Source organism: Dendrobates tinctorius, unplaced genomic scaffold, assembly GCF_039654945.1.
Source record: "Dendrobates tinctorius isolate UK_male_01 unplaced genomic scaffold, ASM3965494v1 ptg000246l, whole genome shotgun sequence".
Lineage (NCBI taxonomy): Eukaryota > Metazoa > Chordata > Amphibia > Anura > Dendrobatidae > Dendrobates > Dendrobates tinctorius.
In genome coordinates this window covers 9930142-10002230 of record NW_027361913.1, presented here as the reverse complement: position 1 = coordinate 10002230, position 72089 = coordinate 9930142, and the positions used below count along the sequence as shown (strand labels likewise).

Below are 72089 nucleotides of genomic sequence, written 5' to 3'. Positions count from 1 at the left end.
AAAGTGCTCCTCCACCCAGCACTCGCAGTGCATCATTGACACCGGGAACATTGGCCCACATGTCAGATTATGCCTTGCGGATCCTAAAAAGGGACCCCCGCATTGCCAAAATGATGAACGATGACGACTACTGGTTGGCCAGCATCCTGGATCCATGCTATAAAGGCAAATTACAAAACATCATGCCACAGGAGAACCTTGACCTAATATTGGCTAATAAACAAGCAACTCTGGTAAATCGGTTGCTTGAGGCATTCCCAGCACACAGCAGCGGTGATGGTTCTCACACGAGCCGTACGGGCCGGGGGCAGCTTGGCAGAGGTGTTCGTGGTGCACACAGCAGAAGTGGCGTTGGAGACAGGGGTTTCATGACAATGTTGTGGACTGATTTTTCAAATACCGCTCACACAACTGGTAATACTGCATCGATGGAAAGTGACAGGAGACAGCAGTTGTCAACTATGGTTACAAACTACTTTTCCTCCCATATCGATGTTCTCCCACACAGGTCATTCCCCTTTGACTATTGGGCCGCTAAACTGGACACCTGGCCTGAATTGGCCCAATATGCCTTACAGGAGCTCGCTTGCCCAGCTGCAAGTGTGCTATCGGAAAGAGTCTTCAGTGCAGCTGGATCAATCCTGACAGAAAAAAGGACCCGTCTGTCAACCCAAAATGTGGATGATCTAACCTTCATTAAAATGAACCACGCATGGGTTTCCAAGGATTTTGTCCCACCTTCCCCTGATGACACATAGGGTGACAGAAAAATGGCTTGCTTTGGTCCACCTCTTCCTGGTACTTCACCTATTTCGCCTTTTGCATCAGTTGAATGTCCAACATCAACATATGCCACTTTCTAAAACTCCCTAACTGTGCTGCCTCCCCCCCATGGCCGGGGTCACCACCTAGCGCATGACACCATGCGAGTGCCGTTGCCCTGGACAGGTGGGTAGGCTGACTCTTGGGCGCGGGCTCTGGCACAGGGTCCCTCATAGTGCAATCAAGTGTCTCTGACGGTGGTGGTGCACACCCGCCGTCAGACACACCGCTGTACTATGAGGGGCCCAGTGCCAGTACCGACGCCCACGAGTGGGCCCCCCTTGCTTGGCCAGGGCCCCAGCATTTGCAATCTTTACCTCTCCCTGCTCCTCCGCTGTGTAATCTGGGCCGTCAAATCCATACTGTGCCTGACACCGTCTGAGCCTGCCTCCTGAGACATATATTTTGAATGTGTACGCTATCCATACATGTTATCCGGGGATACGGTACCCTTTCTAACCTTTGTGCAATGACGTGCAATCCATACTGGGCCTAACACCGTCTGAGCCTGCCTCATGCTGTATAGACATATATTTTGAATGTGTACGCTATCCATACATGTTATCCGGGGATACGGTACCCCTTCTAACCTTTGTGCAATGACATGCAATCCATACTGGGCCTAACACCGTCTGAGCCTGCCTCATGCTGTATAGACATATATTTTGAATGTGTACGCTATCCATACATGTTATCCGGGGATACGGTACCCCTTCTAACCTTTGTGCAATGACGTGCAATCCATACTGGGCCTAACACCGTCTGAGCCTGCCTCATGCTGTATAGACATATATTTTGAATGTGTACGCTATCCATACATGTTATCCAGGGATACGGTACCCTTTCTAACCTTTGTGCAATGACGTGCAATCCATACTGGGCCTAACACCGTCTGAGCCTGCCTCATGCTGTATAGACATATATTTTGAATGTGTACGCTATCCATACATGTTATCCGGGGATACGGTACCCCTTCTAACCTTTGTGCAATGACGTGCAATCCATACTGGGCCTAACACCGTCTGAGCCTGCCTCATGCTGTATAGACATATATTTTGAATGTGTACGCTATCCATGCATGTTATCCGGGGATACGGTACCCCTTCTAACCTTTGTGCAATGACGTGCAATCCATACTGGGCCTAACACCGTCTGAGCCTGCCTCATGCTGTATAGACATATATTTTGAATGTGTACGCTATCCATACATGTTATCCGGGGATACGGTACCCCTTCTAACCTTTGTGCAATGACGTGCAATCCATACTGGGCCTAACACCGTCTGAGCCTGCCTCATGCTGTATAGACATATATTTTGAATGTGTACGCTATCCATACATGTTATCCGGGGATACGGTACCCCTTCTAACCTTTGTGCAATGACGTGCAATCCATACTGGGCCTAACACCGTCTGAGCCTGCCTCATGCTGTATAGACATATATTTTGAATGTGTACGCTATCCATACATGTTATCCGGGGATACGGTACCCCTTCTAACCTTTGTGCAATGACGTGCAATCCATACTGGGCCTAACACCGTCTGAGCCTGCCTCATGCTGTATAGACATATATTTTGAATGTGTACGCTATCCATACATGTTATCCGGGGATACGGTACCCCTTCTAACCTTTGTGCAATGACGTGCAATCCATACTGGGCCTAACACCGTCTGAGCCTGCCTCATGCTGTATAGACATATATTTTGAATGTGTACGCTATCCATACATGTTATCCAGGGATACGGTACCCTTTCTAACCTTTGTGCAATCACGTGCAATCCATACTGGGCGTGAGAACGGCTGGCGAGCTGTTAAGCAAGCTACAACACCTGTCCAGACAAGTACAGGGATTCCCTAGCGAGGAGACTTATTTGATTGTTTTCTATGTTGGGACAGCAATTTTTGGGGAGCACTATACTCTGGAGAATGATAGATGGGGCCCACCATACACTGGAACTTTCCAAAGGTGGACATCAGACACTGGAGCAGCATTTACAGGGCCCATTATACACTAGAGCAGTAGAAATGTGGCCCATTATGTTTGGAGCATTATTTGGGCCCATAAGACAGTGGAGCTTCATCCATGGGGACCAACATATACTGTAGCATTATGTGGAGCTCATCATATACTGTTTCAAACATTATATGGGACCAATGATTTTGTATGGGGAAATAGATGGGCCTCGTCATGAGATGTAAAAAGTGAGGTATTTTTCATTGTACTATACCTCTATTTCTCTGCCGTATCGGAGCATGATGAGTTGTGGTATGTGTTAAAGGGGCGCTCTTTCGCCCAGGGCACATGAAAACCTGCAGCCAGCCCTCCCCCCCCACAAATTTAGCCAAATAACCCCCATTTTTCAGTGCGTAACTTGTATTATGAAGTTAATTAAGGTTGACAAGCTTAAGTAAGAAGAATTGATGCTTTTGGCATTCAAATGGGCACTGTAGGTGTGTTTCCTGTCCTCCTCTCACTGCCGACTTTTATTCCCTATTGACTTACATTGGGTTTCGTGTTTCGGGACGACCCCGACTTTTCCCTATAATCGGACGATCTTGCTCGACCCGACTTTTGGAAAAGTCGGGTTTCACGAAACGAAACGCGACCCTAAAAAAGCAAAAGTCGCTCAACTCTAATATATAGTATATCATACCATCTATATAGCCAAATAAATGATTGTGGTAACGTGAATATAGTAAGTATATGTGACAAAATATATACAGTAATTACACAATAATAAGCGCACCTATATATAGCATAATAATAACAATTCCATAAATGCATAATTTATGCAAATTACATTCATGGAAGCAACAGTGCACAAAATAAAAAGTGAAAATAGTGTGAATATGGAAAATATAAAAATGTATAAATATATATATATATAAAATTTAATATATAAGTGCACAATAAAAAAGCACCCAAATATATGACATAGTAATAATAGATAGTACTGCAATATTACAATAATTATGGATACAGCCGTGCACAAAATAAAAAAATAAAAAGTGAAAAATGCCACAAAAAATACAAAAGTTATATAAGTAAGCCGAAGATATGAACATATAGAAAATCTTCATTGCTTCCTCTTTCCAAAAATAGGATAAATGTAATGGTCCTCATGAAATCACATCAATCACAACTCTGAAAAAATAAATAAAATTATTTAGATTAAAATGCACAAAATTTTTTTTTATAAAAATGGAATAAACAAAAGACTCTCGTTGAGGCCCAGTGGAGACACAGTGCCTAGTGTCCATTTCCACTGGGTCTCTAGCTGAGCAAGCAATTTGCTAACTTTTCCTCCTCTATCACCCGTACACACCATATCAATACCAGATACCTTCAATAATGAAGAATCACAACCATGGTGTGTTTTAAAATGCCTAGGCAGGGTTTTGAGTGAGGAAATGTCTTCAACATCAACAGCTGCCCTTATACCTAACACATGCTCCCGCACCCTCACCTTAAGCTGGCGGGTGGTGAGGCCAACATAGATGAGGGGGCAGGGGCATGTGGCATAATAAATGACAGCCGTGGATGAGCAGGTTATAGATTTCTTAATGTCAAAAACACGAACATTATCAGAGCTATTAAATGTGCGTGCCCTGACAATGTTGGGGCAAGCTATACACTGTCCACATGGCTTACAACCCGTGGTTTGTGTAAACTGTGTGATAAAGTTATTAACTGGTTTCTGAACATAGTGACTTTTCACTAAGCAGTCACCTAAATTACGTGATCTCCGAAATGTAATATTTGGATAATCACCAATGTAATTCGAAATAATGGGATCTGCCTTCAAAATTGGCCAAAATTTGTTCAGACAGAATTTAAGTTGTTCATTTTGGCCATTGAAACTGGTAATGAATCTAACTACTTCCTTAGAATTTGATTTGATATCATTATTATCATAAAGCACACTATGTCGAGATTGATGTCTTGCTCTATTAAATGCCTTTTTATGGCGCGTCGACACACAGTTTAAACAAACCACGGGTTGTAAGCCATGTGGACAGTGTATAGCTTGCCCCAACATTGTCAGGGCACGCACATTTAATAGCTCTGACAATGTTCGTGTTTTTGACATTAAGAAATCCATAACCTGCTCATTCACGGCTGTCATTTATTATGCCACATGCCCCTGCCCCCTCATCTATGTTGGCTTCACCACCTGCCAGCTTAAGGTGAGGGTGCGGGAGCATGTTTTAGGTATAAGGGCAGCTGTTGATGTTGAAGACATTTCCTCACTCAAAACCCTGCCTAGGCATTTTAAAACACACCATGGTTGTGATTCTTCATTATTGAAGGTATATGGCATTGATATGGTGTGTACGGGTGATAGAGGAGGAAATGTTAGCAAATTGCTTGCTCAGCTAGAGACCCAGTGGATATGGACACTAGGCACTGTGTCTCCACTGGGCCTCAACGAGAGTCTTTCGTTTATTCCATTTTTATAAAAAAAATTTTTGTGCATTTTAATCTAAATAATTTTATTTATTTTTTCAGAGTTGTGATTGATGTGATTTCATGAGGACCATTACATTTATCCTATTTTTGGAAAGAGGAAGCAATGAAGATTTTCTATATGTTCATATCTTCGGCTTACTTATATAACTCCTGTGTTTTTTGTGGCACTTTTCACTTTTTATTTTTTTATTTTGTGCACGGCTGTATCCATAATTATTGTAATATTGCAGTACTATCTATTATTACTATGTCATATATTTGGGTGCTTTTTTATTATGCACTTATATATTAAATTTTATATATATATTTATACATTTTTTATATTTTCCATATTCACACTATTTTCACTTTTTATTTTGTGCACTGTTGCTTCCATGAATTTAATTTGCATAAATTATGCATTTATGGAATTGTTATTATTATGCTATATATAGGTGCGCTTATTATTGTGTAATTATATATTTTGTCACATATACTTACTATATTCACATTACCACAATCATTTATTTGGCTATATATATGGTATGATATACTATATATATATATATATATATATATATTTTATATATTTTTTATATTCACTTATTATTATTATCTTTTCCCTTTCCTATTGGTTTGAGGCTGTCATCGGCATTGAACTGTGCGCGTGCGCTGTCTGAACATCGGTGATTTGTATGGCAGCGGCGTTTTTCACGCCTGCTGCCATGTAGGTTCCGTGTTGTTTCGTCTGCGCATGCGCCGCCATGTTCTCTGCCCGTGTTCCTCCTTATTTATAATTAAATGAGCATTGTGCCATCAGCGCATATTATTGAATATGCCGTCGATTGGTTACATGTGCGCCGTTATATATATATATTTTTTGCCCATGATTAATTTCATTTCAATTAACGAGCATTGTGCTATAAGCATCTGTCATTGAAAATGCCATTGGTTTGCATGGAAACGGCGTCTCATACCAATATACCCGGAAGTATTTAATCACATGACTTGGAGTAGCTTTTGACTTCCGGGTCTTAGTGACGGCGTATTCGCTGTTGTAGTATTTTGTATGTAATTGATTCCTCTATAAATAAACCGTCTATCCACACTAAATAGTATCTATCCCCCTGACGAAGGAGATTTATTTCCGAAACGCACGTCGGGGCGCGTTCTAATACAACCCACACAGCGTCAATTGGCTTACAGGTATTTTACACTTTGTATCTTTGTTGCACATGTCTCAGGGCAATTTTAAATTTTGCACAGTTGCACTTTTGCACTTTGAGCACATATATTATATATATATTTTCCTTTTATGTAACAATCTTTGTGTCACCATATATATATTTTTACCTGGTTTATTAATTAAGCCTTTTGTTATGGATTGGTTTTTCCATTATCCATAAACATATTGCTAATGTGGTTGTATATTTTATTACATATACATATATATTTTTTATGCACTTAATTGTTGTGCCAATATTTTAATAAAGGCATTTTTATATTCAAATATTGTGTTACTTATTATTTTACTGTTATTATCATTATTTTATTTGTTTTTTACATGTTATTTTTACATCTTTTCACCCTGTGGGATTTCTCATTCCCATCCATCTTTGAGTTATTTTTCTTCTACTTATACCGGATGGTCTGCCATCCTCTGTTAGGGGGATTGGTTCAACCACATTTTTGAGATTAATTTATACCATCATATATGTTCACAGATTATTATATATAAATATATTGTGAGTTTGAATCCTTTTCCTCTGTTTATCACTACAGACTGTGAATAAAGCTTTGGAACTGCATGCCCTGGTGTCCTCCATTCCTTCCTGCGTCCATCCGACTGGCACTGCTACATCCCCTGTGCCGGACACTACACCATCTAAGTGTCTCCACATCTACACTGCCCTGGGACATCAGCCCTGTCTGTGGAGGGCTATACCATCCTTGCTGCACCACACCATCTGTCCCAGAGGATCTGTCTGCAGCGTCGGCTTAACACTTCCCTTGCCGAACACCACAGGTGGCGTCACGAACTATTCATCTAACTACATTCTACCATTCATCTTCCTATTACTTGGGCGCCCAGGGCCATGGTCCAGGTCACCGCTGCTGTGACACATCCCATTGATACCGGTCTGGTACCGAGTACCCCACAGCCCTGGGAGGGCGACCCAACTTGGCTTCACGAACAGGATGACGAGACCCGATGTCATCAGGTTCTGTGCGCCTAAGATTTGTTGGACTTAAACTTTTGAGAATGTGCAGAAGACCCAATTTAATAGACTGTGAATTGAACATTAAAAATGGCCGTTGGCGTGGAGAAGAAGGGCGTGATGAGATGGGAGGTCCTAGGAAAAGTCAGCGAACAGTCTTGGGCCTCCCCTGCCTGAATTACTATGTGACAGCAACATGGCCCACCCCCAGAGGGGTTCGTATACTGGCTTGGTATGAAGGCGCTGGAAGAAGATGCCGCCCCAAGAAGGAGGGGCAGAAGCCAGTGGCGGGAAAGGGGCCAAGAGAGGAGGGAGAAGAATGCCAGAATGCCATCTTGGAGAGAGAGGGAAGGAGGCCTGCAAAGCGCGGGGAAGTGGATCTCCCCGGCGCCATGGCTGAAGGCTCCAACCCCGTAACAGAGATGAACCGTCAGCAGCTGGAGGACAAAATCACCCAGCTGACCCATTGTTTGCGGCTGAGGCAGGAGGCCTTGTGGAGGCTGAACTGGCACCGTGCCCAGGAGGGGCCTACGCCAGCGGTACCCGCAAGACCAGTACCCGCCGCTGCTGCATCGACCTCTTCCAGGCAGACCCTATGAAGCCTGAAACTGCTGCCATGCCATCGGCAGCGTACCTTGTTCCCTCCCTGCCGCTACTACCGAAGGAGATGTACACGGCTCAGGGAGCTGAAGCGGAGGAGAAGGAGCTCCCGCCTGGACCTGACGCGGCCGCGCAGGTCCCACTGGAGACCCCCGTGGACCTGGAGCCGTCGTTAGCTCCACTGCCGTCCCCAGTATCCCACCGGGCAGCACCCACTGCCACTATGCCTGCACCGGAGCAGAGACCGCACCGCCGGGAGGCACCAGGTACAGTGGGGAAAAAAAGTATTTAGTCAGTCAGCAATAGTGCAAGTTCCACCACTTAAAAAGATGAGAGGCGTCTGTAATTTACATCATAGGTAGACCTCAACTATGGGAGACAAACTGAGAAAAAAAAATCCAGAAAATCACATTGTCTGTTTTTTTTTTCATTTTATTTGCATATTATGGTGGAAAATAAGTATTTGGTCAGAAACAAGCAATCAAGATTTCTGGCTCTCACAGACCTGTAACTTCTTCTTTAAGAGTCTCCTCTTTCCTTCACTCATTACCTGTAGTAATGGCACCTGTTTAAACTTGTTATCAGTATAAAAAGACACCTGTGCACACCCTCAAACAGTCTGACTCCAAACTCCACTTTGGTGAAGACCAAAGAGCTGTCAAAGGACACCAGAAACAAAATTGTAGCCCTGCACCAGGCTGGGAAGACTGAATCTGCAATAGCCAACCAGCTTGGAGTGAAGAAATCAACTGTGGGAGCAATAATTAGAAAATGGAAGACATACAAGACCACTGATAATCTCCTTCGATCTGGTGCTCCACGCAAAATCCCACCCTGTGGGGTCAGAATGATCACAAGAACGGTGAGCAAAAATCCCAGAACCACGCGGGGGGACCTAGTGAATGAACTGCAGAGAGCTGGGACCAATGTAACAAGGCCTACCATAAGTAACACACTACGCCACCATGGACTCAGATCCTGCAGTGCCAGACGTGTCCCACTGCTTAAGCCTGTACATGTCCGGGCCCGTCTGAAGTTTGCTAGAGAGCATTTGGATGATCCAGAGGAGTTTTGGGAGAATGTCCTATGGTCTGATGAAGCCAAACTGGAACTGTTTGGTAGAAACACAACTTGTCATGTTTGGAGGAAAAAGAATACTGAGTTGCATCCATCAAACACCATACCTACTGTAAAGCATGGTGGTGGAAACATCATGCTTTGGGGCTGTTTCTCTGCAATGGGGCCAGGACGACTGATCCGGGTACATGAAAGAATGAATGGGGCCATGTATCGTGAGATTTTGAGTGCAAACCTCCTTCCATCAGCAAGGGCATTGAAGATGAAACGTGGCTGGGTCTTTCAACATGACAATGATCCAAAGCACACCGCCAGGGCAACGAAGGAGTGGCTTCGTAAGAAGCATTTCAAGGTCCTGGAGTGGCCTAGCCAGTCTCCAGATCTCAACCCTATAGAAAACCTTTGGAGGGAGTTGAAAGTCCGTGTTGCCAAGCGAAAAGCCAAAAACATCACTGCTCTAGAGGAGATCTGCATGGAGGAATGGGCCAACATACCAACAACAGTGTGTGGCAACCTTGTGAAGACTTACAGAAAACGTTTGACCTCTGTCATTGCCAACAAAGGATATATCACAAAGTATTGAGATGAAATTTTGTTTCTGACCAAATACTTATTTTCCACCATAATATGCAAATAAAATGAAAAAAAAACAGACAATGTGATTTTCTGGATTTTTTTTTCTCAGTTTGTCTCCCATAGTTGAGGTCTACCTATGATGTAAATTACAGACGCCTCTCATCTTTTTAAGTGGTGGAACTTGCACTATTGCTGACTGACTAAATACTTTTTTTCCCCACTGTATATACCCTGGCCCTCCTAATGGGTTGCCCTCCAACTTCACATTGTCAGAGGCAGGCTTGCGGGAACTCGAAATGGGGCAGTTGGAAGAGTGAGCTGGGGGCACTGGACTGTCGGAAATGGGGAGGTGGAGGAGGTCCCTACTGAGAAGGGTACGACTGGAACAGGCACGCACGATTCAGCATCTTCGGGGATTGGATGAGTCTAGGTCGCTTTGGGATAGTGACCTCGGGATCAACAAGCTGCGGCATCCCTCGGTGCTAGGCCACTCACCAGAGCACTGGAATCAGCAAGCAACCAGCAACAGGATGAAGACACCCAAAGTATTTAATCTGGTAGCAGTTCACAATCAGTAGCTTCCAAAACCCCAGGAGGGGACAACAACCACTAACTCTCGTTACCCAGGTTTATTTGCACCGTTGTGCTTTTGTTCTATTTTTTGACCATCATGGTTCAGTTTTGTTTTTCCAGAATTGCCCTGTTTATTGGCAGCCTTTACATTTGAACTGAGCGATCATGAACTTGGAGTGATCCAAAAACTGTGTTTGTAAATAGTTGCACCTCTTTAGGTGCCCTCTCTTGGTTTTACATATAGTCACTTTGCGAAGATTACGTCTACCTCATTTGGAGCATGACTCCAATCAAAGGACACTGCAAGATATCCGGCTGGGAGCGGTGTCCAGCACTTACAAGAATTTTTGAAAAGTTTATTGTGAAGTATTTAATGATGTGTCTTACAAGAGTATTGGTAACAAGGAAATGGCTTTTATATAGAACTAGCTGAAGAACCCGGCACTGCCCGGGCATAGTAACTAACTGTGGTTAGTTATAGCAAATTATAATTATCCTCCATCCCATAGTCCCGTGCCCATATACCTATCATACTTATCCACCATCCAATAGGCCCGTGCCCATATACCCATCATACATATCCTCCATCCCATAGTCGAGTGCCCATATACCCATCACACATCCTCCATCCCATAGTCCCATGCCCATATACCCATCATACATATTTGCCATCCCATAGTCAAGTGCCCATATACCCATCATACATATCCTCCATCCCATAGTCCCATGCCCATATACCCATCACACATCCTTCATCCCATAGGCCCATGCCCATATACCCATCATACATATCCTCCATTCCATAGTCCCGTGCCCATATACCCATCATACATATCCGCCATCCGATAGTCCCATGCCCATATACCCATCATACATATCCACCATCCCATAGTCCCGTGCCCATATACCCATCATACATCCTCCATCCTATAGTCCCGTGCCCATATACCCATCATACATATCCGCCATCCGATAGTCCCATGCCCGTATATCCATCATACATATCTGCCATCCCATAGTCCCGTGCCCATATACCCGTCATACATATCCTCCATCCCATAGTCCAGTGCCCATATACCCATCACACATCCTCCATTCTATAGTCAACCATTATGACATCATAATGAGCGGCGGGGCTTGCAACCTATGATGACATCAGCGTCACCATGGCAACCATTATGACATCATAATGAGGGGCGGGGCTTGACGCGCACACACTATTTCCCCAGTATGTAGATAGGGGCATAATGACATCGTAATGAGGGGCGGGGCTTGACACGCACACACTTTTTCCCCAGTATGTAGACAGGAGCAAAATTGTTTGGTGAATTGGAACACGCGGGGTTAAAATTTCACCTCACAACATAGCCTAGGACGCTCTCGGGGTCCAGAAGTGTGACTGTGCCAAATTTTGTGGCTGTAGCTGCGACGGTGCGGCTGCCTATCCCGGACATACACACATACAGTGGGGAAAAAAAGTATTTAGTCAGTCAGCAATAGTGCAAGTTCCACCACTTAAAAAGATGAGAGGCGTCTGTAATTTACATCATAGGTAGACCTCAACTATGGGAGACAAACTGAGAAAAAAAAATCCAGAAAATCACATTGTCTGTTTTTTTTTTCATTTTATTTGCATATTATGGTGGAAAATAAGTATTTGGTCAGAAACAAGCAATCAAGATTTCTGGCTCTCACAGACCTGTAACTTCTTCTTTAAGAGTCTCCTCTTTCCTTCACTCATTACCTGTAGTAATGGCACCTGTTTAAACTTGTTATCAGTATAAAAAGACACCTGTGCACACCCTCAAACAGTCTGACTCCAAACTCCACTTTGGTGAAGACCAAAGAGCTGTCAAAGGACACCAGAAACAAAATTGTAGCCCTGCACCAGGCTGGGAAGACTGAATCTGCAATAGCCAACCAGCTTGGAGTGAAGAAATCAACTGTGGGAGCAATAATTAGAAAATGGAAGACATACAAGACCACTGATAATCTCCTTCGATCTGGTGCTCCACGCAAAATCCCACCCTGTGGGGTCAGAATGATCACAAGAACGGTGAGCAAAAATCCCAGAACCACGCGGGGGGACCTAGTGAATGAACTGCAGAGAGCTGGGACCAATGTAACAAGGCCTACCATAAGTAACACACTACGCCACCATGGACTCAGATCCTGCAGTGCCAGACGTGTCCCACTGCTTAAGCCTGTACATGTCCGGGCCCGTCTGAAGTTTGCTAGAGAGCATTTGGATGATCCAGAGGAGTTTTGGGAGAATGTCCTATGGTCTGATGAAGCCAAACTGGAACTGTTTGGTAGAAACACAACTTGTCATGTTTGGAGGAAAAAGAATACTGAGTTGCATCCATCAAACACCATACCTACTGTAAAGCATGGTGGTGGAAACATCATGCTTTGGGGCTGTTTCTCTGCAATGGGGCCAGGACGACTGATCCGGGTACATGAAAGAATGAATGGGGCCATGTATCGTGAGATTTTGAGTGCAAACCTCCTTCCATCAGCAAGGGCATTGAAGATGAAACGTGGCTGGGTCTTTCAACATGACAATGATCCAAAGCACACCGCCAGGGCAACGAAGGAGTGGCTTCGTAAGAAGCATTTCAAGGTCCTGGAGTGGCCTAGCCAGTCTCCAGATCTCAACCCTATAGAAAACCTTTGGAGGGAGTTGAAAGTCCGTGTTGCCAAGCGAAAAGCCAAAAACATCACTGCTCTAGAGGAGATCTGCATGGAGGAATGGGCCAACATACCAACAACAGTGTGTGGCAACCTTGTGAAGACTTACAGAAAACGTTTGACCTCTGTCATTGCCAACAAAGGATATATCACAAAGTATTGAGATGAAATTTTGTTTCTGACCAAATACTTATTTTCCACCATAATATGCAAATAAAATGAAAAAAAAACAGACAATGTGATTTTCTGGATTTTTTTTTCTCAGTTTGTCTCCCATAGTTGAGGTCTACCTATGATGTAAATTACAGACGCCTCTCATCTTTTTAAGTGGTGGAACTTGCACTATTGCTGACTGACTAAATACTTTTTTTCCCCACTGTACATACATACACACACTTGAGCTTTATATATTAGATTAGAAATGTTTCGATAGAGAGATGAGAGATTTAAATAAAGAATTGAAAATGTATATGGTGAACCAGGCATCACGGTTATCACTCAGAGTTGAAAGAATACTGAAGTGAAAGAGAGTAACAGATAAAAGCACTTTGAATTAAGTATTATATGGAAAAATTGCACTTTTGACTTAGAATTTTAGATAGTTAATTCAGAATTGTTTGTAACGTTCAAGAATGAGTGCCTCTCACATTGGGAAGTTTCAGACACGTGCAAGCTGATTGAATACTTAATGACACAGGAATGGGTATAGCCTCCTCAACTCACACCTATATTTCTTTAACAATTTTATTTTGTCCATTTGTACATATTATTTCACTTTCTCTTTCCCCCTCCTCCCTTATACAATTTTTTTTCCCTTATTTTTTTATTTATTTTTTTAATTATTTTATATAATTTTTTATTATTTTTTTATCTTTATTTTTTGGTTTAGTTTTAATTTTTAACAAATCTGTAAAAACTCACGCTAAAGTAAGTACCTAGACAATAACAATTAATAACATATAGCAGGAATGATAAGTGTGTGTCTCTATGCAGAACTGAGCCGAGGGTGAGTTACCTTTCTGTGGTGAATAGTGACATATGAGCGCTGGAATCGCAGGGATATTGCTTTGCAGACAGGTAACTTTAAGGTCCTTCGCATGAATAGTCCATATAGAGCGGTACCTGATATCGTGAATCAAAATGACCAGGATTCTAATGGAAGACGTAGTCCCGGCCGGTGACTAATGCCTGTCTGTGCCTGTTTGTGTAATTTATTTTTATTTTTTTTATGTTTTCAGTTTTACTACTACATTTTTTCTGGTTGCCATTCTTTATGGTCTTTACTAGCGCTGTATCTGTTTGCAGAGCCTGCACTCCTTGCGCTGTTAACCCATTCCTGTAGCTCTGCTTTATCCAGGTATATAGTGAAAATGCTGTTATGCTTCTTTGACTGCTGATCAGATGTTCTATGTAATACCCAGCCCCATGGAACACTCTTTTGAATTTTCTCTCATTGTTTTCTCATTTAGTCACATTTATCTAATTCCAACCAGATAGACTCGTGTTCCAGCCTCTATATAATACCAGGTATCCATCTCAATAATTCACTACTCCACACACTTATGCCAATGATTCAACCTCTGGTTTTCGGTGTACCATTCATCTGCATAATTTTCTCTTATTTTCAGCAGCATAGCCTTTGCTACCACCTAAGGATATCTATTACCCTATCGGTATCTTTTGCAGGTATATCTCTTTCAGATAAACATTTATGTCACTGTAGGCATCTTTCTCGTACTGATGAACACTCCGGGAGCACATAGATATCCTTTTATATGTACTGTATAATTTGATTAATTTCAACTTTCACTGTAGTCTTGGGCTTTGATCCAAGTTTTTTTCCCGGTATTGAGACCTGCTTTCCTTAATAATGTTTTCACCTTCAAATATGACACAGATGAACTCTGAGAGCTTCTTCTACACTGCTGGAATGAATTTCTGTGGTCACCATCCTTCACTATAGATTATTCTTCTGACGTTTGACCCTTTTTAAATGCAATTGTAATAGAAACATATGTCCGTTGCAGTTTCTGACAAAAATTTTTTGTTTTGTTCTCTTGTTTACTCTGTTTGTAAATTATAGTTTTCTACCAAAAGAAACTAAAAAACCTTTCTGATGAAGGTCCGTTGTTGGACCGAAAACGTTCATACTATATGAGTCTATTTTTGTCTGGATGCTAAATAAAGAATACACTGCTTCTTCATTTTTGAGTGCCAAGTATTTTTGTACATATTTACTGGTTGGAAACCTTACTTGAGCACTGAACAACCTTCCTTTTTTTTCTCTAGAGTGCCGTGTTTTTTTGCCTACTGGGGCAAAAAAAAGTCGGAGTTTCGTCCGAAATCCGACCCCAATGCAAGTCAATGGGGAATAAAAGTCGGTATTGAGTGGATGAATGTCATCCGCTCAATGCCGACTTTTATTTCCCATTGACTTGCATTGGGATCAGGTTTTGGAAGAAACTCTGACTTTTTGCCCTAGTCGGACCAGTTTCATCCGAATCAAATTTTGTTTCATTTTTGTTTCATTTGGGTTTCACGAAACCTCATCCGACCAAAGTCGCTCAACTCTAGTCTTTACCAAAATATGTTTTTTCCTTTTATATATTCATTGTACATATTCATTTATCATAGAATAATATTCTATGATCATTTAATTTAATTTTCATTTAATTTTCATTTTTGCATTTTTTAATTATTTTTTTTTTTGTATTTATTTCTGTTTTTATTTTTTTCTATTTTTACTTTGATTTTTCCTATTGTCAGCATTCTTGTTTTATTCCAAGTGATTATACTAATTTGTATTCTCCTTCCCTTTATAAGTAAGACTGGAGGGTCATTATAAACCCTTCTAACAAAATATACTTTTACAGATATCCTTTTTATTCTTATATGTTTCAGCTGACTGCCTACAACTTAGACAACTTCCATTCATACAGAGTCCATGCGATTTATGTTCTATCACTTCTTCTAGTTTGCATTATTACTTCTTGGGCCTATTAGGTTTCACTATTCAAACAGGCGACAACCCTACCCTACACTATTCTTGCATCTCCCACCAAGTTTCTACAACTAGGTGACATTTCCTCCTTGCTGTGTCACTTCTGGTCAACCACAGCCGGGGAACACATTAGAAATGCACCATATAGCAATTCAGCCCACTATGGGGAAGGATTTACTTCCTCAGTCCCGCAACGTCACTTCCGGTGACACAATCACATGACAACTTCAGGAATCGCGGCAGAATAGCACGAAACCAGACACCAGTGGCATTATTTAAGATGATCTTCACATAGCCTGAGTAGCGCGTCATCCCCTGCATGGTTGTGCACTAACCCTGGTGCTGTCATATCCTTCATATGAATATCTCACTGGTGAGTGCTACTTCATGCAGTGTCGGACTGGGATGCCAAGAGCCCACCGGTAACATTGACTTTAAGGGGGGCCCACTTTTCACCTGCATACAAATTTGACACCATCCTCTTTCACAAATTTACCTATAGTTCTATATTAATGAATGAGATTCTGTTTTATTTCTGTACAGAGTGAATAATGCCAAATACTGCCCTTACAGTGTGGTTGGGGACCTAGATCTGCACATGGGCCCTCCGGGTAATTCCCCTGTTCCCCCATGGGCCAGTCCGAGCCTGACCTCATGTATAACTTATGCTCAGTGTATCATATTACTACTCATATCACTACTCATATTACTACTTATAATGCCCTACTAGCATTCACATATTATCTTTATACTGCAAGGTTTGAATATATGTCTGCATTTTTTCCCAGCTCAATGATACCAGATATGCTATTGTCGCCTAATGAAACTGAAGACGATGTATGTGTTTGTACGCTTACCAATTTGATTTCCCTCTTTCTCTCCTGTATCTCAGCCTCTGTAGTCTGTATTAGATTCTACTAATTGATCACACTATAGCTCTAAATAGAACACTAGCTGATTGAACTGCTCTCTTTGACATATATAAGCAATATGCAGCCTTACGTCCAATCTTTTTATTTTTTTATATTTTATTTTTTTCTACAATCTCTATCCATGTATTGAACTTATATCATATTTGTTAGGTGTCAGTTTTCTGAGTCTGCTCTGCAGGAATCCAGAGCCTCACATTCTGCGGTCCCCTGCTGTCTTTCTACTGCAGAGGAGATTACTTTGCAGCAGACCGCTCCAGTCCCTCTGTGCTTCTACTGGGCATGCTCACGAGACGATCTCCCATTGGAGATCGGAAGTCATGTGTCCAGGTCCTGTTCCAGATCTCATTGATCCTTCTCGGAGATCTGGAAGGTCCCGCATGGCTATAAAAAGTGCGCATGGCCGTTCCGCCATGCGCTAGTATAGACTATACTTGCTATGTGTAAAACCCCTTCTCTCTGATATTATGCATGTGGATAGGGAATTAGTTTAGCAGTCAGCACCAGTCAGTGGCAAGCCTTAAGTCACTGTGCACACCGCACCGCTACGCTAGCGTCCGACATTGCGCTTGCTTTCTGGCTTTGTCGTCGAGCGGCAGTGTCCTACGCCGCGCTGCAGTTGCAGCCCTTCTTGGTCGTTTGCAGAAGCGACACCGCACACACGGTAGGTCTAGAGGGATGCAGCTCCTCTGTCTTGGGTCCTGCTCCTGTGACCAGATACCGTGTGTGCATTTACCTGAGGCCTGTGTCTCTAACAGGTTCAGTATTTTGTATGTTTTTGTTGCGGCACCTCTGTGTATGAACAGAGCCCGCTCTGCGCACTCCGGGTGAAGTTTGAACCCGTGCGCATCATACCGCTATATTACTCCTCTGTCATTACCTAGCAGCAGTGTAACACCTACTGCACGGTGGACCCCGAGCGGCGAACTCACTTTATTATTTATTTTTATTTAGTGCGTTCCGCCGTTCCTAACAATATTGGAGCGAAGCGCTGTGCGCTTGAGCTATATTCGCGTTGATAGCGATTTGTTGCCATGGGCACGGGCGAGTCACATGAGCGTGATGTGTTTACAACACATCGCCGCTTAAACCGGATGTGACGTCGCCGACTCTAGGACGAACCCAGGAAGTGGGGCATGGGATTCGGCTATGACGCAAGCACCGGATGTGACATTTCTGACTCTAAGACATGCCCAGGAAGTGGGGCAGGAGGGGCAGCTGAGAGCCTGAACGGTGTAAAAACTGGAAGTGCCATCCCCGGCATCTGGAAACAGGGATAGACCGCGGGTGTTCTGAACATATAAAAGGTAATCAGAATGTGATATGGCGCGCTATGCCACCTGACTAAATACCACTACTCCCCTGATGAATCTGAGGTAGATGAAACGCGTTGGGAGATATTCAGAGGGAATCGAGCTACCCAGCGATTGATGATATGCTGAAGTGGGGAGCCCCCTGGTAGTGAGCAGAATTTGGGTATCGCTATGTAGAACCACGATATCTGAGATAAGTACAAAGTCATTTTTTTTTGCACCAGAAAAGAGTCACGTAGTCAGTGATTTAAAGGGAATTCCTATACACTGTGCTCTGTGGGTGTTTGATATTTGTACACTGGCACACTCTCTGACGTATTTAATGTTCTATATGGATTCAATTAGAGCATAGTGAACCGTCTTACCCAATAAGGACAGTTTTGTGTGGAGATATAGGCTGTCTCTGTGGAATTTATGTTCAGGGACGTAAGCCTACTACGCATGTTATATGAAAATCTGAGGTGTGGGTGCTGAAATTAAGGCACAATATAATATAATAACTGCTGTATTGTCCTTGTATGGGTTATTATCAGGCGGCATTGAACAGTTTGTCATTTTATATGCACCTATGCACGAGCACTTTGTTTGGCACATTTTTTTGACATTATATGTTTTTTAAAGGATGATTAAAAGTTAAGTTTTAACAAACCAGTCCGTACCAATTTGCTACAAAGAACCTAACAATATTGACAAGTTTTTTTTGTTGTTGGCTATATTTTAGTACTGATGAAGGCCTATTGTGGGCCGAAACATCAAATATTATACAGTGGATATACCAATATCAATAAAATACTTTTTTGATTTTCCTGCATCAATCTTGGAGTGCCGAATTTATTTTTAGATATCATGTATGGTCCGGCCTTTTCACCAATTCACCTCATCTGTGGTTTTTCTTCATTTTTAACACATATATCTTATATCATGTCAATTTTTTTATGGTTTGTTTAATAAATTGTGATTTTACATCTCAATTTGGTCTGCATTTAAAGTAATTATCTTTTGGTGTTTTTATTGCTTATACTTTAAGACCTTAGTTCATGGGATTTTCATTATAGGTGTGTCCACTAACTGTAAATACACATACTCTGGCTACTATAACAAGATTCACTATGTCACACGATGGTAAATGACCTTTGTACTATTTTTTACTCTGAAATTCTATGGTATTTTAAAGAAAAACAGAGTTGAAACCACAGCGAAGGTAAAGGTGACTAGTCCAAAAGGCAGAATTCCTGCTGGATTCTCACTATTTATTGGTATAGTGGAAGATCTATAAGGCTAGCACTTCTCTGCCTACTAGAAGAAGGACCTAGCAGTATGATGTCCTTATATTGGGCAGCATCATCAGAAGACACTTTTACTTTAATAAACTTGGCACTTTATAATATTGAAGGGTTTAATGGCTGGTAGTCTAGCTTAAGGGTCAGGTTTAGGTCCGTATCCTTGGTGGTCTACAATGGAATAGTGTAGGGTAGGGTTGTCGCCTATTTGAATAGTGAAACCTAATAGGCCCAAGAAGTAATAATACAAACTAGATCAGTGTCACATCTCTGGACTTAGTACTGTGTTGTTTGCCAATCTGATTAGTTGCAGTGGTCACATAATATCTCCTGTCAGATATTGATGCAAAGAGTACAGGGGAGTGCATGAGTGCACAGCACCAAAGAGGAGGAGTGGTGCTTGTTGAGGAGGTGAGTATAACATATTATAATATTTTTTATTTCTTTTAGCATTCAGATTTCATTATGTTTAATTTTTAAAGGAACAACCTGTCTAATACTAGGCTCATTGTTGGTCCGCGGCAATGAAGGTGCTATTGTCTCGTCAGGGTCTGCATGTTCTTTCTGATGGTTAGATGCAATCTAATGAATGAGGTAAGTTTTCTTTTCCTATCACACATTAATTAATGCAGGACAGGGACTAGAAAAATCTTAATAGGAAGATTTTTTTCTGTGACCTGGAAGAATCTTTTGTGTGTTCTCTCCTCTCCATGAAGGGGTGGTTCAAATTTAAAACTGATTTCATCCTAAATGTTGATCTATTTAGGGTAATAATCAAATCACTTTTTTAATATACTTTAATTAAAAAGTCCCTATGGCTCCCTCTCTACTCTCTCTGACTGTTTTTTTTTTACCTACTTCTAGTTTGAAGACATTTTGTTTGAGAATCCACAATTCATGCTGGGATACTCAAACGAGATGTCGCCAGGGGTCAGAGGCTGCAATCACTGCCACAACCTTTGTCCCCACCCTCACACAAAGCGTCACCAGTGACATCCATTTCAAGAACTTAGCTAGTTCCTATTCTACTGAACATGCATCAGTTGTCAATTAAAATATATGCTCAGTATGCTCCCTCCCTCCCTCGCTGGCTCTGATGAAAAGTGATGAGCCAGCAAGAGAGTCCACTGTCAGTGCACATCACAAGGAGAAAACCCTGCTCACCATCTTCGCTCCTTAGGCCGGTTTCACATTTGCACTTTTGAGCGCAGCGACGGCCTGCGCACGGCCGCTGCTAAGCCCTGCCCCCTGCCGCACCTCCATTAGTAGCTCCGCCTACCGGCGCATGACGCTGCATGCGTCCTGCGTCCCCTATCTTTATCACTGGGGGTGCAGGCCATGCACAGTATGCGTTTGGCGGCGCATGCGTCCTTTTGACGGTGCGCCGACCAGCGCCAAATGCAACCTGCTGCAGTTTGGTTGCACTCGGCGCACCGTCAAAAGGACGCATGCGCCGCCAAACGCATACTGCGCACGGCCTGCGCCCCCAGTGATAAAGATAGGGGACGCAGGGCGCATTCAGCATCATGCGCCGGTAGGCGGAGCTACCGGCGGAGGCGCGGCAGGGGGTGGGGCTTAGCGGCGGCCGTGCACAGGCCGTTGCTGCACTCAAAAGCACAAATGTGAAACCGGCCTTAGAATGCCTGACAGTGCTCTCTTTTGCCAACTTGTTACTTTTCATTTGAGCTGGCAAGAGCGTGCACTGTCACTGGGCATTGGAAAGGATATTGTACAGTGACAAACGAGTACTGAGTATATGTCGCAATTGACAACCGAAACTCAGTAGAAACTAGCCCAGCACCTGAAATGAAAGTCACTGATGACATTTTATTACAATGTGGGGTCAGAGGCTGCAGCAGTGATTGCAGCCTCTGCTTACTGGTGAGGTCCGGTTTGAGTATCCCACCGTGTATTACAGGAAAGATGTATATCTTAAAAGGTATCAACCACTGAAGACTCTCAATTCTGAATATTTTTCCACCGTGTATTAGGGATTCTCAAATGAAATGTCAACAAAAAGGAAGTAGGTAATAAAAAGTAAAACAGTTGGAGAAGGTACATAGACAATGATATGGACTTTTTAAAGTATATTATGGTAGAAAAGAGATTTGATTATTACAATGAATAGATAGACTTTTAGGATTAAATCGATCTTAGTTTTGGACCTCTCCATTAAGAATGATCTTCGTCAGTGGTCTACATTTTGTAGCCTCTTGGCTGCAATGAATGCTTTGTGTTGCAGTTTTGTAACCACAGTAATACACAAGACAGAGATCATCAGTCTAAGGTGTCTGGTGTCAATTCAAGGGCATTATACGTTTCCTTTTTATGTTTTCATGAGCATATTATTGTAACATGTTCAGTATATTTTGGTTACAGTTATTTAGCACTGCTAATGCTAATATGAAATACTAGCTTAGCCTGTGCAAAATTTTCGCACATTGGTCGTGTTAGGGGCTGGCGGAACGCACCAAATAATAAAGAAGGTATTAGGTGCATTCGCACTGTGCAGAGATGGTAACTGCTGCTTGGTAATGGCGGACGTTATATGGTGGTACAATAGAGGAACACACAGGGTTAACTCTACCTAGTGTGTACAGAGGTGGACTCTGTTACCTCACAGAGCCCTCCGACCACCAAACACAAATGCCACAACTGTTTTTGCTCACAGAGCTCGGCAATGTGAGCACTGGTGTATAGACACAGAACTCTACCCCTGAGACACTGGGTTAGAGTCCCTCTAGTCACACTAGTGCTCAGCACCGCAACCGCGATGCCTGAACAGACACCTATAGGATGCTGTGCCCTGTTAGAAGTCACAGGGTGCAGCTGAACGTTGCTTACTGCACAGCGCAGCTCTTGCCGATGCCACTAACCATCCTAAACTCAGGCCTGGAAAGAACATAGGATGCGCACGGCGCCGCACTAATGTATGCTGCAGTACCTGCAGTAGCATGGTGCTTTAGGTAGATTGGCGCACACAGGCGCTAGCATGTGTGAGGAGCTGGGAGCACTGCGGCGCTAGGCAGTGCCACACAACTCTCTGACTCTGAACTCTAACCCTTATAACATGCGTATCAAAGGGAAGGGGTTTCATAATGAGTCATTCAGCGGTTCACAAGCATCCATCATCGCACACATCTCTACCAAATACAGTGTAAACTAGCGCATGGCCGAGCGGCCATGCAAACCTTTTATAGCAGCGTCTTTCCGGGACCTTCCAGATGGTCCAATCCGAGCTGGAGAAGGACCTGAGCATGTGACCTCCGATCTCCAATGAGAGATCGTCCCACGGGCAAGCTCAGTAGACCGAAAGGAGGACTTAGTCCCTGGAGAGGTTCGCTGCAGACCAGCATGCATTGTTATAGCTGGACCTGGGGTGGCTGCAGCAACCAAACCCACAGTGCTAGACTGAGCAAGATGCCGGGAATAACGTCTTTGCTGAGCAGGCTCCTCTGTGGCTGGAGAGGAATGGGAGACTGCAGAAGGCAAGAGTCGGGATTCCTCCTGTGCAGAGGCAGGAACCCGACGCCTAACAGGTTGTCAGGGGTGCAGGACATTTCATAAAAAGCAAGCTGGTCAAATGTAAATGTACTTCATGAGATGATGAACACAGACATCTATATGTAGATTGGTAATACAATAAATTGGTTTGATAAGTAGAGGCCAAAAACTGTCTTCTGGTTGAGGTGCCACCTGCAGGTCATTGTGTCTTTCTGCAGGTTTGTGAAAATGGATGTTTAAACTGTATTTAGTGATAAAATTGTGAATATGTGGTTTGTTTGGCTCTTTTCTTGCTGAAGGGAGCAAGTTTACCTTTCAAATGGTGTATCATTTGTGTGGTGGGGCGAAGTAATCAGCGAAAAAGTAGTGCATGTTTGCATATGTGACTCACCATTTGTGTGTGTGGGGCGAAGTAATCACCAAATAAGCAGTGCATGTATACAAATGTGTTTGCATATGTGACTCACCTGCAGTGAAGTGTGCAATCCTCCAATGTGCCTGAAATAGGCTGGGCAAGCACTTGAGCAAGTTGGAAAGACCCCAAGGCAAATGTTTGGATTTGTTTGTGATGTCTGTAAGCAGCTTTGCGGTAGTGTGCTTAGGGGTACTGTGGTGCCACCTGCAGGCCATTTTTCCTTACTGCAGGTTTATGAAAATTAATGTTTAAACTGCATTTTGTGATCAAATCGTGGATGTGTGTTTTTTTGGGCTATTTTCTTGCTGAAAGGGGCAAGTTGACCTTTCAAATGGTGTATCATTTGTGTGTGTGGGTGCAGTATGAACGAAGTTACAAAGTAATCACCGAAAAACAATGTTTAGAAATAATTGAATAGATTTATCTCTACTAAACCCTCTCCTTTTCATCTAACATATTCCTTTTTAGATTCACATTTAGATTCCTACAGATGTTTTATTATGATTGATAGAGTCATTGAAATGACAGAAATAGCAAAAAATATTCACTCTGGGTGATTTCAAAGAGATATTCAAGGACCAATTACAAAATTGCCTTTCAGCCACGTTCATGAGTGATTTCTGTGTAAAGTGTTCAACACTGGCAGAAAAAATGCTTGAAAAGGGAAGTTCAAAGAAGGAACAAAGGACATATAAATATACAGAATGAATGTCTGCTCTAGAGTACACGCCGCAGGTCTGGTACAATTGTACACAGGGCTAAAATGCTCTTTTAAGTGGTAACCTGTTTACCAGTAATAGGAAATTGCTTGCCCTCTCTGAACAGTGAAATATATCAGGTGTTACACAAAGGTCTAACAAAATGTGACCATTGGCAATAAATTCATAGTGACAGAATATGCTCTGCAGAAATGGAAACTGACCCATGCTTTATTTTATAAAGCAAATATAAAAAGAAAAACTACTTGTAGGAAATAAACATGCATGTACCAGTGCTTAGCGGGTAAGGTGAGGTTAATTCAATGCTTACTGATATATTCACACAATTTAAAGGTAATTTCTCACCAGGTTTTTGCTATCCCATCTGAGATAGTGATGTATCACTTCCTGGGCTGCTTGCTATAATTTTGATTAAATCACTGCTTTTTTTCTGTTGCAGAGCTACCAGTTCTCCAAATTCTGAGCTTTGGATAACCCCGCTCATACCACAGATTGGCAACTTTCTGCCACGCTGTTCATAGGCAGAACACTGCCATTCAATGGTGGGGATGAGGTTGTACAGAGCTTATAAATATGGAGGGCTACATGGCATTATGTTTACTAGTCTTCTTGTGACAATAACCTGCTGATAAAATAATTATTTTCTCAAATCTGTAGCAAGCAGCCCAATAAGTGACATCACTGGAATCAGGGTCTCTGTCTCTGCCTTGCACTGCTCTCAGATTAGGTAAGAGATTATCTTTAAGGGCTTGCTAACACGAGCGTATAAATACGGAAAGTGCTATTCAATGCTTTTTCCTCTCCTTTAGTCCATTCCATTGAGTGTCCTGTCAAGTTGACTCAACAGGGGAATGTGAGTTTGCGATGCCTGACAGAATGCTGCTCTGACCTGACGCATGTCTCCAGCAGATGTTCTTTATGTAGACTGTCCTTTTGAGTGTCCTCTGAAATCTAGAACAGGAGCGTGCTGATTTATGGCAGTTGGCATTTTTACAATCCCGAGAGAATGTAGTAGATAAAGCATACCTTCTTTCTAAATAAAGGTATTTAGAAAAAATGTTGATGTTTAACTGTGCATTATTTATTTTATTTACTAACAACTCTTGGAGAATCCCTTTAAGGCCAGAGTCACACCAAACGTATAAAAAATAGGTCCGAGTCTCCCTGCCGAGAGTCGCACAAGTGTAATGCAAGTGTTATGCGAGTGTCATGTGAGTACAATCCGAATTCATCTCCTGAGATCTTGGTGCCTAGATCTCCATTTGTGCATGCGCCACCCCCCGGCAGCCATTTTCCTGGAGTCTACCGCAAAGGAAACCATGGAACTGCCAGGGGCAGAGCCCTACTCAGTGGCAGAGTACTGGACACAGGGCAGCGGCAGCACACCGGACACAGGGCAGCAGCAGCGCTGGACACCCGCAGTGGCGTGCCACACATCGGTACACCCCCTCATCCCAGCCTGCAGCAATGGTCCACTCTTGCCTCCTCCAGCAGCAACCATGGGACCCCGCTTCACCGTGGCCACCACCCCCGGTAAGCAATAAGATGCATGGATTATAAGAAGCATCACTGTTTTATTAAAAAAGTTTTTTTTCCTACTTTTCTCCTCAAAATTTGGAGTGCGTCTTATAATCCGGAGTGTCTTATAATCCGAAAAATATGGTATATATGTATATGTATAACATACATAGAAGAAAAGCCGATAATTCATCTGCCATGTACTATAAAATCACTGCAGGAGCAGACAGGATAGAACAGATGGATTACATAAAGTAAATACATAAAGAATAGGCAGATATATAGATGTCAGTGACAAATACAATTAGTGCAGTGAGTGTGCAAATTACTGTACATGTATTTAATTAATAGAAGATTATTTTTTGGAAAAAAATGGCGTGGAGTGGGCTCCTGTGTAATTTTCATAATCAGCAGAGGGAAAGCTGATGGCTGGGGGCATATGTTTATAGCCTGGTGAAGGGGTAATACCCATTTAGCTTCCCAGGCTAATAACATCAGCTCACAACTGTACACTTAGCCTTTACTGGCTATTAAAATGGGGGACCCTAAAAAAATGACGTAGGGTCTCCATATATTTAATAACCAGCAAAGGCTATGCAGACAGCTGTGGGCTGATATTAATAGCTTAGGAAGGGTCCATGGATACTGGCCCCCCAGGCTAAAAACATCAGCTCTCAGTAACCCCAGAAAAGGTCCATCTCTAAGTTGCACCAATTCTGGCACTTAGCCTCTCTTTTCCCACTTGTCTTGTAGCGGTGGCAAGTGGGGTGATAGTTGGGGGGGTTGATGTCACCTTTGTATTGTCAGGTGATATCAATCCTTGGGGTTAGTAATGAAGAGGCATCAATAAGATGCCCCCATTACAAATCCCATAGTCACATTGTAAGAAAACACAGACACCTACAAAAAGTCCTTTAATCGAAAGAATGACACAGATTCCTATAATAATCTTAATTAAACCATACTTATGACCTCACCCATTCCCCAGATGCCCTCATCTTCTGCAAAGGAGTTAAAAAAAAATAACAATATTCCTTACCTTTCCGCAGAGATGCTGCTAGTCCCACAATGGGTCCAGTTCTGCTACATCTAGATGGCAGGCTGCATTGTTGCATTATGCATCCATACAGCCTGTGATCCAGCAAACACTGAGCAGCATCTTCTCAGTGTCTGCCTGTGAACTGCTATTCCCTGTCTGAGGGCACCATAAGCGTGAGAAAGTTCTCCTGCTCACGCTGCCGTCAGTTTCTAACCGTTTGTGTAGACACATGCATATTTGTGGCCTGCTGGAGGTCAATTTGCAGGGCTCTGGCAGTGCTCCTCCTGTTCCTCCTTGAACAAACACGTGGATTTCGTCCGTGCTGCCCAAATGATGAAATTCCAGAACGTTATTAAAGTTTGACAGTGGTTTATTCTAAGCGTTTCAAGGTTTTTTGCAACCTCTTCTTCAGGAAATACCACCTTGGTATTGCGCCTCTGGACACTATCCTGACAGACACAGCAAATCTTCTTTCCACAGCTCGCATTGATTTGCCATCTTGGATGAGCTGCACTACTTGAGCCACTTGTGTGGGTTGTAGAGTGTCTCATGCTACCACGAGTGTGAAAGCACAACCAACATTCAAAAGTGACCAAAACATCAGCCAGAAAGCATTGGTACTGAGATGTGATCTGTGGTCCCCACCTCCAGAACCACTCCTTTATTGAGGGTGTCTTGATAATTGCCAATAATTTCCATCTGTTGTCTATTCCATTTGCACCACAGCACAACAGTGAAATTGATTGTCAAACAGTGTTGCTTCCTCAGTGGACACTTTGATTTCACAAAAGTTTGATTTACTTGGAGTTATATTCTGTTGTTTAAGTGTTCCCTTTATTTTTTGAGCAGTGTACATACATACAGTATATATATATATATGTATATGTGTGTGTGTCACTGACATCTGTATATCTGTGTCGCCCTCCCTGCGCTGTGGGGTACTTGGTACCGGGCCGGTATCAGCGGGATGTGTCAATGCAGCAGTGACCCGGTCTGTGGCCCTGGGCGCCCAATTAATAGGGGAGTTGAATGGTGGAAATACAATAGATTAGATGAATAGTTCATGACGCCACCTGTGGTGTTCAGCAATTGAGATGTTAAGCCGACGCTGCATGCAGATCCTCTGGGACTGGTAGTGTGGTGCAGCAAAGATGTTAACCCCTTAACGACCGCCGATACGCCTTTTAACGGCGGTAATTAAGGGTACTAAAACCACAGCGCCGTTAATTCACGGCGCTGTGATTTAAGTGAATAGCGCCCCGCCAGTGTAGGATTTTCTCCGGGGTCTCGGCTGCCAGGGGTAGCCGAGACCCCAGAGAACATGAATCGGTCGGTTTTTACCGACCCCCGCTTTTGCGATCGCCGTTATTAACCCTATAACGGCGACCGCAAAAAAAAAAGCCGCGATTTTACATTTAATTTCTCTCTCCTCTGATGTGATCGCACATCAGAGGAGAGAGAAATAGGGTCCTCGATCCCCCCCCGGTACCTCTCCGTGGCCCTCCGTCCCCTCCCGGTGGTCCCACGTCCCGCCGGCATCCTCCGATGGGCGCCGCCATCTTGAAAATGGCGGGCGCATGCGCAGTGCGCCCGCCGGGAATCTGCCGGCTCCGGCTGGCAGATTCCATTCATTATTTTGATCACTATGATAAACGATCATAGTGATCAAAATAAAAAAAATAGTACATAACCCCCCCGTTTATCACTCCCTTATATAGGCCAATATAATGAAATAAAGAAAATATTTTTTTTTTCAGTTTTCCATTAGGGTTAGGGTAGGGCGAGGGTGAGGGTGAGGGTGAGGGTTAGGGTTAGGGTTAGGGTTAGGGTTAGGGTTAGGGTTAGGGTTAGGGTTAGGGTTGTGCTAGGGCTAGGGTTAGGGCTCGGGTCACGACTAGGGTTAGAATTAGGGTTAGGGCGAACTAGAATTAGGGTTAGAATTAGGATTAGGGATTAGGGTTGGGATTAGGGTTAGGGTTGGGATTAGGGTTAGGGGTGTGTTGGGGTTAGGGTTGGAGCAAGAATTGAGGGGTTTCCACTATTTGCCAACTTTGGGGGTCTAAAAATTGGGGTCTAAAAAATCACTTTTGTGGAAATAAAAAAAGACTTTTTATTTTCACGGCTCTGCGTTTATAAACTTTTGTGAAGCGCTTGGGGGTTCAAAGTGCTCACCACACATCTAGATAAGTTCATTAGGGGGTCTAATTTCCAAAATGGGTTCACTTGTGGGGGGTTTCCACTGTTTAGGCCCATCAGGGGCTCTGCAAGTGCAACATGATCCCTGCAGACCATTCCATCAAAGTCTGCATTCCAAAATGGCACTCCTTCCCTTCCGAGCTCTCCCATGCGCCCAAACAGTGATTCCCCCCACATATGGGGTATCGGCGTACTCAGGACAAATCGCATAACAACTGTGCGGGTATGATTTCTCCTGTTACCCTTGTAAAAAATAAAAATTTGGGGGCGAAAAGATCATCTTTGTGGAAAAAAATAAATTTCTTATTTTCACGGCTCTACGTTATAAACTTCTGTGAAGCCCTTGGGGGTTCAAAGTGCTCACCACACATCTAGATAAGTTCCTTAATGGGTCTAGTTTCCAAAATGGGGTCACTTGTTGGAGGTTTCCACTGTTTAGGCACATTAAGGGCTCTCCGAACGCAACATGGCATCCAATCTCAATTCCAGCCAATTCTGCGTTGAAAAAGTCAAACGGCGCTCCATCCCTTGCGAGCTCTGCCGTGTGCTGAAATATTGGTTTACCCCCACATATAGGGTATCGGCGTATTCAGGAGAAATTGTACAACAAATTTTGTGGTTGATTTTCTCTTTTAACACTTGTGAAAATAAAAAAATTGGTTCTGAAGTAAATTTTTTGCAAAAAAAGTTAAATATTAATTTTTTCCTTCCACATTGCTTTAGTTCCTGTGAAGCACTTAAAGGGTTAATAAACTTCTTGAATGTGGTTTTGAGCACCTTGAGGGGTCTAGTGTTTAGAATGGTGCCACTTTTGGGTATTTTCTGTCATGTACACCCCTCAAAATGACTTTAAATATGATGTGGTCCCTAAAAAAAATGGTTTTGTAAATTTTGTTGTAAAAATGAGAAATCGCTGGTCAACTTTTAACCCTTATAACTTCCTAACAAAAAAAAAAATTTTGCTTCCAAAATTGTGCTGATGTAAAGTAAACATGTGGGAAATGTTATTTATTAAGAAATTTGTGTGACACATCTCTCTGATTTGAGGGCATAAAAATTTAAAGTTTTAAAGTTGCAAAATTTTCAAAATTTTCGCCATATTTCCATTTTTTTCATAAATAAACACAAGACTTATCGAAGAAATTTTACCACTAATATGAAGTACAATATGTCACGAAAAAACAGTCTTAGAATCAGCGGGATCCATTAAAGCGTTCCAGAGTTATAACCTCATAAAGGGACAGTGGTCAGAATTGTAAAAATTGGCCTGGTCATTAAGCTTCAAACTGGCTCTGTCGCTAAGGGGTTAAGCTCCCCACAGATGGAGCTGTAGTCCCAGAGCAGTGTAAAGGGGATGACAGTGGGGAGACGTGGATGGTGCAGACATGTAGCAGTGTTGAGAATGTTGGCGCCGGAATGAATGGAGGACACAAGGGCTTGTAGTTCCAAAGCTTTACTCACAGTCTGTTGTGCAAACAGGTGCCTGCCTCCGTGCTGTGTCCTCTGGGGCAGGGGCTCAGTCAACCTCCAAGCAAGATGGAATGCTCCCTTCCAACACTCCGCCAACATGTGCCTTTCTGAACGTCTCCTCTATAGCGCCTTTGAGTGAAGTCCTCCCAGTACTGAGTTACACTGGAGTTCCTCCTGTCAGATGTTCCCAAGAACTATACTTGTACGGCAGACAGCTGTAGCCTGCTTCGGGGACTCCTTACTCCTAAGTCCCAGCTCACTATCAAAGTTGCTGTTGTGCCCTCAAGTCTTAGATGGGAGTAGTGCATTTACAGCCCACTACTCCACCGGTGTCTGCTGTAGGACCCTTAGTATCCATACAACCTCGGGGACTGGACCCCAGTCTTGCGCTTAGAACTTCTAGGCAGGGTTCTCTTCTTACCCACATCCTCTGTTCCCTTTTTCTCCTACGTTCCGTACTAGTCTTTTCCTTCTTATGGAAGATCAGGTTTCTCTTCAATGTCTGTCTCTTTCTTTCCTTTCCCGTGCCAGTAGACCCAGGTCACTGTGGTCTGCTGCAGCACTTCCTTCCTCCATCCCTCTCTCAGGGATCACCTCTCTCAACTCCATTCAACTCTCAACCGAACTGAACTGAACTCCTAAACCTTCCCACTCTTTTATGTATTCTAACTCCACCCGCCTCCCAGCACGCTTCGTGTTCCAAGCAGGGAGCCACCAAAGGTGCTCTGCTATACTCCAAGCAGGGAGCCGCAATGTGGCTTTGCTACACTACTTTGTGATGATGGGTGCAGGTGTTGGAGTGTGGTCAGGAGCCTCCAACTTACCTGGATGATGGGGCACCACACCTCAGGAGGAGGTGCAGTACCTCTGTGGCAACTGAACCCTCATGGGCGCCAGATATCTACCTATCCTATGTGTATATACCTATTCTATATATTCTATTCTAACCTGTCAGCGTGATTTTACTGCATGCGGCACACCGGTGTGTAAAAATCAGACAGCACTCGAATGGTCCGAGTGCTGTGCGATTCTTTTCTCCCACCCATAGGCTTGCATTGGCGTGTCTCGGCTGAGTCTCGGTGACAATCGCAGCATGCTGCGATTTTACTTGCATGCCGAATATGCCTTAGAGAAAAATGCTGATGTGAGCTGACCCATAGATTAACACTGGTCCGAGTGCTATGCGATGTTTTCTCACATAGCACTTGCCGTATTCTACGGTAGTGTGACGCCGGCCTAAGAGGTAAAGTGGTGCAGTTAAAAGTATAGTCACCTCCAATGTAAAACAAACAAACAAATCCACGTAAAACAGCATACAATTTACATTCAGTGCATATCGTTGTCTGTAGCAAAACCTGATACATATACAGATGTAGTATAAATCTAGAAGAAGGCATTCTAAGAATAACAATCTCAGCATCAGCCATACAAACATATCTGAAGAACCCCAAAACGTATTCAAATTTAAAGTTCTGCAGAGACATAGATTTTATCAATCTCATCTATTACAGATATGCTGACGTTCAGCCATCTTTACACCAGTTATATACTGTATTTTATAGAAGTGTGGTATTTACTGTACCTTACTAAATGTCTGACCAAAAAGGATATGACTGTGGGCAGTGTATTTGATGCTTATTTGTGGATTTTCAAATGTACATGCATAGCCAATCCGAGATCATAATGGGGGTACCAAGGCGAGATTACACTGTAAGACATGCAGCTTTCAACAACCTCTGATCAGCTGCATGCAAACCAATCGACATTCATTTTTTAGCATGTTTAGACAGGCCGACTGTTCTTCAAGGAGAGAAAGCGCCTCCTGAGCGCGAAACGTACGTCGGAGGTTTCTTCCACGGCTGGGGGTAACTGTGCACCACCTGGTAAGCTTTTTCCATTTGACTGTCGCTGATATATGATGTAACTTATGATGAATGTTATGGATTCTGCTTGCCGTCAATAGCCCTATTGCCTGATTACACATCTGCTGGTTGCCCTGAGGATATTTTGTCCAGCCTATATGGAGATTATTTGGCATTTGTAACAGCCCTTGTGCCGGCATATTTTACAAACTATCCTGGCTAATGTTGTATACAGGTGCAGTCATTTATTTTTTTTTCACCCCCACCTGCCTTCTTAATATTGGTGTCTAGTTGTCATCTGCAACTTTGCTGGTTATTTATGTATATTGTCTGTGCCCGCATTTAATAAAAGATTTTGATATTTTTATACTACTTGGATTCGTTTGCTCCCTTTTATCTCCTAAATTTGTTTATACAGGATGCTGCGCTACTGAGATTGAGAACTTTTAAGCAAAATATTTCAACTTGAAGAAGGAGCGTTTTGCTAGTTCATCAGATGATTGGCAGCCTGCTTACACTGCAATTTTATAGGGAAAAGACCATTCTTCGGATAACTAGGCAGTGTAGTAATAATAATAACAATCTTTATTTATATAGCAGCAGCATATTTTGCAGCGCTTTACAATTCAGAGGTTCATATATAAGTCATAAGTAACATAGTTAAAGATAATATAATAATTAAAGTGAAAATAATGATGACCCTGCTCGTAAGAGCTTGCAATCTACAATGAAGTGGGGGGGATACAAAGTACAGGTGCTTATTTACAATGGTGGTCCAACCATCTTGAGGGAACAGGGATAGATAAAGGCCGCATGAGCCAGTCACCAGCGAATATTTGTAGTGGTTTTAGATGCAGTGGAGTTTGATGGAGAATTATGATCAGAGAAATAGTGAATGGGCTATGTGTAAAAGGCCGCTCTAAACAGATGTGTTTTAAGGGAGCACCTAAAACTGTGTAAATTGTGGTTAATCCTAATTTATTGGAGTAGAACATTCCAAAGAATTGGTGCAACTCGGGAGAAATCTTGGACCCAGAAGTGGGAGGTACGGATTAGTGCGGATGTTAGTTGAAAGTTGCATGCGGAGAATACAGAACGGGTAGGCTGCTAAACAAAAATATGGGAAGAGATATAGAGGGGTGCCACACTGTGGAGAGCTTTGGGGGTGAGAACAAGCAATTTGGCTGCTGCGCAAAGGATGAACTGGAGAGGGGCAAGTCGAGTGAGGGGAAGGCCAATTAATAGAAAATTACAGTAGTCAAGGTGGGAGTGGATCAGGGCAACAGTGAGGGTTTTTGTTGCTTCCATGGTGAGAAAATCACTTTCAGGCTTTCAAATTTGCCTTAGGGAATTACTTTTGTCTTTATTTATTCTAAAAACCTCTTACTAGCCTTCTCCATGCTTTTTTCTACCCCTTCATTCCGCTGCAGATTGGTCTTAGTTTCATTTTGTCCAAAGAATGCTTTTCCAGAACTGATCTTGCTTCTTTAGATGTTTTTTGGCAAGGTCTAATCTGGCTGTCATGCTTCTGGATTCGATCCCTTTAGCTTGCGTTCTGTGGTCGGCATCTATTTCTGCCAAGCCACTGAATACACACCTTTTGTGTTTGGTGTTTAGGTTCGGCTATGGTGGCTGCAGTCTGTCTACCTTAACACAGGTGTTTACATTTGTCTACAGATTACCTCTTGGGTGCAGCTTTATATTCTGTCCCCCAGCAGGAGTTTCCTGCTGGTAATGGTTTTATTTAGATGCTCTGACATTCTATTGAAGTTCAGTTCCAGTCTGTGAGTTTCCAGCAAAGGGTTTCTGTTTTGCTGTTTCTTTACTTCACTTTGCACCTATCTTCTGTTTGTCTATAGGAAGTAAGCAGAGTATTTATCAGAATTTGCTTTATTTTTTATTTGGTATTTCATCATTTACTTTATTCACACTGTGAACTGTCCTTTGTTCAGCACACTTCTCCTTTTGTAGGTAATTCACACTCTGCTCTCCTCCCCCTGGTTCTTTCGGAGGAATGTGAAGCAATTTGACTGACTTTTACATAGCTGGGTCCAAGTTGCCATCTCCAAGTTTGTCGTTAGGACTTTCTCTGTACTCGCAGGCACCACTAGGGACTGCAGTGTGAAAATATCTAGTCTGTACAAAAACTGGCATGGTCAGTTGTGGTTTTAATTCAGGCTACATGTTAAAGATCTGTAATTCCTAGACTCTTCCTCTTCCTCTATTTAAGATGTAAATATTCTCAAATTAAAAAAGAGAGTCTGCACTTCAAACCGATATTGTATATATAACTGTATCTTATATGTTTTGGTGAACACTTAAAATTCCAAAACATGTGTAGCTGACCAATATAGCTGTATATACTGACATCCACATACGCTTCCATATACATTTACACAGACATATAAATATACACATACGCACATATTTATACAGGGTGGGTCATTTATATGGATACACCTAAATAAAATGGGAATGATTGGTGATATCAATTTCCTGTTTGTGGCACATTAGTATATGGGAGGGGGAAACTTTTCAAGATGGGTGGTGACCATAGTGTCCATTTTGAAGTTGGCCATTTTGGATCCAGCTTTATTTTTTCAATGGGAAGAGGGTCATGTAACACATCAAACTTATTGAGAATTTCACAACTAATACAATGGTGTGCTTGGTTTTAATGTAACTTTATTCTTTCATGAGTTATTTTCAAGTTTATGACCACTTATAAAATGTGTTCAAAGTACTGCCCATTGTGTTGGATTGTCAATGCTACCCTCTTCTCCCACTCTTGACACACAGATAGCAACACCGCAGAAGAAATGCTATCACAGGCTTCCAGTATCCGTTGTTTCAGATGCTGCACATCTCGTATCTTCACAACCTAGACAATTGTCTTCAGATGACCCCAAAGATAAAAGTCTAAGGGGGTCAGATCGGGAGACCTTGGTGGCCATTTAACTGACCCACAATGACCAATCCACTTTCCAGGAAACTGATCATGTAGGTTTGCTCTGACCTGACACCCATAATTGATGGTATGGTGTGGAATATGGGGTGAAAAGATAGTGGGGCCATTCTTCATCAATGGAAACCTCAATGCCACTGGATATCTGAAATTGCTACATGATAATGTGTTGCCCTCTTTATGCACTGAAGATGGCATGTTCCCTGAGTTTTTCCAGCAAGATGGTGCACCACCACATTATGGGTGTCAGATCCAAGCATTCCTACAAGGAATCTGACCCCCTTAGACTAGCATTTCTTCTGCGGTGTTGCTATCAGTGTGTCAAGAGTGGGAGAAGAGCGTTGCACTGACAATCCAACACAATGGGCAGCATTTTGAACACATTTTATAAGTGGTCATAAACTTGTAAATAACTCCTAAAAGAGTAAATTTATGTTAAAGCCAAGCACACCATTGTTTTTCTTGTGAAATTCTCAAAAAGATTTATGTGCCACATGACCCTCTTCCCTTTGGAAAAAATAAAGTTGGATCCAAAATGGCCGACTTCAAAATGGCCGCATTGGTTAACACCCATTTTGAAAAGTTTCCCCCTCCCATATACTAATGTGCCACAAACAGGAAGTTGATATCACCAACCATTCCCATTTTATTTAGGTGTATACATATAAATGGCCCACCCTGCACATGGAGACAAATACACAGACAAATACATATGTATGTCCAGGAGCGGACATACCGCTGGTTCAATAAGTGCGGTTGCACCAGGGCCTGGAGTTGGAGGGGGCCCCTGAAGTACAGCTAATAATGAGGGCAATTTGGCCTGTTTATCCAGCCCAAGGCTACCGGGGGGCACCTGGCCAGTTTTTCCTCATGTGCGGTGGGCAGGGAGCGATCCCTGCAACTCTATTGCCCTCCACTGCCTGCAAGAGAAAATGGCAGAGGAGCGGAGCTGCAGGGATACGTCCTGCTTTCTGCCTGCGCTTCCTGTCTCATAGCAGCGGCTGAATGGCATCATCACTCAGTGCCGCGGCTGTGTGAGACAGGAAGCTGCCGGCGATGCTTTGGCTGCAGGATACCACGCGCAGAGGTGAGGTGTGTGTGTGTGTGTATGCAGAGAGGTGAATGGTGCTGTGTGTGTCTGTGAGTGTAGGTAGAGGAGAAATGTAAGAACAAAACCGTTGGCACAACCCTGAGAATTGTAGGTGGTGCCCAAGTAGGATCCCAATCCGTGAACTAAATATATATAAACTTGGCACACACCAAAGGTTTCTGATGCGGAAAGGTGATTTTTAATTATACAACAGTACATACATACACAGACGTTTCGGTCTAGGACCTTCATCAATGTACTGTGAAATATAAATAAAGATGAAAATAATACAATTAAAAAAGAAAGTATATACAACAATATATGGGTTTTCTAGGTAAATACTTTTGAAAAAATGCTGAGACATCGGTCACATTATCGAACATAATATATATTGGCAGAGAGTAATAAATAATCATGAAGAACAAGATCAACGTAGAAAAGAACACACATACCGATATATTGTACTGTGAGATTCTTAGTGACTGGGCTTTGTGAGATAGACCTGGGAGAGGATAAAGGTGCTATAATAGCCAATATAACTTAGTAAGTGATGAGATGGTTTGTGTTACCTAAGTTACATACCAATCCTGTGAGGAGGCACATGAAGCCGTCCCACTGCTGAAGGTAAAGAATAGCACTATAGTAATACTGCAGTGACGTGACATGAAGTCACAAAATCTGTCTATAAGAGGCATAGAACTCTTACCGTGGTGATTTGTGGAGTGTGGACGCAGTATCCACCGCGAATCCCAAGTGCTGCAAAGTGTGAGAGTGGCAGGGTTATATAACCCTGTGAATTATGAGCCCTGGTTGGGGGCGCGCCACCGGAAGTCAGTGGGCGTGTATTACACACGTCACCATAAGCTCCGGACACCGAGAGAGACATAGAGGGGGCGTGTCAGCAGGGAGCACTGGGAGTGTACTACTGCCTGTCAGGCTGGCTTGCAGGGCAGAGCGGTGGACATTAGTGAACTATCCTGAGTTAACTACTGCAGCGCCGACATCATAGGTGCCAGTGGTGAAGATAGTGGCTATTCAGTGCTTTGAGGGTGACGATTCAAACAATCACAGTTGTTGGTTCTGTAAATGAGACACAATTAGATTAGTATCCATGACATTCAATGTACAGTGGCATTCAAGAGTACATTATTTATAGCATTAACCCAGTAGTGACATTGTAGAGGAAAAAAAGGGGGGAGGGGGTAAACGTATCAGATGGTGTCAGACATTATACTTGTAAGAAGGCCTGTGAATCATAGTCTTTATTTAACCCCTTGGGCGTCAGGGTATTGAGTTCGTGAATCCAAAAAGCCTCTCTCCTTTTTAATATGTTAATGCGGTTGCCTCCTCTGCGTGAGGTGTGAACCTGCTCAATGACTTGAAATTTTAATTGAGCAATGGTGTGGCCCGCAGTGATGAAATGATATGGGATGGGGAGAAGCATATTCTTGCACCTAATCGTAGACTTATGCTTGGATATGCGGTCTCTGATGTGTTGTGTGGTTTCCCCTACATAGAGTAAACCACACGGACATTTGATAATGTATACTACAAACGAGCTGTCGCAGGTGTAATATTCACGAATATTAAATTTTTTACCGGTATGGGGATGGTAGAAAAAATTACCTTTCTGTACGTTATTACATTGTGTGCATTGCAGGCAGGGGAAAGTGCCGAATTTAGGATTTGATAGAAAACGTTGTTGCTTTTTTAGAGGGCCAGGGGAGCCAATATCTGCTTTAATCAGAGTGTCACGGACATTCCGTGGTCTCATAAAACACGGTAAAAAGGGTACTCTAAATGCCTCTACGTTCGGGTGAGCCGTAGATAGGAGATGCCAATGACGTCTAATGCTGGAATGAATACGATAAGCAAAGGGATGGTAGTCATGAACGAAAGAAATGCGATTGGCGGTCTTAGATTCCCTTGGGGGGGAAAAGTCCACATCATTTAACACACTCGTTGGATATCCCCTCTCAAGGAATTTTGTGTGCATTTCATCCATGCGTATTTTTTGAACCCCTGTGTTAGACACAATCCTCTGAACCCTTTTGAATTGTGACTTGGGGATCGCGTTTTTCATTTTAGTGGGATGGAAGCTTTCGTAATGAAGCAAACTATTGCGATCAGTGGGTTTCCTATAGAGGTCAGTGGATAGGTGTCCCGAATCATCCTTCATGACTACCGTATCAAGGAAATTGATTTGTTCAAGGTGATAGGTCATGGTGAAGCTCAGTCCAGGCCAGGCTGTTTGTAACATGGAGAAGAAGGATTGTAGTGTATCTAGTGATCCCCCCCAGATACAGAAGATATCGTCGATATATCTCTTCCACACTAACGCATGAGTGCGGAAGAGACAGTCACGATATATGATGTGATCCTCCAAATGGGCCACATAGCAATTTGCATACGGAGGTGCGGTGTTCGAGCCCATCGCAGTCCCCCTCGTCTGCAAATAATATTTGTCTTCAAAAAGAAAAAAATTCCTGGTTAAAATGATGGACAATAATTCACAGCATAGATTGGTTTGTTCAGGATGGAATTTGGATAGTTCCAGAAGTCTCCGCACTGACTGAATACCCTGTATGTGGGGAATGGATGTATATAGATCTTTTACATCAAAAGTGACAAGAATGGCATCTTTAGGGACATGGTCCAGAGTACGGATAACATCCAAAAAGGCCCCTGTATCAAGTAGAAAGGAGGGTGTCTGTTTGATGAGAGGTGTAAGAATTTTCTCTAGATATTTGGAGATGGGAGAGAAAATTGACTCCGTAGAGGCCACGATAGGTCTTCCTGGTGGGTTATCTAAGTTTTTATGTACTTTAGGCAGTATATAAAAAACCGGTGTAATGGGGAATTTTTTGGTTAGAAAATCACAAGTTTTGTTATCTAGGACTCCGCTCAAATTATATTTAGATAAGGTAGTTTGAATAATGTGTTTTATTTCGTTGGTGGGATCCCTCTCAAGTGGTAGATAAACCGAGGTGTCACTCAATTGGCGATGAACCTCACCCGAATACATTGTTTTGTCAAGGACAACAATGGCTCCCCCCTTATCTGCTGGTTTGATAATAATGTCTTTGTAGTCCTGTAAGGTTTTAAGAGCTTGTTGATCAAGTGCAGTAAGGTTGGATGGAAAATGCATGCGCCCTTTATGGATATCATCCCGCAGATTTTGGAAAGTGTTATCAATAAAAGAGATGAATGTCTCTAGGGCATGTGAGCCTGTGGGAGGTCTGAAGTTGCTTTTATTCCTCAGTCCTAGGCTATCTGAGGATAGCAAGAGAGGGTGTGGTGGTATAGTACTATTGTTGGTGCCAATAGCATTGGAGAAGTGTAATTTCAGCCTTAGTGATCTATAGAACCTCTGAAGGTCCATGTCAAGATTAAAGGTATTGTACCTATAACTTGGGCAGAAGGAAAGACCTTTTTGTAAAACCCGGTATTCTGCTACACCTAAACTTTTAGAAGAGATATTGATTACCAACGGGTCATTACCTGCGAGCGAGTGATACGACCGGAGTCCATGTTTCTGTGTGGGTCTCTTCCCCCTGTGGGTCCTCTTCTTTTCGTGTATCTGCGTCTCTGGCCTAAAAAACGACTGTATGAGGCCTGTTTGTCGTGATCTGATCCCGAAGACGAGATGTCCGTGGTGGATCTGTAATTGGAGTAGGCATTGAAGTTCCCGGAGTTGTAAGATTCTCGCCATTTGTAGACTCTATTCTGTTCGTAATCTTCTGTGTCACGGGCAAACTTATTCCTCTTTCTGGTCTCGGTGTCTCGTCGTTGTTGATCGATGACACCGTTGATCTTGGTCTTCAAATTATTGAAGTCTTCAGTGCTGATGGAAGATGAGAGCTGGGTTTCTATGTTAGAGATTTCCTCTTTGCACTTTGCAATTCCTAGATGTAGATGCTCTAACGTGAGGGTCATAAGGTCAAAGGAACATTTGTTAATTATTTGTTCAAATTTAGAACAGAAATCACTTGAATCACTGAAGAGGGTGGGACGTAGGGGAACCCGTAAACCTCTAGGTATCCTCTGAACTTTAAGGTATTCAGTGAGGGTAACACAGTGTAGCTCCAAATTGGTGCACCGCCTGAGTGTCCTCTCCAAGTCACGACCTCTGGTCTCCCTGGGAGGCAGTCTAAGGAAATCGCTGGGAAGGGTGGATTGTGCTATAATGTGAGATGGCTCCTCTGCATTATATGAAAACGTAAGGGATGTCATTGCCCAGAAGGGTGTGCACAGCGTAAAGGGTAGCTATGTAAGAACAAAACCGTTGGCACAACCCTGAGAATTGTAGGTGGTGCCCAAGTAGGATCCCAATCCGTGAACTAAATATATATAAACTTGGCACACACCAAAGGTTTCTGATGCAGAAAGGTGATTTTTAATTATACAACAGTACATACATACACAGACGTTTCGGTCTAGGACCTTCATCAATGTACTGTGAAATATAAATAAAGATGAAAATAATACAATTAAAAAAGAAAGTATATACAACAATATATGGGTTTTCTAGGTAAATACTTTTGAAAAAATGCTGAGACATCGGTCACATTATCGCACATAATATATATTGGCAGAGAGTAATAAATAATCATGAAGAACAAGATCAACGTAGAAAAGAACACACATACCGATATATTGTACTGTGAGATTCTTAGTGACTGGGCTTTGTGAGATAGACCTGGGAGAGGATAAAGGTGCTATAATAGCCAATATAACTTAGTAAGTGATGAGATGGTTTGTGTTACCTAAGTTACATACCAATCCTGTGAGGAGGGACATGAAGCCGTCCCACTGCTGAAGGTAAAGAATAGCACTATAGTAATACTGCAGTGACGTGACATGAAGTCACAAAATCTGTCTATAAGAGGCATAGAACTCTTACCGTGGTGATTTGTGGAGTGTGGACGCAGTATCCACCGCGAATCCCAAGTGCTGCAAAGTGTGAGAGTGGCAGGGTTATATAACCCTGTGAATTATGAGCCCTGGTTGGGGGCGCGCCACCGGAAGTCAGTGGGCGTGTATTAGACACGTCACCATAAGCTCCGGACACCGAGAGAGACATAGAGGGGGCGTGTCAGCAGGGAGCACTGGGAGTGTACTACTGCCTGTCAGGCTGGCTTGCAGGGCAGAGCGGTGGACATTAGTGAACTATCCTGAGTTAACTACTGCAGCGCCGACATCATAGGTGCCAGTGGTGAAGATAGTGGCTATTCAGTGCTTTGAGGGTGACGATTCAAACAATCACAGTTGTTGGTTCTGTAAATGAGACACAATTAGATTAGCATCCATGACATTCAATGTACAGTGGCATTCAAGAGTACATTATTTATAGCATTAACCCAGTAGTGACATTGTAGAGGAAAAAAAGGGGGGAGGGGGTAAACGTATCAGATGGTGTCAGACATTATACTTGTAAGAAGGCCTGTGAATCATAGTCTTTATTTAACCCCTTGGGTGTCAGGGTATTGAGTTCGTGAATCCAAAAAGCCTCTCTCCTTTTTAATATGTTAATGCGGTTGCCTCCTCTGCGTGAGGTGTGAACCTGCTCAATGACTTGAAATTTTAATTGAGCAATGGTGTGGCCCGCAGTGATGAAATGATATGGGATGGGGAGAAGCATATTCTTGCACCTAATCGTAGACTTATGCTTGGATATGCGGTCTCAATTTCCTTGATACGGTAGTCATGAAGGATGATTCGGGACACCTATCCACTGACCTCTATAGGAAACCCACTGATCGCAATAGTTTGCTTCATTACGAAAGCTTCCATCCCACTAAAATGAAAAATGCGATCCCCAAGTCACAATTCAAAAGGGTTCAGAGGATTGTGTCTAACACAGGGGTTCAAAAAATACGCATGGATGAAATGCGCACAAAATTCCTTGAGAGGGGATATCCAACGAGTGTGTTAAATGATGTGGACTTTTCCCCCCCAAGGGAATCTAAGACCGCCAATCGCATTTCTTTTGTTCATGACTACCATCCCTTTGCTTATCGTATTCATTCCAGCATTAGACGTCATTGGCATCTCCTATCTACGGCTCACCCGAACGTAGAGGCATTTAGAGTACCCTTTTTACCGTGTTTTAGGAGACCACGGAATGTCCGTGACACTCTGATTAAAGCAGATATTGGCTCCCCTGGCCCTCTTAAAAAGCAACAACGTTTTCTATCAAATCCTAAATTCGGCACTTTCCCCTGCCTGCAATGCACACAATGTAATAACGTACAGAAAGGTAATTTTTTCTACCATCCCCATACCGGTAAAAAATTTAATATTCGTGAATATTACACCTGCGACAGCTCGTTTGTAGTATACATTATCAAATGTCCGTGTGGTTTACTCTATGTAGGGGAAACCACACAACACATCAGAGACCGCATATCCAAGCATAAGTCTACGATTAGGTGCAAGAATATGCTTCTCCCCATCCCATATCATTTCATCACTGCGGGCCACACCATTGCTCAATTAAAATTTCAAGTCATTGAGCAGGTTCACACCTCACGCAGAGGAGGCAACTGCATTAACATATTAAAAAGGAGAGAGGCTTTTTGGATTCAGGAACTCAATACCCTGACACCCAAGGGGTTAAATAAAGACTATGATTCACAGGCCTTCTTACAAGTATAATGTCTGACACCATCTGATACGTTTACCCCCTCCCCCCTTTTTTTCCTCTACAATGTCACTACTGGGTTAATGCTATAAATAATGTACTCTTGAATGCCACTGTACATTGAATGTCATGGATACTAATCTAATTGTGTCTCATTTACAGAACCAACAACTGTGATTGTTTGAATCGTCACCCTCAAAGCACTGAATAGCCACTATCTTCACCACTGGCACCTATGATGTCGGCGCTGCAGTAGTTAACTCAGGATAGTTCACTAATGTCCACCGCTCTGCCCTGCAAGCCAGCCTGACAGGCAGTAGTACACTCCCAGTGCTCCCTGCTGACATGCCCCCTCTATGTCTCTCTCGGTGTCCGGAGCTTATGGTGACGTGTCTAATACACGCCCACTGACTTCCGGTGGCGCGCCCCCAACCAGGGCTCATAATTCACATGGTTATATAACCCTGCCACTCTCACACTTTGCAGCACTTGGGATTCGCGGTGGATACTGCGTCCACACTCCACAAATCACCACGGTAAGAGTTCTATGCCTCTTATAGACAGATTTTGTGACTTCATGTCACGTCACTGCAGTATTACTATAGTGCTATTCTTTACCTTCAGCAGTGGGACGGCTTCATGTGCCTCCTCACAGGATTGGTATGTAACTTAGGTAACACAAACCATCTCATCACTTACTAAGTTATATTGGCTATTATAGCACCTTTATCCTCTCCCAGGTCTATCTCACAAAGCCCAGTCACTAAGAATCTCACAGTACAATATATCAGTATGTGTGTTCTTTTCTACGTTGATCTTGTTCTTCATGATTATTTATTACTCTCTGCCAATATATATTATGTGCGATAATGTGACCGATGTCTCAGCATTTTTTCAAAAGTATTTACCTAGAAAACCCATATATTGTTGTATATACTTTCTTTTTTAATTGTATTATTTTCATCTTTATTTATATTTCACAGTACATTGATGAAGGTCCTAGACCGAAACGTCTGTGTATGTATGTACTGTTGTATAATTAAAAATCACCTTTCTGCATCAGAAACCTTTGGTGTGTGCCAAGTTTATATATATTTAGTTCACGGATTGGGATCCTACTTGGGCACCACCTACAATTCTCAGGGTTGTGCCAACGGTTTTGTTCTTACATAGCTACCCTTTACGCTGTGCACACCCTTCTGGGCAATGACATCCCTTACGTTTTCATATAATGCAGAGGAGACATCTCACATTATAGCACAATCCACCCTTCCCAGCGATTTCCTTAGACTGCCTCCCAGGGAGACCAGAGGTCGTGACTTGGAGAGGACACTCAGGCGGTGCACCAATTTGGAGCTACACTGTGTTACCCTCACTGAATACCTTAAAGTTCAGAGGATACCTAGAGGTTTACGGGTTCCCCTACGTCCCACCCTCTTCAGCGATTCAAGTGATTTCTGTTCTAAATTTGAACAAATAATTAACAAATGTTCCTTTGACCTTATGACCCTCACGTTAGAGCATCTACATCTAGGAATTGCAAAGTGCAAAGAGGAAATCTCTAACATAGAAACCCAGCTCTCATCTTCCATCAGCACTGAAGACTTCAATAATTTGAAGACCAAGATCAACGGTGTCATCGATCAACACCGACGAGACACCGAGACCAGAAAGAGGAATAAGTTTGCCCGTGACACAGAAGATTACGAACAGAATAGAGTCTACAAATGGCGAGAATCTTACAACTCCGGGAACTTCAATGCCTACTCCAATTACAGATCCACCACGGACATCTCGTCTTCGGGATCGGATCACGACAAACAGGCCTCATACAGTCGTTTTTTAGGCCAGAGACGCAGATACACGAAAAGAAGAGGACCCGCAGGGGGAAGAGACCCACACAGAAACATGGACTCCGGTCGTATCACTCGCTCGCAGGTAATGACCCGTTGGTAATCAATATCTCTTCTAAAAGTTTAGGTATAGCAGAATACCGGGTTTTACAAAAAGGTCTTTCCTTCTGCCCAAGTTATAGGTACAATACCTTTAATCTTGACATGGACCTTCAGAGGTTCTATAGATCACTAAGGCTGAAATTACACTTCTCCAATGCTATTGGCACCAACAATAGTACTATACCACCACACCCTCTCTTGCTATCCTCAGATAGCCTAGGACTGAGGAATAAAAGCAACTTCAGACCTCCCACAGGCTCACATGCCCTAGAGACATTCATCTCTTTCATTGATAACACTTTCCAAAATCTGCGGGATGATATCCATAAAGGGCGCATGCATTTTCCATCCAACCTTACTGCACTTGATCAACAAGCTCTTAAAACCTTACAGGACGACAAAGACATTATTATCAAACCAGCAGATAAGGGGGGAGCCATTGTTGTCCTTGACAAAACAATGTATTTGGGTGAGGTTCATCGCCAATTGAGTGACACCTCGGTTTATCTACCACTTGAGAGGGATCCCACCAATGAAATAAAACACATTATTCAAACTACCTTATCTAAATATAATTTGAGCGGAGTCCTAGATAACAAAACTTGTGATTTTCTAACCAAAATATTCCCCATTACACCGGTTTTTTATATACTGCCTAAAGTACATAAAAACTTAGATAACCCACCAGGAAGACCTATCGTGGCCTCTACGGAGTCAATTTTCTCTCTCATCTCCAAATATCTAGAGAAAATTCTTACACCTCTCATCAAACAGACACCCTCCTTTCTACTTGATACAGGGGCCTTTTTGGATGTTATCCGTACTCTGGACCATGTCCCTAAAGATGCCATTCTTGTCACTTTTGATGTAAAAGATCTATATACATCCATTCCCCACATACAGGGTATTCAGTCAGTGCGGAGACTTCTGGAACTATCCAAATTCCATCCTGAACAAACCAATCTATGCTGTGAATTATTGTCCATCATTTTAACCAGGAATTTTTTTCTTTTTGAAGACAAATATTATTTGCAGACGAGGGGGACTGCGATGGGCTCGAACACCGCACCTCCGTATGCAAATTGCTATGTGGCCCATTTGGAGGATCACATCATATATCGTGACTGTCTCTTCCGCACTCATGCGTTAGTGTGGAAGAGATATATCGACGATATCTTCTGTATCTGGGGGGGATCACTAGATACACTACAATCCTTCTTCTCCATGTTACAAACAGCCTGGCCTGGACTGAGCTTCACCATGACCTATCACCTTGAACAAATCAATTTCCTTGATACGGTAGTCATGAAGGATGATTCGGGACACCTATCCACTGACCTCTATAGGAAACCCACTGATCGCAATAGTTTGCTTCATTATGAAAGCTTCCATCCCACTAAAATGAAAAACGCGATCCCCAAGTCTCAATTCAAAAGGGTTCAGAGGATTGTGTCTAACACAGGGGTTCAAAAAATACGCATGGATGAAATGCGCACAAAATTCCTTGAGAGGGGATATCCAACGAGTGTGTTAAATGATGTGGACTTTTCCCCCCCAAGGGAATCTAAGACCGCCAATCGCATTTCTTTCGTTCATGACTACCATCCCTTTGCTTATCGTATTCATTCCAGCATTAGACGTCATTGGCATCTCCTATCTACGGCTCACCCGAACGTAGAGGCATTTAGAGTACCCTTTTTACCGTGTTTTAGGAGACCACGGAATGTCCGTGACACTCTGATTAAAGCAGATATTGGCTCCCCTGGCCCTCTAAAAAAGCAACAACGTTTTCTATCAAATCCTAAATTCGGCACTTTCCCCTGCCTGCAATGCACACAATGTAATAACGTACAGAAAGGTAATTTTTTCTACCATCCCCATACCGGTAAAAAATTTAATATTCGTGAATATTACACCTGCGACAGCTCGTTTGTAGTATACATTATCAAATGTCCGTGTGGTTTACTCTATGTAGGGGAAACCACACAACACATCAGAGACCGCATATCCAAGCATAAGTCTACGATTAGGTGCAAGAATATGCTTCTCCCCATCCCATATCATTTCATCACTGCGGGCCACACCATTGCTCAATTAAAATTTCAAGTCATTGAGCAGGTTCACACCTCACGCAGAGGAGGCAACCGCATTAACATATTAAAAAGGAGAGAGGCTTTTTGGATTCAGGAACTCAATACCCTGACACCCAAGGGGTTAAATAAAGACTATGATTCACAGGCCTTCTTACAAGTATAATGTCTGACACCATCTGATACGTTTACCCCCTCCCCCCTTTTTTTCCTCTACAATGTCACTACTGGGTTAATGCTATAAATAATGTACTCTTGAATGCCACTGTACATTGAATGTCATGGATACTAATCTAATTGTGTCTCATTTACAGAACCAACAACTGTGATTGTTTGAATCGTCACCCTCAAAGCACTGAATAGCCACTATCTTCACCACTGGCACCTATGATGTCGGCGCTGCAGTAGTTAACTCAGGATAGTTCACTAATGTCCACCGCTCTGCCCTGCAAGCCAGCCTGACAGGCAGTAGTACACTCCCAGTGCTCCCTGCTGACACGCCCCCTCTATGTCTCTCTCGGTGTCCGGAGCTTATGGTGACGTGTCTAATACACGCCCACTGACTTCCGGTGGCGCGCCCCCAACCAGGGCTCATAATTCACAGGGTTATATAACCCTACCACTCTCACACTTTGCAGCACTTGGGATTCGCGGTGGATACTGCGTCCACACTCCACAAATCACCACGGTAAGAGTTCTATGCCTCTTATAGACAGATTTTGTGACTTCATGTCACGTCACTGCAGTATTACTATAGTGCTATTCTTTACCTTCAGCAGTGGGACGGCTTCATGTGCCTCCTCACAGGATTGGTATGTAACTTAGGTAACACAAACCATCTCATCACTTACTAAGTTATATTGGCTATTATAGCATCTTTATCCTCTCCCAGGTCTATCTCACAAAGCCCAGTCACTAAGAATCTCACAGTACAATATATCGGTATGTGTGTTCTTTTCTACGTTGATCTTGTTCTTCATGATTATTTATTACTCTCTGCCAATATATATTATGTGCGATAATGTGACCGATGTCTCAGCATTTTTTCAAAAGTATTTACCTAGAAAACCCATATATTGTTGTATATACTTTCTTTTTTAATTGTATTATTTTCATCTTTATTTATATTTCACAGTACATTGATGAAGGTCCTAGACCGAAACGTCTGTGTATGTATGTACTGTTGTATAATTAAAAATCACCTTTCTGCATCAGAAACCTTTGGTGTGTGCCAAGTTTATATATAATTAGGTAGAGGAGAAGGCATGTGTGTGTCAATGCAGAGAGGTGAATGGTGCTGTGTGTTTCGGTGGAGGATAGGGCAATGATGGGGTGATGGGGCAGAAGGCAATGATTGGATTGACGGAGAGGGCAATGATGGGGTGATGGGGCAGAAGGCAATGATTGGGTTGATGGAAGGGGCAATGATAGGGGTGGTGGGGGAGAAAGCAATGATGGGGTGGCAGAAAGGGCAATAATGGGGTGGTGTGGGACGAGGAAATGATGGAGGTGGTTGAATGGGCAATAATGGGGGTGGTGGGGGAGGAGAAAATAATGGAGGTGGTGGATGGGCAATAATGGGGATGGTGAGGGAGGAGGAAATGATGGAGGTCATGGAATGGGTAATGATGGTGGTGGTGGGGCAGAAGACAATGATGATGGTGGTGGAATGGGCAATAATGGGGTGGTGGGGAGAAAGCAATGAAGTAGGTGGTGAAAAGGGCAATCATGGGGATGTGGAGAGGACAATAATGCAATGCGGGGGGAGGATGACAATGAGGGATGTGAGGATTGGGATGGGAGGAAGGGGGATTTATAATGGATTTAGGAACAGTGGAGGTGGAGGAAGACAATACCGCTTATTATGTCTAAGACAGTCCCTTAGTATATAGTGTACTCACTTATTATGTATAGCGCCATCCCTCAGTATATATTGTAGTCACTTTTTATGTATAGCACAGTCCCTTAGTATATAGTGTACTCACTTATGTATAGCACAGTCCCTTAGTATATAATGTACTCACTTATTATGTATAACACCATCCTTAGTAACATAGTTTCCTCTTTTGTTATGTATAACACCATCCCTTATTACGTACCATCCTCTCTAGTTATATATGATGCCGTCCCTTATTATATAGCTTCATCTGCTGTTATGTATAGTGCTGTCTCTTACATAGTGTATTCTTGTTATTTTTCTTATTCACAGTGCCCCTTTTTAATACATAGTCCCCTCTCTTGTTAGATATAAAATGACTGCTGATGGAGGAACCGGTGACCAGACTAACAGTCCATCAGCTCCTCCTTTAGAAAAGAAGCTTTTCCATGCTCCATCAGCCATCATTTCATTATACAGCTAACAAGACAGGATGATAATAAAAAACAGGGGTCTATATAATCCAATATGTAAGTGATGGTGCTGTACATAACAAGAGAGGACACTGTATAATAAGGGATGGCAATATGCATAATAAAGGAGACTATGTAATATATACATGTGTGTGTGTGGCTATATATATATATATATATATATATATATATATATACACACATATATCTTTGTCACCTTAAAAGGAGGGGGGTCCAGATATTTCCTTCACAGGGGCCCCAAGCTGTCAGTGTCTGCCCCTGTGTATGTTAGATCTGTCAAAGGCCACAGGCACAAAAGAGCTACCCTGAAGAAGCTTGGCACAAGCTTCTCCATGTGGCAGATTCCAGAGACACCCCCGACCTTCACCCTTTAACCCCTGTACAAGAATTTAGCCTGGTCAAGTGGAGTGTTTCCACGGAAGGGTTGCTGTTCAGAAGAGTGAACCATAGGCAGGAATGGGTTGCTTAGGAGGGTCAAAACCAAGAACTCATATCAGTAACAAAATTGTAAAACAAGAGGGTAGTCAAAATTCACGCTGAGGTCTGAAAAGAAAAGGGATCAGGAAAACACCACAAGCAAAAAAGGTGCACAAACCAGGTAGCAAAACTAAATATTTGGAAGTGGAAGTCATAGACCCAGGGGTTTAAGTAGCAGGCAGCCCTGTCCAAGGCTCTCAGAAAAGAGTAATCAAAACCAGACAATTTAGTCTCATGCACTAAATGACTCAGGAATAAAGGAGGACTGATGCCATCATGCATCATCCCCATGGGAGACATGGCATCACCTAGCGGCTGAAGCAGAAACTAGCACAAATGCTACATTATGAAGATATATATACTGTACAAATGCACATATACAGCTCTGGCAAAAATTAAGAGACCTCTACAAAATTTTCAGTATGAAACACAGAGAAACACAGTACAACAAACATGAAAAAATACTTTGCTGTAAAAAAAAATCTAACAATAAACAGCAAGTGCTAGTAAAAAGATGATAACAAAACAGAGTATTTAGTTGATACTTTTTTTGCAAAAAATGTATTTACTAAGCTGCTCTACCACACGCCAAGGTAAACCCATCAGAGCAGTCCTAACCAATGTATTTAAAACCTGACCATGTGAACAGTACCTATACGAGCAGGATTCAGAGAGGTAACGTCTGATGTGGACATGCTGTGTAAGGCCTCTTTCACACATCAATATTTTTGATCAGTATTTCATCAGTATTTGTATGCCAAAACCAGGAATGTCTCCAAAATAAGGAACAGGAGTCAGTCTTTCAATTATATTTTTTTCTCGGTAAGTTCCATTCCTGGCTTTGGCATACAAACACTGATGCAAAATACTGACCAAATACAGACGTGTGAATGAGCCTTAAGACAGCTTTATATGTGCATGGCCCAAAAGAGAGGGGTGAGACCTCCCAAAAACTAGCAAAAGCAAGAAACCAATTGAATATATACACATGGGCCATGCACATACAGTGAACAAATCGGTAAAACAGTGTTCACACCACCAAGAGACTGAAACACAGAGAAACACAGTAAAACAAACGTGAAAAAATGCTCTGCTGTAAAACAATATCTAGCAATAAACAACAAGTGCTAGTAAAAAGATGATAACAAAACAGGGTATTTAGTTGATATGTTTTTTGCAAAAAATGAATACTAAGCCGATCTATCACACGCCAAGGTATACCCATCAGAGCAGTCCTTACGAATGTATTTAAAACCTGATCATGTGAACAGTACCTATATGAGCAGGATTCAGAGAGGTAATGTCTGATGTGGACATGCTGATTTTTCTCTTTATAGATATATTTTTGAGTAAACTGTAAATTGCTTTTTTATTCTATAAACTACTGACAACCTGTCTTTGAATTTCCAATTTTTATTTTCAGAAAATCAGAAATAGGGTCCCTCTATATTTGTTCACCAGCCAGAGTAAAGCAAACTACTGGGACTGGTATTTCAGGCTGGTAAGGATCCAAAATCCATGAACCTTAGCAGCCTGATAATACCAGGCCGCAGCAGTCTGCTTACCTTGGATGATTTGCAAAAATAGTGGGATCCCCTTAAAAAAAATAGCGTGGTGTCTGTTATGAATGAGTCACCGTAGGAGGCAAAAACAGAAATGCTAGCTAAGTCCAGAAAACCAGAGAAGTTGGCAGCTATCGGATTGCAGACCCCTGAACCTATCAACACAACTAGCAGTAGCCGTGGGGGGTTCCTACGAAGCCCTAGACCCCTCGGTCACAGCCGGAGAACTATATAGCCTAAAGACAGAAAGGGAAATCTAAACTGCCCCAGAGCAGACCCCAAAGCACAAGGCAGCCCCCAACATATAATGACGGTGAAGCAAGAAGAAAGAACACTAACACAGACAGAAAGATAGACTGAGCAAAGACGGGGCCCAAGCTAACTAGATAGGAAAGGACAGGAAGGCTGCTGTCTGCTATCCGTGAAAAACCCTATGAAAAATAAGGGCCAAAAAACTGACAGTGAAAAAGGCCCTGAAGATGCTAGGCTTCAAAAAGCTATGTCAGTACTCAGTAATATTCTGAAGACAGAGCAACAGGCAAAAGGAGATTCAGCTCACCCCAGCAGGGAATGGCAGAATCCAAAAAAGCAAGGCAAACAAAAACAAAACACAAATGCTAACAGGCAAAGCAGAAAACTTAGCTTTAGAGGAGCAGGAATCAGACTGGTCTCTTAGATGTCCACAGAGAAATCACCCGCAGGGCAGAAGGGCGTCGGCAGCCCTATATCCAGTCAGTGACTCCACTCAACCAGTCATCATCATCAGGCTCAGGTGCCTGATAATCAGGCTCATTACCTTACTTTACCAGAATAGGGAGTTCACCAGACTTCAGTGACGAAGGGGAAAATGAACTCACAACAGGTGTCCCCCTATTTTTGTTAACAGCAAAGAAAAAAGCTGACAGCTGCGGCCTGGTATTCTCAGGCTGGCGAGATCCATGGGTTTTGGCCCTCACCAGCCTAAAAATAGCAACCCAAAATTGGCGCATCCAAAGATGAAGCAGCGGCAAGTGATGTAATATTTGTGGGGTTGATGTCACCTATCCATTACTAATCCTATAGTTGTATGGTAAATAAAGACATAGCCAGAATAAAGTCCTTTAATTGAAATAATGAAACCGACTCCTTTAATAGATCTTAATTAAACCATACTTACTGCATCACCTACTTTTCCAACGCCCTCATCTCCTGGAAGAGAATATTAAAAAAAAGCAGCAATATCCTTACCTGTCCGCCGAGAAAATATAAATCCAGTCCCACAATGAGTCCAGCTCTGCTACATCTGGATGCCTTTGGCTGAACAGTGACATTATGTCACCACTCAGCCTGATATCCAGACACAGCGGAGCTTGAAGATGATGACCGCTGATGACCAGAGATAGCTCAGTCCCCGGAGGTTATATGCACTGCAGTTCTCGCGGTCAGCTGCCAGTGAGAACTTGGCTAGTGAGCGAAGATAACCCCATCCCCGGCGATCACATGCAAGGCAGTTCCCGTGATCAGCTCAGCTCATCGCAAGAACTGCAGTGTACGCAAACTTCTGGCTGAAACAAGGTAGGGCATTATTTAAATTAGTACACATGCGTAGTAAGCTGCATTCCCGCACTTAATACACATGTGATTAAGAAGATAATGCAGTTTTAGCGCATTTAACGATAGGGAATTGGTTATTTACCGCCGCATATGCGTCTGCACAGGGAAGCTGGAGGCTTCTCAGAATGCATAGTGGAGATGGGATTTCATGAAATCCCATCCACTATGCTGTAACATCTGGCGGCTGTGGGTATGACGCTGCGGAGGTACGGAGCGTCCAACCCACAGCTTTTACTGACTGTGGGAACATACCATAACAGATGGACTGGGGTCAGGAAAATTGCCGAAATGGATGGAAGCAGTGCTCAAATGGCATGGTAACAGCATGGGCAAGAAGATGTTTGGAAGCATCTCTGACTCCCAGGTCGCTGCTGGGAACTCCACTTACATGGACTGACCATTAAACACACAAAACTGAAGATGAAATGGACTTTACAGGAAAAAAAATGTTTAGAAACATTCTTTCCTGTATTTGCCGTAAAGTATATTGCAGTATGCTATAAATTATTAATAAATTCTACAAGGCTTTTAAAAGTTGATAAAATATTATATCAGTCTGTACCTTACAAGTCTAAACAATTTTCTCCAAGAAGAAAGCTACTCTTTCTGTGTGCATTTAATTTGTAATCATGGCTATAGGGATTAATGTAAAATAACAAGCAGCTATTGAATTAAGCTATGCAAAGATCTAAAACTGGCTCCAGGTCAACTAGGTGCAAAAAAAAGAGGGAAGTCAGCTAAGCACTAAGTCAACCTTTTCCTCTAACACTGCTGAGCTCCTGTGATATGATAATAAGAGGAATGAAACAAGCATCTTGTTTGACAAGGCATCGTTTCAATGCAAGCCTTGGTTATTGTGGTTTAACACATTTTATTTTCTGAGTGAATAAGCTAGACTTCTATTATATTGGAAAGTTCAGTCGGTTTTCATGTTCTGATTACATTTTCTCCCAGAATATTGAATATTTTTTAGGGGGTGTTTTTTTTTCAACATCAGTTAGGTATCAGTAATATACACGTGCTTCTCATTAAATTAGAATATCATCAAAAAGTTCATTTATTTCAGTTCTTCAATATAAAAAGTGAAACTCATATTATATAGAGTCATTGCAAACAGTAATTTATTTCAAGTGCTTATTTATGTTAATGTTGATGATTATGGCTTACAGCCAATGAAAACCCAAAAGTCATTATCTCAGCAAATTAGAATACTTTATAACACCAGCTTGAAAAATGATTTTAAAATCCGAAATGGTGGCCTACTGAAATGTATGTTCAGTAAATGCACTCAATACTTGGTAGGGCTCCTTTTGCATCAATTACTGCATCATTGTGGCTTGGAATGGGGGTGATCAGCCTGTGGCACTACTGAGGTGTTATGGAAGCCCAGGTTGCTTTGATAGATGCCGTCAGCTCATCTGCATTGTTGGGTCTGGTGTTTCTCATCTTCCACTTGACAATACACCATAAATTCTCTATGGAGTTAAGGTCAGGCGAGTTTGCTGGCCAATCAAGCACAGTGATACTGTTGTTTTTAAACCAGGTATTGGTACTTTTGGCAGTGTGGACAGATGCCAAGTCCTGCTGGAGAATGACATTTCCTTCTCCTAAAAGCTTGTCGGCAGAGGGAAGCATGAAGTGCTCTAAAATTTCCTTGTAGACGGCTGCGCTGACTTTGGTCTTGATAAAACACAGTGAACCTACAAAAGCAGATGACATGGCTCCACAAAACATCACTGATTGTGGAAACTTTACACTAGACCTCAAGCAGCTTGAATTGTGTGCCTCTCCACTCTCCCTCCAGACTCTGGGACCTTGCTTTCCAAATGAAATGCAAAATTTACTTTCATCTGAAAGCAACACATTGGACTACTGAGCAACAGTCCAGTTCTTTTTCTCCTTGGCCCAGGTAAGATGCTTCTGTTGTTGTCTATTAGTCATGAGTGGCTTGACAAAAGGAATGTGACACTTGTTGCCCATGTCCTGGATATGTCTGTGTGTGGTGGCTCTTGAAGCAATGACTCCATCAGCAGTCCACTCCTTGTGAATCTTCCCCCAAATTTTTGAATGGCCTTTTCTTAACAATCCTTTCAAGGCTGCGGTTATCCCAGCTGCTTGTGTACCTTTTTCTACCGCACTTTTTCCTTCCACTCAACTTTCCATTAATATGCTTGGATACAGCACTCTGTGAACAGTCAGCTCCTTTAGCAATGACCTTGTGTGGCTTACCCTCCTTGTGAACTGTTTTAATGACTGCCTTCTGGACATCTGTCAAGTCAGCAGTCTTCCCCATGATTGTGGAGCCTACTGAAACAATCTGAGGAATCTTTTTAAACACTTAGAATAATTAACAAAAAAACAATTGCAAAGGCTTGCTAATTTCCTGAGATAATGAATTTTGGGTTGTCATTGGCTGTAAGCCGTAATCATCAACATTAACAGAAATAAACACTGGAAACAGATGACTCTGTTTGTAATGACTATATAATATATGAGTTTCACTTTTTGCATTGAAGAACTGAAATAAATTAACTTTTTTGTGATATTCTAATTTATTGAGAAGCACTTGTTTGTTCCGCGTGTGTAGCAAAATTCTTATTGGTCATTCTCTTCTTATGTTTCCTGTATTGCACCAGTCCTACTCCACCATCTTGTAATTGCAGCCCTGACTGGCTGTAAATCACTGCCAAAGGTTACTTTTCTCTTACAGCTCATTTAGATATCAGTTTTTCTTTTATGAGTGTCATCCGTGTTTTTCGAGTCATGGGCAGTTTCTTTTGTGTTTTTGTAGTATACATTTGGAGGAGGTAACTGTCTCCTCAGCCGAACATTTCTATCAGCCTAAGGCTCTCTTCAAACGTCTTCACACGTCCATTTTTTGTGTTTTTATGTGATCTGTTTTTAAGGACTTCGAATACAGACACATGCACGCCCATTATATTAAATGGTGGTGCGCACATGTCAGGTTTCTCTCACGAACCATGCTTTCATGTAAAAGACTCAGACATGTCCATTTTTTATCAGAAGCACAGGTCGCTAAATGTCCCACACATGTGCTCACTGATGACAAATGGATGACATCTGTGTGTCATCAGCGTGAAACATATCAGCACCTGGGATCAAGAATCATAGAATCATAGAATCGTAGAGTTGGAAGGGACCTCCTGGGCCATCTGGTCCAACCCCCTGCTCAAAGCAGGATTCGCTAAATCATCCCAGTCAGATGTCTGTCCAGCCTCTGTTTGAAGATTTCCATTGAAGGAGAACTCACCACTTCTCATGGCAGCCTGTTCCACTCATTGATCACTCTAACTGTCAAAAAGTTTTTTCTAATATCTAATCTGTGTCTCCTCCCATTCAGTTTCATCCCATTGCTTCTAGTCTTTCCTTGTGCAAATGAGAATAAAGTTGATCCTTCTACAATGTGACAGCCCTTTAGATATTTGTAGACAGCTATTAAGTATCCTCTCAGTCTTCTCTTTTGCAAATTAAACATTCCCAAATCCTGCAACCTTTCCTCATAAGACAGGGTTTGCAGACCAGTCACCATTCTGGTCACTCTTTTCTGAACTTGCTCCAGTTTGTTGATGTCTTTTTTAAAATATGGTGCCCAAAACTGGACACAATATTCCAGATGAGGTCTGACCAAAGAGGAGTAGAGGGAAATAATGACCTCACGTGATCTAGACTGTATGCTTCTGTAAATACATCCTAGAATTGCATTTGCCTTTTTTGCTGCTGCATCACACTGTTGACTCATATTCAGTCTGTGATCTATTAGTATACCCAAGTCTTTTTCACATGTGCTGTCACTTAGCCCTATTCCTCCCATTCTATATATGCTTTTTTCATTTTTATTGCCCAGATGTAGTACTTTGCATTTCTCCCTGTTAAAAACCATTCTGTTAGTTGCTGCCCACTTCTCCAGTTTATTTAAATCTTTTTGAATCCTCTCTCTCTCTTCTCTAGTATTAGCTATCCCTCCTAGCTTTGTGTCATCAGCAAATTTAATCAGTTTACCCTCAATTCCTTCATCTAAATCGTTGATAAAGATGTTGAACAATACAGGGCCCAGGACAGAGCCCTGTGGTACCCCACTTGAGACATTCTTCCAACTGGATGTGCAGCCATTTACGACCACTCTTTGGGTCCGATCACTAAGCCAGCTATGAATCCACCTAACAGTTGCCTTGTCCATTCCATACTTAGTCATTTTTTCAATAAGGATTGTATGAGAGACTTTGTCAAATGCTTTGCTGAAGTCAAGATATACTATATCTACAGCATTTCCTTGATCCACCCAATCAGTAATACCATCATAGAAGGAAATTAAATTAGTCTGACATGACTTATTAGTTACAAACCCATGCTGACTCTGTTTAATCACTTCATTCTTATCCAGGTATTGACATACATGTTGTTTAATAATTTGTTCAAAGATCTTTCCTGGTATAGAAGTCAGACTCACCGGCCTATAGTTGCCTGGGTCCACCTTCTTCCCCTTTTTGAAGATAGGAACAACATTTGCTCTTCTCCAGTCTTCTGGCACTTCTCCTGTTCTCCAAGAATTTTCAAAGATTATGGAGAGAGGTTCAAAAATTTCTTCTGCTATCTCCTTCAGTACTCTGGGGTGTAATTCATCTGGACCTGGAGACTTGAATTCATTTAGGTTAGCTAAGTGTTTCCTCACTATCTTTCTGTTTATAGATATCCTGGATTCTTCTGTTCCCTTAATAGGACAGTGAATAACAGTTGATGTTACATTTCCTTTCTGAGAGAAAACAGATGCAAAATAGGAATTTAAAAGTTCAGCCTTCTCAACATCCTGTCTTACCATTTCATCATTTTCATCCTGTAAAAATCCTATAGCATCTTTGACTTTTCTTTTACTTTTGACATATCCCCAAAATCCTTTATTATTGCTTTTGACATCTCTTGCAAGCCTCAATTCATTTTCAGCTTTAGATAATCTGATTTGTGCCCTGCAGGTTCTGCAGACAGCATTATATTCTTCTTTAGATATGCCTCCCTCTTTCCATTTTATAAACATTTTTTTCTTCCTTTTTAGCATGTGCTTAAGTTCTGTGTTCATCCATCCTGGTTTCCTTAAATGCTTCCTATTCTTCCCTCTTTTCGGAATTGTTAACAACTGTGCTTTGAAAATTTCATTTTTCAAGATTTCCCATCCTTCCTGGACATTTTTGTCCTTAAGGATATCCAGCCATTGGATCCCTCCAATTCTCTTTCTGAATCCCTTAAAATCTGCCTTTCTGAAATCTAACCTTGACGTCTGAGTCTTCACAGGTCTTCCACCTCTAGTTATCCAAAATTCTAAAATAGCATGGTCGCTACCTCCTAGGGTCCCAGCCACTTTTACCTCCTCAACCATTTCCTCCCTGTTTATAAGGATTAGATCCAAGGTAGCAGTTCCCCTTGTTTTCTCCCCTACCTTTTGGAAGATAACGTTGTCAGCAAGAGAGGATAAGAATTTCCTTGACCTGTTAGTTTTGGATGAGAGAGATTCCCAACAAATGTCTGGATAGTTGAAATCTCCCATGACAACTATGTCATATTTTTTGGAGAACTTGGCCATTTGATGCATAAAGAGTTCATCCATATCTTCAGCTTGCACAGGCGGCCTGTAGTAAATGCCTACAATGGTGTCCTTTCCATTGTTCTGTCCTTGTATTCTTACCCAAACAGTTTCCACAGAACTCCCAGTCTCTGAAGCTTCAATCTCTGTGCAGATATACGCGTTTCTAACATACAATGCGACACCCCCTCCTCGTTTATCAAGTCTGTTTCTTGCAAATAAGTTGTATCCTTCTAGTCTTGTATTCCAATCATGTGTATTGTCCCACCAAGTTTCAGTGATTCCAATGACATCATATTTCTTTTCCTGTGTTAGTAGTTCCAATTCTCCTTGTTTGTTGCCCATGCTTTGTGCATTAGTATAGAAACATTTTAGTTTGTGATTGGTTTCTCTTTCTCCAATATTTTTATTAATTAGATTCTTTCGTCTTTGTTCTTCCTTTCCACTTCTAACAGCAGAGTTCTCAATAGCATTTGTCAGGTGTATGGCTTTTTCTGGTCTTTTGCTTCCCTTCCCACGTTGTTCTAGTTTAAAGCTCTCCTTACAAGTGTAGCAAGGCGACTTACAAATACATGCTTTCCAGTCTTCGTAAGGTGCACCCCATCTCTAGCAAGTAGTCCATCGTATAAGTAGTTCACTCCGTGATCCAGAAATCCAAATCGTTGCTGACGGCACCATCGACGTAGCCAGTTGTTCACCTGCAGAATCTTATTCCACCTCCTTGTTCCATGGCCATCCACTGGGAGGATGGAAGAGAAGACCACCTGCGCTCCCAGTTCTTTCACTTTCTTGCCTAAGTCTTCAAAGTCTCTGCAGATGGTTTCCAGGTCGTTTCTTGCGGTGTCATTTGTCCCCACATGTAGTAGCAGGAATGGGTAGTCATCTGTAGGTCTGAAGAGTCCTGATATCCTGTCAGACACATCTTTAATTTTTGCACCTGGAAGACAGCACATTTCTCTTGAAGTTATATCCTGTCTGCAGATAGCGGCCTCTGTTCCTCTCAACAGGGAATCCCCCATGACCACCACTCTCCGTTTCTTCTTCACAACATTTTTCTTTCTCCATCCAGGAGGACTCTGAAGGTGTACAAGGTTGCTGTTTGTTGGCAAAGTCTTATCCTGATGTATTTCTTCATCGTTTTCCTGCGTGAGAGCCTGGTACTGGTTTCTGAGCAGTATGGGTGCTGACTGCCTCCTGATCCTCCTGCTTCTCTGGGTCACATGTCTCCATTCCTCTGTTTCTTCAGGTGCACTTCGAATTTCTTCTCTTTCTGTAACATGAAGAGATAATTCTGCTCTGTCCAAGAACTCTTCACCTTCCTTAATGATCTTCAACGTAGCTAACCTCTCTTCGAGATTTTGCAACTTTTCCTCCAACAGGGACACAAGCTTGCATTTGTGGCATGTGAAGTTTGGCTTTTCCACTGGTAAATCTGTGAACATGTAGCAAGAAATGCAGCTCACCAAATGGCTCCTGGCCTCTTCCATCTTGAGATTTCTTAAAAATGATGAAAGATGAGCCAAAATTGCAAATGATCTCCTCAAGACTCTTCACCTGGTTTTCCGATTTCCTCTTTTCAGCTGCAACGGCCAAAACCCAGTGATCGTTGAGCTCGCGGAGACTCTTCACTTATCCCAGAAGGCACTGGGAATATGCAAATGATCTCCTCCAGACTCTTCCCCTGGTTTTCCGATTTTCTCTTTTCAGCTGCAACGGCCAAAACCCAGTGATCGTTGAGCTCGCGGAGACTCTTCACTTATCCCAGAAGGCACTGGGAATATGCAAATGATCTCCTCAAGACTCTTCCCCTGGTTTTCCGATTTCCTCTTTTCAGCTGCAACGGCCAAAACCCAGTGATCGTTGAGCTCGCGGAGACTCTTCACTTATCCCAGAAGGCACTGGGAATATGCAAATGATCTCCTCAAGACTCTTCCCCTGGTTTTAATAGATAGATAGATAGAGTTTGAGATAGAGTTTGCGCTATTCCCAGGCGCTGGGTGCTGAAGTCATCTCTTATCATTGTTGCTCGGTCTCCTTGAGCTCAATGTGATCAGGCGACAATGATGGGAGTTGTATTCAGCACCTACTGTGTACATCGTGTGTAAAATTAGGAACTAAAAAAATAAATTGGCCTGGGTTCCAGCATAATTTTTATAACCAACAGAAGGAAGGTCTAAGGCTGAGGCTGATGTTACTAATCTGGGAAAGGGGACAATATCCCAAAATGTTCCCAGGCTATCAATAATCATATTAATTATTAATAATAGTTTACAGGGAACCCTACCAAAAAATGACGTAGGGTCCCCCTATAAATTCTAACCAGCAAATCTAAACAGACAGCTCTGGGTTGATATTAATAGCCTGGGAAGGAGCCAGGTATATTGCCCTCCTCCAAGGATTCCAACAACAGCCCTCATCTGCCCCAGAAATGGTGCAACTAAAACATGAGACAAATATGGCCTTTAGCCTCACTCTTCCCACTTGCCCTGGTGGGGAGGCAAGCTGGGTAATAGGGTTGGGGTTGATAGCATCTTTGTATTGTCAGCTGACATCAAACCTAGGGGTTAGTAATGGAGTGGGGTCTATATGACGCCTCCATTACTAACCCTGTGGTCATATTGCAAAAATGACACAGCAAAAATAAATTCCTTTAATTGAAAAACACACCCCACCCTCAAATTTTTTATTACTGTAAAAATGAAAATAATAAAAAAATATTCCTCACCTGTCCGGCGATAATCGATTTGTCCCATCTCTGCTTCATTTGGATATCTTTCTGAATGGTGCCATGATGTGTCTGTTCAGCCTGACATCCAGGAGACACTGAGCTGAGTGTCAGAGTGCAGCTTCAATGATGAACAGTAATGTCATAGAGGTTACGTCCGGTCACTGCCAGCTGTTCCCACACTCAGTACACTGTGAGCCGGCTGATGAACTTTATCACTGTGCTAGTGGTGTAATCTCTTTGAGGTCACTGCAGTTCATCGTGGGAACCACAGCTTCAGTCACCTGTGCTAACCTCAATCATCGCAGGTCAGTGAAGCTGTGCTATGATGCTCTTTTCATGCCACCATTTCAGGCAGGTATGTTTTGGTCTACAATGCTGGGATGAGTCAGAGAAATTATACATTTAAAAGCCAGATGAGGACCTTGCCACTCGAGTGACTAGTTCAACAGAAAAGTCCACAGTAGGTGACAAGTCTCACCCTACATGTCTGTATATAATAATAATAATCTTTATTTTTATATAGCGCTAACATATTCCGCAGCGCTTTACAGTTTTTGCACACACATTATCATCACTGTCCCCGATGGGGCTCACAATCTAAATTCCCTATTAGTATGTCTTTAGAATGTGGGAGGAAACCGGAGTACCCGGAGGAAACCCACGCAAACACGGGGAGAACATACAAACTCCTTGCAGATGTTGTCCTTGGTGGGATTCGAACCCAGGACCCCAGCGCTGCAAGGCTGCAGCGCTAACCACTGAGCCACCGTGCCGCCCTGTATATGGAGAAACCTGTCACTCAAGGAGAACAGAGTTGGAAGTGGCCACCAGTTACCAACATTTTGGACTTGCAAGCATGAGGACCCTTGACGTGAGTTGCAAACTTGTCTATTTTTGGCCAAAATATCAATCAATACCTCATTAATATATTCATCATATACATTATTTTTCATTTTTTTCTTCTTTTATTGCACATTTTACCATTTTTGCAGGATGTAGCCAGCTCCTGTTTTGTTGGCTAGGTGATCTGTGGCATCTATCCTTGTGGGGTGCACTTATAGAGTGCTGGGCAGCCCGTCTGACATAATATTGTGGGCATCATTAATAGGCTGTAAGCCGGACGCTGCGTCACACGTACCAGTGTGACTGGCGTTCTATTCAAGCCTCATTTGTGTGCATTTTTTACTAGGCAGCCACCCCCTCCATGAATTGGTAGGTTTGTGAGTGGCTGCTTTTGTAGGGATGTGTGAAAAACCTCTATCCCTTTAAGTTAAGTATATATAGTGGTGTGACTGGTGGTCGCGTGGCTAATGGAAGGTATTTGTCACTGGGATGGCAGCTCCCTGTGATGTAGCCCGGAGTGTTTTCTTAAGTAGTTGTTGTTCACATTTGGGTCTGGGCTATGGGTAGCTTTGAGAGTTGGGAGGGTTGGGCTACCCATGTACCACACACTGTGGTGAGGGGGCTCACTGTACCCCGTTTTGTCTGAAGATATGTGTGTGGTTGTGAATCTGCAGGAAATGTGATGAGGTCATGAACATGTGACTAGCCATGTGACTGGTAACTGGGAGTGGTTACAGGCTATCTATGGAAGGTGTGTTGCACAGGTGTGAGAGAGTGCTAGGAGTCTGTCAGTGTGGACAGAGCTCCCATGTTCCTGGCTCGGATGTCACATAGCCTGGGGAAGCCATGCCAGCGAGTCCGAGCCAAAAGGAGCGGATGGTCTTGAAAACCGTGTGATACTGACTGGGGTCAGAGAGAAATGTGTACAGGATGCCTCTGCGGTAAGAGGGATCTGGGAACCTACGTGGCCAACAGGTAACGGTCTTGAAAACTGTGTGATACTGACCGGCGTCAGAAAGAGATTGTGTGTGAACTGATATCTATCGGATACCTCTGAAGACAAGAGAGATCCGCAAACCTGTCTGGGCGATCCAACAGGTAACGGTCTTGACAACCGTGTGTTATACTGACCGGGTCAGTGGAAGACTGTGTGAGAAGTGGCTATAGGGTGTCTCTGTGGAAAAAAGGTACCCGGGAACCTGTATGGCCGACACCAGCAGGTAACGGACAGGTGTCCATGTTATACTGACTGGGGTCAGTGAGAAGTATTTTCAGTAAGAGACTATATCTGTATTCATGCGCTAAAGCTGAATGTTTAACAGACAGTGCAAATGGCTGCTGGAACTGTCTTAGTAATAAACTGAATGGCTTCATTTTAAACCCTGAGCGTGCCAGTGTTTACCTCAAAGACCTGCAAAGTGAGTAATCCCCGTCCACTCACATGGTGGAACGTTACTATATATATATATATATATATAAGGCTATATAATGTGTATATTGCATGTTGTAGTCAAACCTATGTATATACAGGGACAGTGTAATTAGTGATATGGCCACTAGATGGGGGCATAGAGTTTGTTACATTTTATATGGAGATATAGGGGTTAATAATAGGAGTGGTTAGCTTTTTAGGAATAGAGGCGGACTTCCTAAGTAGAATTAGTTAGGGCAGGGGTGTTCGAACCCTGTGGATGGGCTTAATTGCTCAGGGGTGTAAATCCCTCCTTTTGACTTGAGCTTTAGTGCTCAAGACTTAGGACTCATTACAGACTGGCAGCAACATTAAAGCATAGTACCCAGCTATCTAGTAAAGAAGAACAAGTATAGCAGCAAGGTCAGGGGGATATAGTTCCCCAGTGAAGGAATTGAAAGAAGCAAAGGGCAGCCAGACGGGCGAGTGTTCATCATGTGGCAGCTCGCAGCCTTTGCACATTCTCTAGGAGCCGGGGCGAAACGGCAAAGGGATGCACCAGTGATAGTGAGAACGGACAGGAGGGATACCGGTAATTCGTACAAGTGGGTATGACCCGACCTCGAGCTGCATAGGGAAGAGAGTGAAGAAGGGAAAGCTGTTATGGAATGTAACAAAGATTTTAATGTCCATCACATTTTTTATCTGGATGAGCTGCAAAGAGGCGTCAGCAAAGTTCTGCATTGTGAGTTAAACTTGGACTCTGTCTTTATTTATATGCAATTGACCAAAGATAGTCCTGGAAGGCAGAGGGAGGACTCTGCCAGCACCTTGAGTACAAGTCGTGCTATGCGGAAAGTGTTGTATCTTTATCCTGTGAGGGGAGGCCCGGGCACAACAGCACCGGAGTGTTCGGCCATGACTACGGCCCGGTGCCTACCTTACACTTTCATCAGTAGTTTGCACCTGTGCTGTCCCTGCCTTTATAATTTGGGTCTGCTGCATCCTGCTTGTGCATTTGTGACCTGACTTGCTGTTGGTAAGGCTGTTTTTTCTGGTTTGTTTTTTCAATGTCTTGGAGTAGTCATCCGAGCATTATAGTCCCCAACCATCTTTTAACCCCTTCACCCCCAAGGGTGGTTTGCACGTTCATGACCGGGCCAATGTTTACAATTCTGACCACTGTACCTTTATGAGGTCATAACTCTGGAACGCTTCCATGGATCCCGGTGATTCTGATACTGTTTTCTCGTGACATATTGTACTTCATGTTAGTGGTAAAATTTCATTCAAATAACTTGCGTTTATTTGTGAAAAAAATGGAAATTTGGCAAAAATTTTGAAAATTTCGCAATTTTCCAACTTTGAATTTTTATGCCCTTAAATCACAGAGATACGGCACACAAAAAACTTGATAACTAACATTTCCCACATGTTTACTTTACATCAGCACAATTTTGGAACCAAAATTTTTTTTGTTAGGAAGTTATAAGGGTTAAAAGTTTACCAGCGATTTCTCATTTTTACAACACCATTTTATTTTTAGGACCACATCACATTTGAAGCCACTTTGAGGGGTCTATATGATAGAAAATACCCAAAAATGACACCATTCTAAAAACTGCACCCCTTAAGGTGCTCAAAACCACATTCAAGAAGTTTATTAACCCTTTAGGTGCGTCACAGGAATTTTTTTGAATATTTAAAAAAAAATGAACATCTAACTTTTTTTCACAAAAAAAATACTTCAGGTTCAATTTTTTTTATTTTACCAAGGGTAACAGGAGAAATTGGACTGCAAAAGTTATTGTGCAATTTGTCCTGAGTATGCTGATACCTGATTTGTGGGGGGGAACGACTGTTTCGGCGCATGGCAGAGCTCAGAATGGAAGGAGCGTCGTTTGACTTTTTCAATGCAAAATTGGCTGGAATTCAGATCGGACGCCATGTCACGTTTGGAGAGTCCCTGATGTACCTAAACAGTGGAAGCCCCCTACAAGTGACCCCATTTTGGAAACTAGACCCCCCAAGGAACTTATCTAGATATGTGGTGAGAACTTTGAACCCACAAGGTCTTTACAGAAGTTTATAACGTACAGCGGTACAATTAAAAATCATATTTTTTCCACAAAAATGATCTTTTCACCCCAATTTTTATTTTTCCAAGGGTAACAGGACCCTAAAAGTTATTGTGCATTTTGTCCTGAGTATGCTGATACCCCACATGTGGGGGTAAACCACTATTTGGGCGCATGACAGAGCTCGGAAGGGAAGCAGCGCCATTTGATGTTTTTGGCTGGAATTGAGATCGGACACCATGTCGCGATTGGAAAACCCCTGATGTACCTAAACAGTGGAAACCCCCCACAAATGATACCATTTTGGAAACTAGACCCCCTAAGGAACTTATCTAGATGTGTGGTGAGAACTTTGAACCCCCAAGGGCTTCACAGAAGTTTATAACATAAAGCCGTACAATTAAAAAATCATATTTTTTCCACAAAAATGATCTTTTCACCCTCAATTCTTATTTTTCCAAGGGTAACAGCACCCTAAAAGTTATTGTGCAATTTGTCCTGAGTACGCTGATACCCCACATGTGGGGGTAAACCACTATTTGGGCACATGGCAGAGCTCGGAAAGGAAGCAGCGCCATTTGACGTTTTTGGCTGGAATTGAGATCGGACACCATGTCGCGTTTGGAAAACCCTTGATGTACCTAAACAGTGGAAACCCCCCACAAATGACACCATTTTGTAAACTAGACCCCCCAAGGAACTTATCTAGATGTGTGGTGAGCACTTTGAACCCCCCAGTGCTTCACAGAAGTTTATAAAGCCCGGGCGTGAAAATAAGAAAATTCGTATTTTTTCCACAAACATGATCTTTTAGTCACCATTTTTTTATTTTCCCAAGGGTAACAGGAGAAATTGGACCCCAAAAGTTGTTGTCCAATTTGTCCTGAGTATGCTGATACCCCATAAGTGGGAGAAAACTACTGTATGGGCACACGTCGGGGCTCGGAAGGGAAGTAGTGACGTTTTGTAATGCAGACATTGATGGAATGGTCTGCGGGTGTCATGTTGCCTTTGGAGAGCCCCTAATGTACCTAAACAGTAGAAACCCCCCACAAATGACCCCATTTTGAAAACTAGACCCCCTAAGGAACTTATCTAGATGTGAGCTGAGCACTTTGAACCCCCAAGGTGATTCACAGAAGTTTATAATGCCAGGGCATGAAAATAAAAAAATCGTATTTTTTTACACAAACATGATCAATTAGTCCCCAATTTTTTTATTTTCCCAAGGGTAACAGGAGAAATTGAACCCCAAAAGTTGTTGTCCAATTTGTCCTGAGTACGCTGACACCCCATATGTGGGAGAAAACTACTGTATGGACACACGTCAGGGCTCGGAAGGGAAGTAGTGACGTTTTGGAATGCAGACTTTGATGGAATGGTCTGTGGGTGTCGTGCGTTTGGAGAGCCGCTGATGTACCTAAACTATTGAAACTCCCCACAAGTGACCCCATTTTGGACACTAGACCCCCCCACAGAACTTATCTAGATGTGTGGTGAGCACTTTGAACCCCCAAGTGCTTCACAGAAGTTTATAAAGCTCGGACGTGAAAATAAAAAAATCATTTTTTTCCACAAAAATGATATTTTTGCCCCCAATTTTTTATTTTCCTAAGGGTAACAGGAGAAATTGGACCCCAAAAATTGTTTTGCAATTTGTCCTGAGTAGGCTGATACCCTACATGTGGGGGTAAAACACTGTTTGGGCGCATGGCAGAGCTTGGAAGGGAAGGAGCACCATATGACTTTTTCAACTCAGAATTGGCTGGAATTGAGATCAGACGCAATGTTGCATTTGGAGAGCCCCTGATGTGCCCAAACAGTGGAAACCCCCAATTCTAACTCCAACCCGAACCCCAACACACCCCTATCCCTAATCTCAGCCCTAACCCTAACCCTAGCCCTAACCCAAGCCCTAACCCTAACCCTAACCCTAGCCCTAACCCTAACGGAAAAATGGAAATAAATACATTTTTTTTAATTTTATTATTTTTCCCTAACTAAGGGGGTGATAACGGGGGGTTTGATTTACTATTTATGGCGGTTTTTATGTTTGGCAGCTGTCGCACGCTAAAAGACGCTTTTTATTGTAAAAATAGTTTTTGCATCACCACATATTGAGAGCTATAATTTTTCCGTATTTTGACCCACCGAGTCATGTGAGGTCTTATTTTTTGCGGGACGAGTTGACATTTTTATCGGTACCATTTTCGGGCATGTGACATTTTTTGATCGCTTTTTATTCCGATTTTTGGGACGCAGAATGAACAAAAACCAGCGTTCCATGAATTTCTTTTGGGGGAGTGCGTTTACACCGTTCCACGTGTGGTAAAATTGATAAAGCGGTTTTATTCTTCGGGTCAGTACGGTTACAGCAATACCTCATTTAGGTCGTTTTTTTATGTTTTGTCGGTTTTATGCAATGAAAACTATTTTATATAAAAAATAATTATTTTTGCATCGCTTTATTCTGCGAGCTATAACTTTTTAATTTTTTTGCTGATGATGCTGTGTGGCAGCTCGTTTTTTGTGGAACAAGATGACATTTTCAGCGGTACCATGGATATTTATATGCGTCTTTTTGATCGCGCGTTATTACACTTTTTGTTTGGCGGTATGATAATAAATCATTATTTTTTGCTTCGTTTTTTATTTTTATTTTTTAAGGGGTTTTCTAAAGGGGTTAACTAATGGGACAGTTTTATAGGGCGGGTCGTTACGGACGCGGCGATACCTAATATGTGTACTTTTATTGTTTTTTTTTTTTATTTTCAAAAAATGAATTTATTGGGGAATATTTTTTTTTTTTTACTAATTTATTTAGCGATTTTTTTAAAATTATTTTTACACTTTTTTTTATTTTTTTTTTACTTTATTACATAGTCCCAGGTGGGACATCACTGTCCTGTGACAGATCGCTGATCTGTCACATCACAGATCACTGTGACAGATCAGCGATCTGTCACAGGCAGTGCCGAAGGCTTCCTCATGCCTGCGCTTTGCAGGCACTGAGGAAGCCAGCTTCCTGCAGGCCCCCGAATCCAAGATGGCGACAGGGGCCTTCGGTGCAGGAAAGGAGCCCCCCGCAGCAGCGCTGCACATTGCGCTGCCGTGGGAGGCTCAGGGAAGCACGGAGGGAGCCCCCTCCCTGCCGATGCTTCCCTTTAACTCCCGGTACACCGCGATCGTGTTTGATCGTGGTGTGCAAGGGGTTAACGTGTCGGGGGCGGTCTGTGACCGCCCCTGACACATTGTGCCGGTGTGTCAGCTGTGATAATCAGCTGACACCCGGCCACGATCAGCGGCGCTCACCACGTGGGCGCCGCTGATCGCGGTAGACGTACTATCCCGTCCATGGGCATAGGGGCCCGGGTCCCATGGACGGGATAGTACGTCTCATGTCAGAAAGGGGTTAAATGTATGTTTTCTACAACACATCAAAGCATTTTAGAGGAAAACATACCTGCCTGAAATGATTGAGCCAGTGTCTAATTCATGCTACTCATTCTTCAGATAGTATGAATCAGCTCTCAGGTTGTCTTTAATGTATTTAGCTGCTGACCAATTTGCAACTTACAGAGATTCCTCCCCTGCACACAAAGAATAATATCTTTTTCATTCACTCTTTTAGGCTATGTTCACATAGCACCTGGCCCTATGTTCAGTGGCCCCATCAGGACTTATGTCTGGACCCACTCAAAACAGGATTCATTTGAGTGTATGTACTGACATGGCTATAAGGCCGGAGTCACACTACTGTATAATACGGACAAGTGTTAGGCGATAAAAAAATCACATAGCACTCGTCCCAATGTTAATCTATGGGGCAGCTCCCATCAAACATTTTTTTTCTAGCACACACACACATTAATTAAAAATTCTTTTCATGAAATAATCACACAAAGTTTTTGACCAAATTTATTATTCTGCTAATCCAACAGAATCCCTTGCTATCCTGTAAAAAAACAAAAAATAAAAAACCAACAATATCCATACCTCTCCGCATTCAGTCAGGTCCCCCGCTGCAATTCATCACAAGGGGTTAACTAGTTTTCAACAGGGACCGTTGCTAATGCTACCGGCCCCGCTGTAAACCACTGTAGAATAAATGAAATCATGTCTGCACAGGCGCCCTGGCTGACCAGAGATGAACTAATAAGCGTGGGAAAGTTTCTGAACTTTTCCCACACTCCTGAGTTCACCCCAGGTCAGGCGGGGACTCCGCACAGCCTCACTGACTACCGCTGACATCACTGAGGCTGCGCGGAGTCCCTTGGCTGATCGGAGGTGAACTGACAGCGTGGGAAAAAGTTCAGAAACTTTCCCACGCTTATTAGCTCATCCCTGATCAGCCTTTTCTGGGGTGGTTGGGGGCAGATTTTTGTTTAGCTGGGGGGGCAAAAACAATGGTCCCTCTCTAGGCTATTAATATCTACCCTCACTCACTGGCTTTCCCTCTCAGGAGGAGAAATTACCGCGGGAGCCCACGCAATTTTTTTCAGCGAATTTACACACATACACTAATCTAATTATTAGTCAAAGACATATAATAAACTAAATGAAATGAAATGGTTTACTGTATGTAAACCATGTGTCATTTCATGTTGGGTTTTGCAATGACTCTACAGAAGCCGGCAACTGATTTAGTGGCTATTATGCTATGTCGAAACATAAATATACTGTATGTGTATATAAAACGTAGAGTCCCTGTGGGTAGAAATAAGGGGAGTGGGAAAAAATAATAAATTTCTGATAGGGGTTTGTTATAAGTCTCCAAAAATAATGGAAGCAACAGAGAATATCCTCATCAAGCAAATAGATGAAGCGGCGACTCAAGGAGAAGTCATTATTATGGGGGACTTCAACTACCCTGAAATACATTGGGGAATCAAAACCTGCAGTTCCAGCAAAGGTAATAGGCTTTTAACAACTATGAGAGACAATTATCTTTCACAACTGGTTCAGGACCTAACAAGAGGGGGGGCACTGCTAGACCTAATATTAACGAACAGGCCAGACCGCATATCAAATATAAGGGTTGGGGGTCACTTGGGTAATAGTGATCACAAATTAATAAGTTTTCATTTATTCTTTAATAAGATGTGTAGTAGAGGGGTTACAAGGACACTAAACTTCAGGAAAGCAAATTTCCAACGGACGAGAGATGATCTTGGTGCAATTAATTGGGACGATATCCTGAGACATAAAAATACACAAAGAAAATAGCAGACATTTATTAGCATCCTGAATAGGACCTGTGCACAATATATACTGTATGGGAATAAACATACTAGAAATAGGAGGAAACCACTATGGTTAAAGAGAGCTGTAAGGGGAGCAATAAGTGACAAAAATAAAGCATTTAGAGAATTAAAGCAAGTAGGTAGTGATGAGGCATTAAATAAATACAGAAAATTAAATAAATTCTGTAAACAGCAAATCAAAATAGCAAAGATTGAGACAGAGAGACTCATTGCCAGAGAAAGTAAAAATAATCCCAAAATATTCTTTAACTACATAAATAGTAAGAGGCTAAAAAATGATAGTGTTGGTCCCCTTAAAAATAGTCTGGGTGAAATGGTGGATGAGGATGAGGAAAAAGCCAATATGCTAAATGACTTTTTTTCAACAGTATTTACACAAGAAAATCCCATGACGGATAACATGATCAGGGATAAAAATTCTCCATTAAATGTCACCTGCTTAACTCAGCAGGAAGTACGGCAGCATCTAAAAATCACTAAAATTGACAAATCCCCGGGCCCGGATGGGATACACCACCGAGTACTGCAGGAATTAAGCACAGTCATAGATAGACCATTATTTTTAATCTTTAAAGATTCCATAATAACAGGGTCTGTACCACAGGACTGGCATATAGCAAATGTGGTGCCAATATTCAAAAAGGGGACAAAAACTGAACTTGGAAATTATAGGCCAGTAAGTTTAACCTCAACTGTGGGTAAAATCCTGGAGGGTTTTCTAAGAGATACTATACTGAAGTATCTGGAGACGAATGACCTCATGACTCAATATCAACATGGATTTACAAGGGACCGTTCGTGTTAGACTAATCTGATAAGCTTTTATGAAGAGGTAAGTTCCAGACTGGACCAAGGGAATGCAGTGGACGTGGTGTACTTGGATTTTTCAAAAGCTTTTGATACGGTGCCACACAAAAGGTTGATACATAAAATGAGAACAATGGAGATAGGGGAAAATATATGTAAGTGGGTTAAGAGCTGGCTCAGGGATAGGAAACAAAGGGTGGTTATTAATGGAGCACACTCGAACTGGGTCATAGTTAGCAGTGGGGTACCACAGGTGTCAGTTTTCGGACCGCTTCTTTTTAACATATTTATTAATGACCTTGTAGGGGGCATAGAGAGTAGAATTTCAATATTTGCAGATGACACGAAACTCTGCAGGGTAATC

The 72089-nt window shown here is 42.5% G+C and overlaps 2 protein-coding genes across 3 annotated transcripts; one reads left to right on the top strand and one right to left on the bottom strand.

The window, feature by feature from the left end:
• Positions 1-36496: 36496 nt before the first annotated feature.
• LOC141063227 (uncharacterized) lies at positions 36497-41078 on the bottom strand. Its single transcript, XM_073557289.1, has 2 exons — positions 39813-41078; positions 36497-37391 (listed from the first exon to the last, which is right to left on the bottom strand). Exons 1-2 carry the CDS (start codon positions 40542-40544, stop codon positions 37377-37379), a joined length of 747 nt encoding a protein of 248 aa, XP_073413390.1. The 5' UTR covers positions 40545-41078; the 3' UTR covers positions 36497-37376.
• Positions 41079-43410: 2332 nt separating this feature from the next.
• LOC141063225 (uncharacterized) lies at positions 43411-48358 on the top strand. 2 transcript variants are annotated; one of them, XM_073557288.1, is made up of 3 exons: positions 43411-43490; positions 43579-44892; positions 47314-48358. In XM_073557288.1, exons 2-3 carry the CDS (start codon positions 44161-44163, stop codon positions 47326-47328), a joined length of 747 nt encoding a protein of 248 aa, XP_073413389.1. In that variant the 5' UTR covers positions 43411-43490; positions 43579-44160; the 3' UTR covers positions 47329-48358. The 2 variants fall into 2 exon arrangements, with proteins under 2 accessions (XP_073413389.1, XP_073413388.1); XM_073557287.1 differs by having other exon boundaries at positions 43417-44892.
• Positions 48359-72089: the final 23731 nt, after the last annotated feature.

Coding starts and splice junctions, on each gene's coding strand:
- LOC141063227 (XM_073557289.1), bottom strand. CDS start 40,544: ATGACATCCCTTACGTTTTCATATAATGCAGAGGAGCCATCTCACATT.
- LOC141063225 (XM_073557288.1), top strand. CDS start 44,161: ATGACATCCCTTACGTTTTCATATAATGCAGAGGAGACATCTCACATT.